Below are 72089 nucleotides of genomic sequence, written 5' to 3' on the forward strand. Positions count from 1 at the left end.
TTTGCATCCTTAGGTCTAAGAGAGGGGGCGGTGGATTGAAAGGTTTTCGCCACTCAAAGGTTTTAGCAGGTGAAGGATGCAAATAATTCCACCACGCTAAAGCATCAGAAAACAGATAAAATAATGTAACTAGTTGAAATGTATAAGATACACATGTGGATAAAATTGTTGCTATATCTCTGTCAAAGGTAAGTTTTATAATAATATAAGATTTTTACACATTTGTTAAAATTTTCTGTTTCACATAATCTGTGGAAACAACTCAGACTATGGTCCTACTGCTATTGGCATACATATGTCACTCGGTCAGGAACAGCTAATCAAAGCGAAGATTGCCTGATAAGTGCTGTCAATCACTCTTGTGTACACGCCCTCCACCTTGCTCTCTGCTGCGCTTTGGCCGGGTTGCCACAATGGAGCCTGCAATGAATGCACAGGCTTGTTAGGACGCAACCAATGATGGCAGAAAAACAGTTGCAAAGACACTTGTCCTGGCTATGATTGGTTGTTTCTGAGCGGGAGTGGTGTATAAAGGGGGAACAGTGGCGACGTTGGTAGGAGTTGGTCTGTTAACTGATGGGTTACTGGTTGAGGTCCCTGCTCTGTCCGTCTATGTCATTGTTTCCTTGGGCAAGATACGTCACTTGCCTGCGGATGGTGGTCAGGTGTCAGACTGCTCCAGGGTAACTGCTGAAACCTGATCTAATAAAAAGTATATATCTGCTTAAAGGTTATTTTCAACAGTACTTTTAATCTGACAAAGAAGTTTAATCTAAAGACATAATCTATAGTTTTGTGTACAACTAACAAATCAATTAGGAATCTAAAGCCAATAACGCCATTAATGAAATAATAATAATAATAATAATAATAATAATAATAATAATAATAATAATAATAATAATAATAATAATAATAATAATAATAATAATAATAATAATAATAATAATAATAATAATAATAATAATAATAATAACAACCATTTAAAGTATTACTACAAAAGTGAGAAAAAAAATATACAGTTGCAGCATACTGTTTGGCTTGTTATACTTCTTTTTTCCCTAGCTTTGATCTACACTAAGCTAATAATTTCAAAAATTTAAAAATGTAAATTCATCTCTGAGTTTTCCCCCCTATGCATTACCAACAAATGAAAAGATTACTGATGTATGACATGTTTCAAATTGCTTAAGGATGCGCAGGCACAATTTTCTTAACACCTTGCTTGAGAATTCAAAGTTGATGTTGGAAACTGAGGGATGCAGACACAAGCAGGTACTTACAGATTGTGCATCAACGTTCTGTGGTTAGTGGTGCAAAGATTTACTGTGGTCACCGAATGTGTGAACGGATGATAAAAGTGGCATATATGTCAAGATGGTAAGTAAATTAATATGACAAGGCAGTGAAGGCAAATTTACAATTAATCTACCTTGTATTTCTGGTTTTGAAGAGTGTTTACCTAACATCTGGATGTAATGCACATTTATATGCTAAACAAGGCACAGCAAAAATAATATAAAGGTTTTTCTTTCCTATAATCTGTACTCTTCTTTGCAAAATAACAGTTTATGAGGCTCATATATTATCCAAAGGGTTCTTTGCTTTTTTAATTTGATATGTAAGCTAATAAAACAATTAGAACAGACTTGGTGTAAGCACAGCTGCGTCTTGAATCACAAGTCTTGAATAAATATCAGGAAAAGAAACCCAAACATTTGGCCATATTTGATTCTACCTGTTCACATCCATAAATGTATTCCAAACTTGAACTAGCGTCAATAGGAATCCATGCAATTACTGAATAAGATATGTATTAACCCATAAGACACTTATGTAAACTTACTGAAGACTGAGACTAATGTGCTCCAATTAATAGAGACATGCATCATTGCTCATAATGGCAAATGGTGAATGCAAGAAAAAATTGTTTTGTCATTAGGGAATGTAGCTATTTATGAGAAATTCCTGAGCTAAAAATAATATAAATTGTAATGCTTATGTCAGCTGGTCTGGAACAAATTGGTAAAAAGGGAGTCAGAAAAAAGGGAAACAGGGTTACACAGAGCTATCTCTGACAAAAACTAAGGATTTGTGGCAGATAAACAAACAACTTGCACTTTTATTTGATATGTAAGCTAATACATATCATCTCATGTTAAGATGAGACACATTTTACTTAAATATTGTCAATTTATATGCAAATGTATACATATCAGATTTATTGAATAGCTTGAGGGCTGCCAGTGTTGCCTTGCAGTAAGAAAGTCCTGGATTCAACGCCCAGTCTGTGTTCTACTTTACTTATATAAGTAAGTGTGTACGTGTATGTCCATTGTTGTTTTTCCTGTATGTGTTATGTTGCACCGTGATGGACTGGCAACCTGTCCAGAGTGTAGCCTGACTCTCACCCAATCACAGCTGGAGACATGCACCATCCACCTTGAGAACGAAAAAGAACAAATAGGTATAGACAATGGACAGATGACTGGAAAGCTTCATTTTATGAGGAACTACTCTATAAATCAAAATAAACTATGGCACAAACAAAAAAATGCTGCTCTCTACTAAAAAAACATTATGTGTAGCCTTCAATAATACTGTAGTGTGCATAATTATTCTGCTATACTGACTACACCAAGGATTGTTTTTGAGAGAATCGTCGTGTTCTTGAGTAAATATTGTGAGTTATTGATCGTGCCCTTCCTTGTAAAAACAGATTTTTATGCCTCTGCCTTGCTGCAGTGACCCATATCTCAGACCACTGCAACCCCTCTGTTCCGTCTTGACAGTGTTCACTCCTCTGAAATGCTCTGTACAAATACAAGTGAATCTTATCTTAGAAAACAGCCTCTCTGATTTATCAGCAAGTGAAATGTAAAATATTTCTGTTTATTTCAAATGGATAATGTTCCAGATCAGGCTTGAAGATGTTAGTTTTTATTTATTTATTTATTTTTAATCTGTGTTCTTGATTAGGTGCAGTTCTGGTCAGAAAATTAGGCATTTTCACCACTCAGTTGAGTTTAAAATTTGAACTTTTAATGACTCATTGGAAATGTTGTTTTTTAATGGACTTATAATGTAGCATACGGTACAATTTGAATGATATTTAAAACCAGGAACTTGGTCCTGGTTTGATGTATTGTGGATGCCATCTAATGATCCACATATGATAAGAAGTTCTAGCTGGGCTGTTTGTGTAAGAAATGGTGGAGCTTTTTTAAGTTATTTGGTTTCCTGGCTTTCAAGCATAGCCCTTCCATTTTACCAGGGTTGGAATCAAGTTATTTGAGACCTTTTTTTCTGTTTCAAAATGTTGATTTGAGGGTAAGATAAAAAATTATGAGGTAGTCCTTCATCTTAGTCATTCCATCCACTTTCTGCAACATACTAACTTGAAGAAAAACAGCCCCAAAGCATGATGGTACTGCCACCATGCTTGAGAGCTAATATATAGATTTTGGGTTTGAAAGCGTTATCTTAACTCCTGAGATTCAGGAGATAAAAAAATAGTGATTAAAGATACCAATTTTGGGAAGATGAACTTCTTTCTTGGTCAGCACACTCTTTTGATGGCAGTGCTGAACTTACTTCACTATTGACAGTGGGGTTTCTTCTGGTTTATGAAATATTTGACCCTTGACATGGTCTCTTAAACATTCTAACAAATTCACTCATATCAAGTCAGATGTTTGGAACCTACACACAATAAAATCTTCCAACACAACAACTTTCCCAAACCCAACTAAACCTGGATTTGGATAGCTGTCAAGCTTGCAAAATGATCTGCCCAAAGTTCAGATCAAAACATGTTGAATATTTGTGTGTTGTGCTTAAAACAACACACTGACAGGAAGCTTCCTAACAGGAAGCCAACCAATCTGACTGAATGCTAAACATTCTGTCAAGCAGAATGTATCTACAAAACCCTGATGGTTACAAAAACCATGTGGTCAAAACATATACCTCTAAAGAAACATTTCATCAAACATTAGTGGAGGTATATATATATATTTAAATTTGTTATGGTAAAACTGATAGAAAATCCATAATAAATAAACTTTTGCACCCATTATTTTGCTTTTAAACATAATGGAACTTTTAAGTTGTAAAATAATTTAACTCTTGACAATGAACAGTTTAAATGCATCTCTGAAATCACAAAATTAATTTGATATTCATAACACAATAACTGAATGTTAACTTACTACTAAGATTATACGTTTCATAAGTCTATAGCAACTTGCATGCTAGCATATATTTAGGTTTCTAAATCATCAGAAAGGGGGGAATGCTAACTTACTTCAGACTCACTCACTTGTGACAGTACAGCGCTGTTCCCCTGCAGGACATTTCATCTTGAGACCAACAACTGACCTCATGCCAGCAACACAATGTTAAAGCCAAAAGATTAAGTAAGTGTTTTCTGTGTGCTCTGCTCTTCTGCCAGAACTGCCTCCTTCAGTCTTGGCTGTTATTTCTAAGAGCTTGATGTCCTTTGTGTTGCAAACATTCGTGCACAGCAGTCCCTGAGCTGTAGAAATAGAATTTAGGTAAACAAATTTAGCTCCTACAGCGCGTCACATTTTGTTTCACAAAAACTCTCCTTTGGAGACGAAGAAAGAGATGAGTGAAACAGAAACTGCATATTGCATTCTTTCTAACTGCTTATCGTAATGACATGCAAGGCAATGAGGCTTTTAATTGTTTTCAGTTCTGTGCAGAATGCAAAAAGGCAGTGTCATTTTACCATGCAGTAAAATTCAAGGCATTTAGACATTCTGTAATAAGTCAAAGTTGTGTGTGTCGTCACAAAGACAATGCTGTGAGTTAAAGAGTGCAAGCGAATATGTAAGCAAAATCGAGTTCATTGTGATGTGCAAAGCAAAACCATTTGTGCTTTCAATTGCATTAGCTCAACTTCCAGTCGGTGAACACAGGTAAGATGCAATACCCACAGGACACACAGTCTCAGTTTTAGACATTACATCAGCGTTGCACAAGAACCAAGCCAAGAGACACATTTGCCAGTCAAATATGTTGTCATTGAATCCTCTTTTATGTATATAACCCTCTGTAACGCCATTTTTAATGTAGGAGAAAATCTCTTCAAAGCAATGCAGAAAAAGTAATCCATTTCTGCAGAATGCTGGAGGATTTCTTGGAACACATAAATGGTTATTTTCTGTTGTAGCACTCAAACCAAACTAGCAGTCAGTAAGTATTTCCCAAATAGAGCCTATAGAAGCCCCGTTCAATAGGCTCTTTAGATCTCTACAGAGAACAACTTGTTTTTCCACATTTCTCTGTATCTCTCTCCAGACCTCTAATCCTGCTCCATTGTCTCTCGGTGTTCCTTTTTGGTGGGCATGGAACAGAAGGGAAAGCTGATATAATAATTACAAAATCTTCATTAGGACTTGTGAGAAACATTCACATTTGCTCTACCCTTCCAGCTGAGCCTTTTCATTTTCTCTGGTCCTGGCCTATTCAGATACATGCACATGGCCTTCTATCTGTTGATTACCCATTTTGCTGCAATTCCTTACAAACATACATACAGACATTATACAACAAAGAAAAAGGCACTGAAAAAAGTTTTTATACTTAAAAACAGTATTATGCAGTTAATAGACAACTAATAATCCACAAATCAGGCTTTTAATGCTGGATGGGGTTTTATTTGCTCACAGGTTTTAGAGTAAATAACACTGCAGTCCACGACTAATTAGATTTGAATCAGAGACAAACCGGGCTGATCATCTGACAAGCTTAATGTCTGAGGGCATGCAGTGTTTCCAGACCATTTTCTATTTTTGGCCATGGCATTCGAGCTTACTAGAAAAAAAATTTAATACAATCTTTAGAAAAACTACAATGCAAACTAGACTCTAAGTTCTTGTAGATGACCATCCATAATTTGAATACATTCATGTGTGCAGCAAATTTGTGAACACTTCCCTGTGTTTAAAAGTTTTTATTGTACAACTGTATGAGACTGTCTGTCTTTGTCTTCTGGCTAAAAGTTACTCCAGTCACTCTCAGCCTGGTGGGTGGGCCAGATGCTGTGCTGGCTGTTTATTCGTAGGCTGAGCTAGTGGGGGAATGGGTGGGACAGAATATGGTTTTGGGAATGGTGTGGAGAGTGAGGGGAGAAAGGGATTTGGGTAATGCCCTGGTGGGAAGAGGGGGTTTGGAGGATGGGTGCACCTGCCATGGCCTGCTTGGTGCCTGGGGTTCTGGATCCCATCCGTGGTGGAAGTGGGCTTGTTGCAGCCGCTCTGTGGCAATTCATCACCTGCCATTTTTGGGGATCTCTGAGGGATCCTGCGTCGCTCTGTGGTGTATTGATACGGACACAGGCAGAGGCCAGGTAGGTAGACGGCCCCCAGGGGAATTCAAACAGGGTCCTTGGCACCCATCCCGTTCTCCTTCTCCCTAACATAAGTAACACTATGCTAGAATAAATCTTGATGTGTAGAACAATGGAATTTTCAGGTATGCTTCTGTTCTATCTGGGTACACTGGCTTCATCCCACAGTCAGAAAACATGACTGTGAGGTTAACTGCTCTCTTAATTGTCCTTATACTATCTCTCTGGGTTACCCTGTGATGGCCTGGTGAGCTGTCCTCCAGGGTGGACCCCATGTCTTGCCCAATAACCTCTGGAATTAGGCACCAACACCCCTGTGACCATACAAGGAAAAGCAGGGATAGATAATGGCTATTATATTCAGGAAACAATAACTTGTATCCCCCAACAGCCTATATTGGAAGTCTACCCACAGTTAGCAGATTTAGGTTTAAGGTCACCATTTTATTTTACTAACATATTAGTAATAGTAGTAATGTTTCAAAGTAGCCCAGCCATAATCCTGACTTGAATGTTGTAGAGAACCTGTAAAGGTAGCTAACAATTAACATGATGGCAAGGACACCTTACTACATCACAGACCAGGAGCTCATAACCAGAAATAAAACAATTTAATTGCTTGTGGACACAGGTGGGCATGGGCAGAGTATCTAAGAGCTTCAACATATTTTTACTCAAGTAAAAGTAAAAAGTAACCATCCATGAAATTACTACAGGAATTTATTAAAAGCTGCTCATGTCACTGATCGTAACATCTGATTTAATATTCTACAATGGCGTCATCAGACAGACTGAAAAATGAAAAAAAAAAAAAAAAAAAAACTTGCAATTTTGAGAGATGTCTGTCTCATTCCCTTTAAGAATAAACTTATCTAAATGAGAATATTTTTAAACTAAATACCAGGCGTATAGCTAATTATTATGAGCTTTATGTCTACCCCGGGTTCTCCATTTCTCTGCAGGTTGTAAACTGACTTTCCTCCGCCTGGCCTCTATGTGTCTCTGTTTTTTTTTACTCACTCCGAAAGCTGTGAGTAAAAATGAACAATAAAAGAAGCAGAGAGCAGTTCATGAAAATAAGGAAGTAAATGCTGCTGGACTGGAACCGTAGCTTTACCTCTGTTGTTTAAAGAGAAATGTATCAGGTAGCAGCTCCGTGACAGAATTATAAGAACGATTAGGCTAAGGAAGTTAGCGCTTAAGCTAACTCCTCAATAGACACATTATTATCGTAAAGCAGCCCATGTACACAGAGAGAAAAGTGAGAGGAAGACAAGGACAAGTAAGTAAACAGTGCTACCGTGCAGTGTAAAAGGGGAAAGATGTGTATCTTGTATGAATACGTTAGTCAGAAAGAAGTGGTAGAAGCAAAGAGGAGAGTTTTTCCCCTTGTATTCATGCATTTTTATTTTGCTATTCTGAGTCAGCTTTGATGAGTAGTACACAAACAACAACTCAAAAAGAGAAAGTAAGGAGGGACACAGGTGAACAATATACTGCATGTTTGTCTTCCTCCTCCTTCCAGTTCGAAGAGACATAAATACACACACACACCTAAAAAAAAGAAAAACACATAAAGGTCAGGGCCTCGGGAGAGCAAGAGATATTTGGACCCCGCTGAGACTACACATACTCAGCACTTTGAGTTGGTAAATAAGGAGAGAGTGAAAAGGGTATTTCAGTAGCTACAGAAGCAGGACACCATGTAATAGGACTTGGACAATGTATTTTCTTGTGTTCAAGGTTTACATTTAATATTTCTTTCAGCAGAGCTTTACTGTCCTTAATGTGCTGCAGAAGCATGCCACTAATCAGACATAATGTCATGATCACCTGTGTCCTATTGTGTATGTCCACATTTACCAGTCAAAGTAGCAATTTGTTGATTCTACATAACATGTGATGTCAGTTGTTCTATTGCTTTCTGATCGATCTTTTTACTCTAATTTATTAGATTAGAGACAATACAAATGTGTCTTGTCTACTTTGATATTCTTCATCAGCTATATTTAACGCAATAGAAAATTTACAAGGCTAACCCCAATCTATCCGATAAGTGCCATAGAGGTGCTTGTTTTCCTGGTACTTGGTTATGTTCTAAAGGAAGAGATTAATGAGATTTACCTGTTGATGCAGTTCCCCAACAATGTCCATTTCCATTGTTGGGGAACCTTATGGAAATAGACAAAGATCTTAATAAATTTCAGATTATGTTTTTGGTAAGAAATTGCATTGCCTTTTGAAGTAAAAAAACAAAAACAAAAAACATATAATCTTAAAAATAGTACCATCACAAAAATTTGGCAGCCTTATTTAACCCCTTTACTATCAACCTCAAAACTCTTACATGTAAGTCAATGGGTCCATGAAGACACAGGTGATGAGCACTAAAACACAAAGTTCTTAACATTATGGTAATATTCCAGTTTTTGAATTTGCTAGTCAAGTTTTTAAACCATTTCTAGACTGCATAAGCTTCTTATGCACTTATAGGATGCTGTACAATATCTGGCAGAAAGAGTTGAAGGGCTGAAAGAGGACACAGCCATCAGGGAATTCTGTTTTCACTCCAACTATACAACCCATAAACAACAAAGTACAATGCATTGTGTATTCTGATGCCCATTGATCAGAACCAACATAAATTGTCAAATTTGTTCAGCTCCTTCCATGTTTCTATTTTTCTGCTTTAACACATCAACATCAGTTAGAAAATCTTATGTCTTATATATTTTATCCCTAAACAGGGACCTTAATGAAGAGATAATGGGTGTTATTTTACCCGTCAGTGGTCATAATATTATGCCTGATTGCTGTATGTTTGGGATTAAAGTTGTGAATCTTGGACTTTTCCCTCATTTAAAGATAACAATCACTCCCAGAAGATCTTAGTGATATACCATGTCCCATGCTATTTGTTTCTGGTATGACTTATTTATGTGATGCGCAGATATTCCAGTCACGATGGATCACAAAGACGAATCCCTGGCGGGAGCCACGGGGTTGAGTCAAGATGATTTGCCACAGATGGATGGTTCCTGTGATGCATGTGAGCCTGATGAAGCCCAACCAGCGACGCACGTGTGCCACATCTGCAGCTTTGCCTTCTGCCCGATTCATGCTGACCGACATTCCAGCAGCACACGGCACCCCTTAATGCCTTATAACAATGAAGGTGCTCAGGCCTGTGGTCTGGACACAGACAGTGACTCCAGAGTCGAAGGTGCAGCTGAGGATGGATCTGGTGAAAAGAGAGCAGCTCCAGTGGGTGAAAATCAGGATCTGGCAGAGGGTGGTGAGGGTGTGGATGCAGACGAAGAAAAAAATGTCCCGAATGAAGGAAAAGATGGGGAAGAGGCTGAGGCTGTGGCTGCTGGAGAGGCAGGGAAGAGGGACACGGTCACAGTGGAGAGACTGCGGTGCAAAGAGCATGGCCAGGAAGGCTCCCTGTACTGTAAACCAGACGAGCAAATCATCTGCGTGGTTTGCGCTGTGCAGGGCGAGCACAGGGACCATGAGATTATCACTCTGCACGAGGCCTATGTGTGGCAAAAGGTAAGCAGCAAACAACATGACAGGTTCATACATGGGGGACTAGCAGAGTGTGATTTATTACATGCAATGTGTTGGCTCTAATCACTTATGGCATGCTGTACAATGTCTGCAGCCCTGCAGCATCATGTATTCAGACCATCACCTATCTGCTTTGCGTTTCTAATTTATTATTATGTATCCCACTAGCTGTAGGCCTTACACTCTTTAGAGCCAGCTCAACGGGGCTTTGTAAGCGCTTAATTTAATATTATAAACACAACATTTCATGGTCACCCGCATGACTTCATTATTAAATTGATCCAACTGCACTGAGATATAAGTACATTCCCTGAAAACCATAACATGTACCGTAAATGAAACTGCATCACTGTCAATTTTGCTTCACGTCAAATGTGGAAAATATATATATTTTTCTTTCCGCAATATTTTTTCTTTGATATTTAATGGGCTCAGAGATTTAACTGTTGCTCAGTACAGCATTACATTACCATTAGTTTAGATATTTCTAATCATTTATTAGGTCTTCTTATATAAACGTATTTAACTCTTTTAGTTTACATTCCAAATGGTTGTATGAATTAGGGCTGTTGTAAACAAATATTTTAGTAATCGAGTAATCTATCGATTATTACGATTAATTGAGTAATCGGATAAAAAAAAGATTAAGTAAAACATTGGTAAATCTAACATAACTGCAGTATTACTTTCGCATATCAACATCAGTCCAATTTTTCACAGTTGAGCTTCATTTTAAGGATGCTTATTGCCCCCCCGAAAAACGACAAAGACCCAGACATTATCATCAATCAATAAAATCCTCCCAGGCCAAACTTGAAAACTGGACGTTATGCTGCTAACACTTAGCTTCTGTCAACAACTCAGGGGGAAGTGAGAGCTCCGCTCAACGCAAGTAATAACCTGGCAGATAAATTTTCCTTGAGGAATTTTAATAATCAAGGTACTTTAATCACTTGAGGAATTGTTTTAACCCTTGTATGAATTAAAATTTTTTCCTCTTTACTTTGGAGAAACAAAAACATTTCTTCAGAATTTCTTTCTTTCTGTGAACAAGTGCCTATGGACTTTTCAAGAGGCCCCTTATTCTGAATTCAATGCCAGAATCAGATTGTTGTTTCTGGCAAGTTGTGTAATTAGATATGTATACAGAAATAAATAAAAATGCTTGAAATGGTTACATCTAATTAATTGCCAAGAGATAAGTAAAATAAAGCACTAAACAATAAGTTTTTTTCTGAAGAGTACTTCACAGAAGATTGAACTTATGAAAACAAAGGTTCTCTGTATTATCTAGAAGAAGTTCAGACTCTTAGATCTCTTAGAAAAGGCTGTTTTATACAATTTAAATAAAAAAGCTTATATGAGTAACCATTTGTTTCTATCTTTTTCCTTTTAGAAAATGTTTGTACCATTTGAGGTTGAAAAAGATTTTAGTGTATGCTCAAGTTATTTTCTATTTAACTTCAGCTTTGCTTTGTAGTGAAACAGTCACTGCATAGTCTCAAAACTTTTGTCAGTGAGATAAAACACAATTGCAAAGCATAAATTTTGAAAAACACAGCCATAAACATTAAAATGCTGACTTCTCAAATTAGTTTGAATGGATAAAAATAAATAGTTTTGCCTTTGCAGATTTTATGTAGAAATCCTTTGTGCCGTCTTAAAATCAAAGGAACCATTTAGTCTCAAAAGCCACATCTGTCATGTACTTAGGTTTAGAGTGCCTGACTTGAACAGTGTGCTCGTTAGGTAAGGTTCCATTAAGGGTGACTGATGTGCTGGATGAATAAATGCTGGCATCACTGTGGTTTTCTTTTTATATTTTACAAAAGACATCACTGATCTTGTCTAGACAGTATCAACCTGACGCTGTAGATCTTGTGGCAAGTTGTTAGGTTTACAAAGAGAATCAATTGACATGTGTCTAATGGAGTCGATCTCTATGTTATCTTTGGATTACTGCTTAAACAGTAAAAGTTTTCAGTTGTGAACACTGCAATAGCCTTAGGAAATGTGGCAAAAGTAAAAAAAAAATTATCACATAAAGCCATTTTATTTACTTTTCTTCTGTTTTGTCATGTGACTGTACATCTGGAAAAAAAAAAGGTAAAGTAGCCAGCTCACTGGTTTACACTTAAAAACACTCATAGATTAATGAGCACCAAAGGTCACACATGTGGTCCGAAGACTTGTCATTTAGTCTAGACCTGCCTCAGTGTTCATTCTTACTTGCAACAATTTCTACTGATGAGTGATGATGGCAGACCTGTTGCATGATTCAGTTTATTGCATGATTTTGAGATATTAAGCTTTATATGAAGAGTTGCAGCCAAGGATGCACTGATGTCACACACAACTTATAATAAACAAAATAAAAACATCACTCAAAAGTGTAGTACTATTACCAAAATCGGTGTGCCCTATAAAAAATACTGTCTTGCATCAATTTATATATTGTTGGGTTTTTATACCATAATATTTGTGTTCACCTACTGTGTTTATGTAGTAGCTTACACTGTTGTATTTACTGCTTGTTGACGTTCTCTATCTGCAGAGCAGGCAGGGTCACGACCTGCTGGGCTACACACAGCAGATGGCTGAAAACGTCAAGACCAAGTGGACTAACCCCGAGGTGAGTGCAAACCTTTCCTGAACTCCAAGTAAAATACTAACACAGTTTAGTTGATATCAGAATTTGCTAAAGAGCACCTCTCAGGAAATGTTCTCCAAACTGCTATATTTAGCCAATAACTTCAAAGCAGCACAAGAAAAGTTACATGATCTACATCCAGATATAGGGATTCATGTTAGATGTTTCTTTAGAACTTTGTGTTACTGATTTTGTAATAAGATTTACTTCTTACAGTTCCACTATTAACCCTGGAATAGTTTAATTAAAATATGACAATGGCAATAAAGCTCATGTAGGACAATTTATGTATTAAAATTATGTTTTATTGGGAAAAGATTAACTACATAAATGAGTCACTTTCAATTAACTTGTGTATGATTGGTTGTATATAAATAACCTTTTCTTTATGCAGAAGTGATGGAATGTGAATATAATATACTATTCTATTGAACTACCTAAAATATTGTTGATTTGATTTTTTTCTGCTTTGATGGCCTATTTTTCATATTCTCCAAACTAAGTTGGCATCCATTGCTGCTTCATTCAGCAAAATTTCCAAACTTTGAAAACACGCAGTCCTTTACATTTTCCTCAAGATATCTAATTCCATTATGTTTTAATTCTTACATAACTCATATTTATACAGAGCTGGATATGGGACACTAATGAGAAATTCTGCAGATAAACAAAAAAAATGCAAAGGTACTTCTACCTAAACACCATTATTTGTGTTATTGAATAAATGTCTTTATTGTGCTACTTCAAAAGATTAATCAATGTTTTTAATTAATGCTGTACTACTATATTTATGGTTTTATGAGAATGACTCGGGCATGATGCTGCATGATGTTGAAAACCCTGGATAACCTCATGTCAAAGACAAAAACAACAAACCACCTTTATAAAGAAAACCCTGTTATCAGATGTGACTATTTTGCAACAAACATGATACATGTTAACACTTAATATTTTTCTGCAGCCTCAAAGAAGATATTTCATACAATAATAAAAAGCAAATCTATCCCTAACCTGCATTCAATTGTATCAGGAGGCTAAGAAGTTATTTATTTGCAATGTAGAGGCTGCAGCATTAAACAGCACAGCTTTAGGGTTGCAGAAACACAGCAGTACAGAATGTTATGCTGCCTCATTCACAAGTCTGTTGTTACGAATCCTGCAGATAAAATTAAGCTTGAAGCATAACATGAGTGTGGACATCTTTTTGCTGATGTCACTTCTTTGTGTCAACACATTTGAGTTAAGTCAAGGACTGTCTTTTCACTTTTATTTTTTTTTCTTTCAAAGTGAATATTTTTCAGGCTTTGTTATATGAAATGTGGAATACTAAATGCCCTCAAGCTGCCTTTAAACTGATTTTGAACCTAAGCAGTTGATGGAGGGGGAAAAAAAAGGTGCATTATCTTACAGAATAGTGACCCCCAAATGTCTGCACACCCTTTTTATACAATGTCATATGTGTACCGTAGATCTGAAAAAAAATATTTGTGGGTGTTGGAAACATAAAATAATAATTTAAAAAAATCAAAAGTTATGATGACAGCTAAAAGACTGAATTTTGTGAACTGCACTGAGTTATCAGATTTCTTTGGGATATGAAATGAGGGATATAGAAACATAGGTTTGTACCTCCACTTTTGAAAATGGGACTGCAGCCATTCCACTTGCTTTGTTGTTCAGGCACCTAAACACATCCACAGAAAAATGACTTAATGAGAGAAAAATTTAAGGTTTGGAATGATTTAGCCGGAGTTTCGAAATAAATATGGCAGAAAATCTGTGGGGTCACCTGAAGACAGCTGAGGGCAAGAGATGGCCTCATAATCTGATAGATTAAGACAATGTTTGAAAGATGGAGGGAGAAGATCTGAAAAAAGTCAATATGTCGCCTGCTGATAGCCTTTTACAAAGACTGAAGTTTTAAATAAAGTTCTTCTATTAGTGTGTAATTCTTGCTTAATAAATTAATGTTTTTTTCCTCCAACAGCTGTGTCAATTCTCTGTTGGATACTACAGGATAATTGCCACATAAAAAAAATAATGCTGGAAAAAAAATATTTATTCCATCATAAGACCATACAGGGTTGCTTACAGATTTGAGAGACACCATGTGTGAGTTAAGTTTTAAGCAGCTCTTCAATGTATAGATATTTCAGGTATGGTGGCTCTCAAAGGAATTCTGTCTCATATATAGTCAATATTTAATCTTGATGTGTTGCTTAATTCTGTCGTGGTTCTTTGTTTTGTTTTTTGTCTCTTGATAGTTTTTGTCTGTATGGAACACTTTTTCTGCATTCCTGTTGAAACTCCTCCAGGTTAGTCTCTGAAGAACAGTGCAACTAGTGAATTTCTGCTCATGTTAAAGGAGAGAAAAAAAAAAAACTACTTAAGGTGAATTTTCATAGCAAGTCAACCTTGAAAATAGTTTCTGTATTTCCATTACAGATGCCGTATAGCGGAGGCTTGTTGTGTCACTGAAAATAAAACCTGACCGCCTAGAGTTAGAGGGTTGTGCATTGAAGGGCAGAAGAGTGAAAAGCAACATCAGAAACGTGCGGCTCTGGTCTCAGCAAATTACCACTGAAAGCAGAAGTAGCAGCATCTCCTGCTCTCTCAACCATGCCCACATTTTCACCTCTGTCAAAAACGCTAAAGGAGAGCAGTGGCATACCCGAGCACAGCTGAATACTATGAGGTGTGACCCAGGCACAGCGGCATAATGTAAAAGGTTAATTTCCCTCACCTGTGGGAGATAACACTCTTTCTTGTAGGTTGCTCCCCCTTACCCTTTACCCCTCCTTTACAGTTCATATGTATTATCATATTGATATACCAGCTCCAGCTATAGGATTTCCTGAAGGTTGTGCATTTTGCTGTTTTAGTGCAGGGGAGCAGTGTGTTGCGGAAAAGCACTTACCTGCTCACTCACCGGGCATTGTGCTAGAGACCATTATGTGGATTTGTCGACGTGTCCTTTCTGCTCCCTCAAATGTCAGTGTTTATTATTATGCGTGACAGGCTGCCTTCAGAGAGACTGCTTCTGGTAAGGAAGGTTATGTCTAAGTATGTGAGTAACACAGAGACAGACACACAAAGTGCATCTCGAGTAGGCTAAATTGCAAAGTATTGACATCCTGAAACATTTTAAGGAGGAAGAAGCCGGCGTGGTTGTCTGGTTGGAAAAGATTTAACCCTTACTATCAGTTTGCTTCTTAAATCCAGCCTGCTTTATATCAGTGCTTTGCAAAAATATTTTTTGTCATACTCTGTAAAGGTCTTCATATTTTAACACATTATAACCACAAACCTAAGTGTATGTTAAGTGATACGTCATCACAAAATAGGGTATAACTGAAATGGAAAATCAAGTTTGCATAGTTTTCAAGCTTTTTGATTATAAAAATCTTAAATGTTTCAATTTAAGTACAGCTCCACTGAGTTAGTACCTTTCAGAAAGGCCTTTCAATGCAGGTATAGTTGCAAGTTCTTTTGGGTAAGTCTCCTCCAGCTTTGTCCCTCTTGAAATTTTTGCCGGTTATGTTTCTTTTGTCTCAATCAGTCTGGAGGGAGATCTTCTCAACAGCAATTTTCAAGTCTTGCAACATATTCTTTAATAGTCAGGTCTGGGTTTGGAGCCATTTTTTTCTGGTTGTATGCTTGGGCATGTTGTTCTGGTGAAAGGTGAGTATTCTGATTCTTTAGCAGACTCTAATGGGTGTTCTTCCAGGATTGCACTGGATGTAGTTTCATTAAATTTCCCCACAACTAACAAAACTATATTAGACGTATCATAGGCCTGTTGACTGCTTGTCTGGATAATGTTGTCATTTCTCAGCTTGTGTGGTTAGTTGGACAACCTTGTCTTGTTTTCAGTTGTTCCATGCTCTATTTACGCTGCACACATAATTTGTTTACCATTTTCTCTAATTACGGTACCTTCAAGGTCTTATTGAAATGCTGAATTTCACAGAAATAAAACTACAGCGATCAACAAGTTTTAACAACAGATGAAGACAGTCCTTAAGTGTAGTGGAAGAAAGGGAGCTGAGTATACTTGAATGCCATAATTTTTTGATTTTTATGTATACAAAAAACCCCACACATATAAAACATACATCCTAATTCACAATTATATTTTTCATTTTCTTTGTCATTTGGATTTCGTTACGTAATATCCAAATAAAGAAAATTAAAGTCTGTGGTAGTAAGCCGACAAAATGTTAAAATGTTGAAGCGTATCGACATGCTAGCAAGACTCTGTATGTTCTTTCCATAGACATGGGGTGAATGATGTTTTAAAAGTCATACTTTCAGTTCAAAGTGAAATCAAATACAACTATCATAGCAGAAGGTTTACACTGAGGCCGAATAAATTATTAAGCATTATCTACATTTAGTGAGCAAAAAGGGAACATTTATGTGCTTATGGCAGATATGAACTATCTTTATCTTCAACTTACTTTTTGTTTCTTCACTTTAAGTTATGGGGGATGACACACACACATGCACACACATATTGTAAAGCTGCTCCCTACAGCTGAATATCTGTGATATGATACATCAGCAGAGCACAGCACTGCCAGTCACAAATGTGTATGTGTGTTTATTGGCTAAATCCATTTTCACTGTCTTATATGATCTACAAGAGAAGCAAGCACATTAAAGCTGTCTTAGAGATTCAAGGCTGAGAGGCAGGCAGTGGAGGAACAAAAAATAAAATTATTCCCTATCCTTTATCTTTGTTCTGTTCTTTCTCTCCAATCCAATTGCTCTTTAAGGCTGTCACTTCTATTCTATCTTGGCATTTTAATTCATTTACTTTATGGCATTACCAGGAAGGTTCCTTGGCTGACAATGCTTCACTCAAAAGCAATAAAAAAGTTGCAGAGCATTGAAACTATTATAAGATCCCATATTTTTCTTTCTTTCTTAGATATAGGTGACTTCTGTGATTGTGTCAGAGTTATTGTTTTTCAAATAAACACTATATTTATTGCTTTGTTTTGTAAGAAGCTAAATTGGAAAATCTAATTCTGAGGGGAGATAAAAGAGTGTGAAAGTAAGAGTGCACTGCTGTGTTGGAACACGTCTGCTATAGCCAAGGGCAAGGACAGTTCAAAACCATTTACTCCTACTGAATTATTAATGCTTTTTGGGCCTTTTTAAAAAGACATCACACCAAAAGGAGGACTGAATAAGCAGCACCGTTGGCTGTGATTTTGGAAGACCAAAAATTTTAAATAAACTCTCACTTTGCAAATTTTCCCCCAAAGTAATTTAATACCATTAAAACAGGCATTCTGTGCCCAAGCTTTTTAGTGTATTTAATTTATGCGGAATATTTTAAATAAACCTTAAAAAATGTGCACATTTATCTTAAATTTCTAAAGCTTTGTTTCTTTGAAACAATGTGAAACATGTGACTGAGGCTACTTTCATGAGTCTCCTTGTATTTTTTACCAAAAGAAACATAAGTAGTATTATTTTCATACTGTTCTTTTTTGAATTCCAGTACATCTACTTCTTCGTAACTTTTGACCACAGCATTTTCTTTGTATCTGTTTTTATAAAACATGAAACAAACTGTTTTAGAGGGCTTATAGCCACAAGAAGTTGTTTACTTTGCCACATACATGTTCACAGCAAGAGCATAAAATAAATCTCCATTTTTCCCTTTTCGTCATGTCCCCACTTTCCTAAACAATCAGGCTGATGTCCTGCCAGGGCTTGTACTCACTTGCCACTCTTGCGTCCTTACAGCAACCCTGCGTGCGTAAGCATTGTGCCGCTGTTCCTTCTGAGGCCTCATTTTGTGGCCTCAGCTTGCAGCAACGCTAATGAAAATTAGCATGCATGAATGCTCTTTCCTTGCGGCCAGTTTTTTTTTTTTTTGTTTGTTGTTTTTTTTTCTCCAAGAGGTCTGTTGGCAAACTCCACAAACACAAACATCCGAGATCACAGTGTACATCCGCCATGCTGACCATGTGGACTCATTTAAAGGGCAGAGGTTCTTTCTGTAGGTCCTGTGAGATACAGTATCTTGATAGAGACAGGATGGAAAGTTTTGTGTTAGAGCCAGTGCAGTCCTATTTGTGTTGAGAGATTGTACTAAAAGCATCTAATTTTTTTTTTATTTTTTTTTATGTCTCAACACAAATTACTATGAGTAGTTTCTATATGAAAATTACATTTTCTAATAAATAAAAGCATTTAATGCTTACTGTTGCAAATGCTGCACCTCTTGTTGAAGTCGGATTTTCATTTAAGTGTTTTATTGTTTTCTCAACACCACATTATTAACAGAACATTAGTCGTATTAAGACAGTCTTCAGCATCTGTTTACATGGAACATGTTAATCAGAGTCGGTCAAGACCAGCCAATGTGAAATGGTGTTTATAACTCTGGAATTCCTCTATCTTCTTCGTCCACTGGTGAGTCCATACGTTCATAATAGCTGTAAACAGATCCCAGAGTCCAACTGCCCGAATGTTCAGCAACTAAAGTCAGACTTCTTGCTTTTAGCTTATCGTTAAAATATCTTTTCCATTTCAAATGTATTCACACTTGGTAGCTATCAAGATAACTCTTGATGGTTACATTCATTTACATGTCTAAAATTGAGAAATATTTTACAAATATTGTTATATTTGGAACAAATCTGAATAACAGAATATGATTACCAAGTTTCCAGCTAGAATGTAACGTCTATAAGGTAAATATATTGTATACGGTGGAGAGGAGTCAGAAGAATTGTTGCGAGGGTGTAAGAGTTTAGAGACCTAATCTACCAGCAGCTTATTGATGGATTTAGAAGTCCCCTCTTGCCAGCCAAGTCTGCCTTTTGTGCAGTGACTTAAGATTGCAATTTTAAACACAAGCATTCTCACTGCATTACCCTCATAAACTTTTGCTAACAGCCTGACCACAGATTCTGTGTTCTGTAACTTTTCATTTGAGCTGTTTTATATTATACTGTTTGCATTTGGGTAGTTTAATCCAAGTTTGAGAAGCACTAAAATTACCTCTGCCTCTGTTAGTTAACATTTGATCCTCTGGGTGCATTTTGTTCATACCTCACAAGTAACTCTGAGATGCATTTCTCCCAAAGACCTTTTAGGATTTCATACACAATGGACAGGATGTAAAATTCATTATTTTAACAAAAACGACTTTACATCTCCACAAAATATCTTTAGCAGTGTCTTTAGCATAAAACATCTAAAATCTAAATATTATATAGTAGATGATGCCCAAGTCCAGCTTTTGAGAGCTTTTATCCTGCAACTTAGATGCTTTCCTGCTCCAACGCACCTAAGTCAAATAACTGAATTCCTTCACTGGCAACCATTCAGCCCTGCAGAAGCCCGGTATAAAAACATTACTAGATGGTTGCACTTGGGGAATTAACTTGGGCATTGCTGCTCTAACTATATTCCCACCAACCTCGTTATTGGGTGTACCTTGCTAGTAGCAGATTGGACCCTTTTTTTCCCTCAGATCTATCTCAATTCTTGATTCAGTAAGATGTTGGAAACATTCCTCTGAGATTTTTATTGACATGAGAATTACATACTTGCTGCAACACATCCAATCTCAGCGGCGAGCTCCGATTGCCACATCCTAAAGTTTCTCTATTGGACTGAGATCTGGTGACTGTGTACCAGAGTAGAGTAAAGTGATTCTAACCAAGTTATGTTGTCCAGTTCATTATCATAAATGTTTGGTGAGCCTTGTTAATTGTAACCTCATCTTTCCTTTCTCAGTTGGCAAGAGCGCCACTCCCAGTGTGTTCTGGGTTTTTAGTCCATCTGATTCAAGATGTGACTTGTTTATTTAGAAATTGTATTTCTCATACCTTGGTTGTAACAAGTAGGTGTTGGATTTTCTCTCAAACTAGTTTATTCGTTTTTCTAAAACTTCCGACATCAATAAGAAGGAGTTCAATGGATATTTTACTTTTTAACCATTTTGTGTTAGATCCTGCTTAAATTCAAAACTTCCTGTAGTTAGTATTTTGCATATAAATTAAGCTTGAAAAAAGAGTTTTGCTGATGTAATAAGCTAACAGAAGGGGGTTGAAAGTGACAAACTAACAGCAGCTGTTCCAATACAAAATTCTAGTAGTAAATGTCATGTAAATTATTAGTATATACTGTACTCTCAGAGAGCCTGCTGCTGCTATTTTTTATTAAAAATAGTCAACAGTATTTTGTTAATTTCATTAACTGTATTTTATCCGAGTGGTTGTGATTAACGAGAATGCTATAACTTTAAATCTTACGACTGCCTCTCCAGTTTTTCAGAGTTAGAGGGGCGTTTAACAAGTACAGACAAGCATTGAAGCCTTGTCCAACCTAATTTCTTGGCTTTTATTCCTCATCTCTCAAACATATATTCAGGTTGTTAATTTCTTTGGGGCTGACAGAGAAAACCTCATTGCTGTCCTATTGGATGCTAACTCTCTCCTTCTGTCTTATTCAGAATGAATGATGAGGATGTTTTTCTGTCCTCATAGAAAGAGTAATTTAAAAGTGTTACCTATTGCGCTTGGTTTAATGGGCAATTTGGAGAATCTGATTGCTTGTGAAGAAATGGCAAATGCATAATAAAACTTTGGGCCCTTGGGGCATTCACTCTGCCAGACTTTGTGAAGACAATGATTCTTTGCTTCACTGAAGAGAGGGAGGCTGAAGGGAAACAAGACCGAGTGAATGGTGAGGAAGAGAGTTAAATTCAGCTCCAGGGAAAAGGGGAGATAGAGCAGCTGATGTTTGCAGATTGAAACAATTAGAACATATTAAACAGTAGAGACCATGGCAAGGGAGCTTGGAATATTTTTACGCCATGACAGCCTCTCTTTTTTTCTTTAGGGTGGAGTCATTTCAGTAGGAAGGACTGCAAGGAGGAGTCTGCTTATTGTGGTGCTTTAATGTAATGAGTCGGATCTAAAGAGTCTCAGCGGAGAGCTCGGTGAGAAATTAAAAAGGTTTCTCTGTGAGCAAATCAGCCATCTTGAAAGCAAAACAGATGGTTTCTGATGTAAAAGAAGCATCTTACTTATGGGATCCATGGAGTTTGCCCCAGTGATTCTGTGTCTTGCTAACAAATAGTTCCTGCATAAAAGAAACCTGTTGACTTGTAGAATATTTTTTTGAAAAAGACAAAGACATTGTTTCTTTGTCGCTTTCTTTGATCTCTTATTTTGCTATGTTCCGCTACAGTATTCCTCAATCACTGACTTGCAGTGCCTTGAAAACTATTCATATATTCATACAGCTTGTAAATTATTTACATTAAAGTCACAAAAAAGAATCGCATGAGACATCTTGTTTGCAGATTATCTATTAAGGCGATACAACCAACCTGATGAAGATGATCTAGTCAGATAAAACCCAAATGTTACTCTTTAACGTACCTGCAAAATACTAAGTGGACAAATTCTAATACTGTGTGTCCTTGACATCATTGGCAAACTTGATGCCGGCACTATCATGCTGAGGGAATTCTTTCTATTGTTTGTTTATATTGTAAAATTGTAATAAAATACATTAAGGTTTGGGGCTGTAATACTTTTGTTTGTTTCTATTTCCTCCTCTCTACCATATTTTCTACTAGATGTCTACAGAGGAACTGGAAGAATATGTCAGCGGCCAGTTTGATGAGCTCCGCAGGTTGGTTCGACTGGAGGAGAGACGAACGCTTCACCTGGTAGACCTCAAAGAAGCTTTCCTTACAGCATCGGCTGCAGAAAAAATTGCTGAGATCACCCTCGAAACCGAAAAGCTGCAGGAGGAGATGGATAACATCACACACCAGCTGTGCCTGCTGGAACAGGCTGAGGCTCAGGCAGTAGGTCCTGCAGTGGTGGCAGAGGTCCTGGCAGCGAGGCCTGGACCAGTCCACAGATTACTGGTGAGACAATCTTCCTCTCTTATTCACTCTCATTGTTTTTGTGAATTTACTCAATGCTAAAAGCACAGTTACTGTAGAATTTTCAAGATGTACAAGTATAACTATTACAGAATCCCTCATAACCTAACATTCAACATGCTTCAATTTTGTAAAATCTAATTTCGGTTAATTCCAATGTGTATTGTATTGTATTATGACTTTGTTATGACATAAAAACCTTGTATAGTTATCAAAGCTGTATGGTTTTCATACAAAATTCTAAAATGAAACCTGTAACATGATTTCATTGCTTTTCTTTAAAATTGAAGAGTAGGTTATCCCAACTGCTCCAAGCACTGTAACATGTCGTGGGAATGCTATTTATTTATTTATCATTCTAATTTTGATACAAAGACTTAAGCAAAGGACTTGTCAAACATTTTCAAAATGATGTAGTTTTAAAGTGCAGCTTGTGCAGATCATACAATTTTTGTACATTTTTTGTTGGTAGATTAACACAAGTATAAAAATTCTGATATTGGTATATTAGCTGGACTCTGTTAAGCATGTTGTAAATCATCTTTTAAAGATTTTAAATAATATTTATTTATAGGTAGCACAGATTTTGTTTATTTTATAAGTCAGGAGTAATTTTGGTGACATCTCGGGTATTCATAATTTGGATTAGATTTAGCTCTTCTTACAAATCATCAGGATTTATTCTTCTAGCCATTACGCAATGATCCAAGGTCTTATTTTTTAAAATTTTGTTCATGTAGAATCTGCAACAATGTACAGATTTGTTGCTTTGAAAGGTCAAACCAGCTCAGTTATTTATTCTAGATATTATATAAATAACTGAGAGATAGTTGCATGAAAATATTAAAGCTGACAGAATTTGTGTTTTAGGGGTTTAATTTAGTTCAGTTTTATGTTGACATTTGCAGATATCCTAATGTTTCTATACCAACGGTTAGGTTTTGACCACTAAAACAAACAACATAACTAGCTAATGTTTTGATGGTGACATTGTGGCGTTGGAGTTACAGTCATCTGTCGACTGCACTCTCAGTGTAGAAAATAAGCTATTTTTAGGCTTCAGAAGAATAACAGATCCATTGGAGAGAAAGCAGACATTAGAAATGGTCAAATCAATAGTTTTGTACATTTTTGAAAAAATAAATAAATAAATGAAAAACTTGGAAGACATACAAAGGCTTGTACGTCCACAGAACAGTGACAAATGATCACAGGATTCTTTTTATCATAGTGAAACAAAAATACACTCCTTAGTGTCTGGCAAAGTGAAGGACACTCTCCAGAGAAGACTTCAAGTGAGCAAACATAGAGGCTTCTCCACAAACTGTAAACCAGACATAAGCCTTTAGAATGGAAATGTCAGATTAGCCAGTATTCTTCAAAAGATAAAACACATACGATTAAACTGTGCAAGAATGATGGGGAACAGAAGCAAATAGAAAGCACGCCTCGAAAGCACATCGAATCATTTTTCAAACGCATGGAGAGCAGGTGATGACATAAGCATGCATTGCTTTCAGCATCTCAGGTTTGCTAAGGTTTAATGTTAGTGACTGAATGCAGAAACAGCTGATGAATTTTGTTTATCTACTGTATTTTAGTCACAGAATGCAGCTAATACTAAAAGTCAGTTCTCTTCTGTGCGCAGGAGAAAACAAAACAAAACAAAAAAATCCTCATGGCTTCAGTGACAGCAACTGGGGTGGTTTTGATTAAAAAAGTGGAGATTCTTGCAGGCGCAGAGTGAACCGCTATAATTCCAATCGCATTATGCATGTCTTTTCTTAAGGAAAATGCCAGAAAGAGCCACAAGCATATAACCAATTTTATCACAGTCCTTCTATTGTATCTTTCTTTGTTTAAAGAGCAAATATGTTTTAGAGCCATTAAAATGGGAAAGGGTTAGACATAAATAAATGGCAATCTAATGGTTTTCAAAGTGGATGAGAAATCTCTCGGCTTACCTTTTTAAAACAAATGGTGTTTTGCGCGACTCTAAAGCAATAAGTCTCCACCATCTATAGATGATAATGTGGCTTCCCTAGTGGATCATTTAATATGACAAAGTTGAGGGCACTGCATAGTTTATGCCGCTGCACAAAAGTGATCAGTAGAGAGTAAATGGCCAATATAGTTCATACATGTTTTTTTTATTATTATTATTATTATTTTACATGTCCGCTGTAAGACAAATGATCAAGAATATTAACTTCACCTCCTGCCTAAATATTTGTTTTAACTTTCTTTCCATCCCCCAAAAGTGTTGGGGATTAGCATGAAGTGATTTTCATTAATTTTTTTGTGCCTAAAAAATATTTTGGGGAAGCCAGTAGAAAAACTTTCAGAGATTTGAGAGACATGGCAGTATCCACTGTATAACATTTTGACAGCTGCATTACTGTTGTCCAACTAAACCATCACAAGTAAGACACAGATGGATTATGTGAAGAAAGGTGAGACTATCACTGCATGGCTCGCAAATATGGGACTATTCTGGTGAGACACTTGTTGGTCAGAACCAGATCTGTCAGATTGCCACTGAAGTGAATTACAGAGAGGATGCAGGTTTATTAGATTTTTAAGTGACTGCATTTCTCCTGACTTCCTTCTGCTTACTTTATGAATCACCATATAACACTTTACTTCATAAACTATTTTAGCTACAATTTTTTGCCTTCATTGCTTCTGTCTTTTGTGGGTCGTTGTGCGTTTATGTACAATTTTGGAGTCCTCACTCCTCATCATCTTTCTGCTGCTTTCTCGGCTGCTTTTTTTTTTTTTTTCATGTCCCTTTACATATTTCTGAATTGGGACCCTGAAAGTGAATACAACTGTCATAAACTATAAGCCTGGGCACATTTGAAAATGAAAAGTTGTAAAATCATTAAATATGCCTTAAAATGTTGTTTTCATGCCAAAGAGCCATTTAAATCCCAATGTCTGCATAGCTGTTTTGTATAACATAGAGCTTTTGGAAGATGTGAGCTTTGGCAGAAGAGCAAGTCATGTCCTCACACTCATCAAATTCTTAAGCACCTCACTCCCACATGTCTCGTTTCAAAATTGCAGAGAGGGGTGTTAGTACTTATAGATGCCAAATTAAAAATTCCCGTTGGTCTATTTGTCACTCACTACATCTAAGTCACCCCAGTCAAGACAGGAGGCGTGAGGGTTCCCTGGAGATGCTATGCATGGCTAAAAATGCTGTAGTAATGGTAATAGCTGATATGCAGATTGCTTTTTCACTGAGAGGTAAATCCATGGTGGGCCAGGTTCATTAGTGGCCCTAATTGAGAGTTCCAGAGCTTCTCCTGTTTGTCCTCTTGTATTTGTTATGACTAAAGTTAGCAACAGAAAGCATAGTCACCTGAGATGGGACTCTGTAAGGATGATTTTTTTTTTTTTTTATTTATGAAGGATTGCACAGATTAATTAGCATTTTTATTGTTTTTTTGTGTTGTAATTTGATTAGTTGTTTTTTTTTTTGTTTTTTTTTTACTTTTCAGAAAGATTGTCTCCAAGAGAGACGGTGCTTTTGTCTCATTGAAGTGCTGGTTCTGAAGCCAGAAATGTTTTCATATTAGGCTCAAATACTGCTGACATTGGTTGACCGACTTGCTGAATCTATCAACTGTAATGTAAAACATATATCACCTCACAGATGTCTTCAGTTTAACAGCCTAACGGAAAATAAGTAACATAATTACAGCAATCAATCCTGCTTTAGGTTGAACAAATATATCATTATGAGTAGATAAGATGCTAATATACCACTGTACATAGATTTATAATAAAGGAGGTCAGCATGCATTTGAAAATGGACAAATCTGTAGAAACCACAGACAGAATATGTTAAGAGACTCAGTCTGTCTTCAGCCATTATTAAAACTGTCTCAACATGTTTTTATTAAAAAGTGCCAAAGGCTACATTTGTATAAAAATTGCATGTGCTCACTAGACTCTTCATTGATGACTATACAGAAAGCACCTGACCATGCCATGCCACTGGGCAATAAGTAATGTCTGACTTTTAAATCCTCGGTAAGATATTTGCTGCTTAAAATGTGCATGCATTTGATTTGAATACATTAAGTGAAGACGCGCTCTAAAAAAAGATCTCAGGCTCTGAACACGTGTAAGCAGTGAATTTATAACTTCATACTTAATACTGTTGCATGTAGGGCTTCTGCTTCTCAGGTTTACAGGGATTTATATAAACCTTTAAATAATATAAATAAAAATAATAAAATAAAAAGCTGCAATAATCTGGTTGTAATTATGTCCGGGAATCTAAACACTCAACACTTTTTCAAGCTAGACAGATTGCCAAATAAGGGAAAACTCAGTTTGTGTTTCGTTAGTCTTCTGAAGATTCTGACGGTGCACATTTTTTCTACTTAATGAATATTTAGAACTGAACTATTAATATATTCAAGGCTGGTTTTCGTTGTCGCAGCCACTGAAAGAGCACACTCAGACTGAATCGTTTGACTGCTGACTCTTTAGTCTTGATTGTCCTTTTCATGGCTGCTCCCAGTGACCGACCTCATTTAAACCTATTGAATAACACAGAAAATAGATAATTAAGATATATTAATCTGTTTCCCTGCACTTATAGCTGCAAAGGTTCTTACAATAGTATCAAAGTGCCACATTTTTCAGCTTGTTGGTTTTTATTGGCAGGGGTGCTTGCATCCAGAGTAAATGTAAATGATTCATGGAAGAAGTAGAGATAAATCAACATAGCCATCACTCTTCTTTATTGCATTGATCTTTTCTTTATTGAGATTGCAATGAGATGTTTTTTTTTGTTTTTTTTTTCCAATGTTTACTCATGATAATGGTAAAAAGGTAAAACATCATTGTTACAGTGTAATAAGCCACTTTTCTTACATAAAAAAATGACAGTCTTAAATATGTATAGGCTGACGGTTAAAAGATTAAGATTATAAAATAGTTTCCCACTCAAAGAAAAAGTAACAGCTAGCCCATGAATAATTTCTCCAATTTACTGGTGCTTTGCTCCAGATAATTCCTATAAAACTTCATGAATATACATGAGCACAAGTGGTGACTGAAAGTGGAAATTAATTGGTCTGAATTAAAGGCACACCAGATGTTAATATAACTTGTGCTATCTAGCTTTATAAAATTGCTTTGTTGATTCCAACATGTGCAATAATTTTTTATGCCTCATTGTCCTCCCCCCTCCCCCTTTCTTTCTTTTCTTCTAATTGTTTGCAGCACGACATGGAAGCCAGGCCAAGGTAAGAATGCCATTGTGATTCACGCTCACTTTCTTATAGCACAATAGTAGGTGTTGCAGAAAGTGGACCCCTCTGTGCTTGAGTTTTTGATGCAACTTTCACCATGAAGCTGACTAGTATTCCTGTTGCATAAGACAACTCAGAGAAACACACTTTTTTTTTTTTTACGCTTCCTCAAACAATCCCACCTGCCAGCTCTGCCTTCAAACATCTGACAAACTCCCTGCAGTCACATCAGGCCTGCCTCACCCCCAAACTTTTCTGATCACATGCAAGTCACAATTGTGCAGTAGTGGTGACAATCTGCCCCATCAGATGAAAGGGCTGCGAAACAATGGCTGGCAGGCAGAAATTTGACTTTTGTTTAGTTGTATTGTGTACATGTAAGAAGCTGTTGTGTAATTACCAGGGAAGAGTCTTTGTTTCTTCACATTCTTCACACCTTTTTCTTCTTCTTCTTCTTGCTTTTTCATTTTTGTTTCTTTCATAAATCTGTTTTTGCAGCTCTGCAGGTGTTTCTTTGTGTCTGCCTTTCTTTCCCTGGTACCTTGTAAAAGTATCAATGCACTATGAATATATTCCCATATTATGTGACTACAACTAAAGGGAAAAAAAATAAAATTGTAGTGTGTAATTGTGAAGTGGAATGAAAACTATTTACAAATATTAATCTTTAATGTATGGCACTCATTTGTATTCTACGCCCTTTACACTGACCCCTAGATACATTGACCCCTAGATACATTGACTTGCAAAAGTATTCAGACCTCTTGAACTGTCCCATATTTTGTCACATTGCAAACACAAACATACATATATTTAATTAGAATTTTATGTGAAAGACCAACACAAAGTGCTATGACTGATTTAAAATATTTTTTTTACAAATAAAAATACTGAAAAGTGTGATATGCAAGCATAGATATGAAGCTAAAACTTTGATGAAAATATGGATTAAGCAAAATACATGGCAACTCTGAAAAGCAATTGTTATAGACTGCGAAAGACTTGAAAGTTGGCTGAAATTGTTTCTCCAACCGAACAATTATATTTAAAGCAGGGGCATAATCCAAATGAACAAAATTATGTAAACTATAATATTTCCCTCCACTTACAGGGATGTGACCTCTAGGCACAAATCCACAAATTTGTATCCACTCTTGGAATACCAGCAATTGAAGACTTTGCTACTGTGAAAGCATTTCTAGGGTTTTGTATATTTTGGCAGGTCATTGTATGTAACATATGTCTGTTATAACATAAAACTACTTTTATAACTTAACTACTTGTAGAATCAATTACCTATTTATGATAGGCAGATTTCAAAGTGAAAGATGTTTATGGTAATGTACACTCAGGAGTATTTCACATTTTCTATATGTAAAGCCATCTGAAATAGAGATCCCTTTACAGTTCTCATGGTTCATTGATCAGGAAATGTGGATACCTTTGCTTTCTTTACTTGGAGCATAAACCTTGACAGCAGAGTTTATAGTCAAAGTAAAGAAGGTAAAGGTTTTTACCCAATTAGATTTCTTTATGGGCTTTCATCCGAAACTGCTCCAGATACAGACAACACACATTCACAAGAATAACAGGCCTTGAGAAAATGTTAGACCATCTGTTGTTAAAGAAAAAAAAATCTATTCTCTTCTAGACTTCGAAGTGAAAACAACCTATTTATGGTAAAATAAACTTTTTGATGGGCAATATGTTTTTTTACTAGAAAATAGAAATTGGATTTTTGACTTGACATTTTTGTGGTCTTGCTGCTTCCTTGAGGGAAAATGTTCCTTATTTCTTCTCTGTGGAGTTTAATGTGCCTTGATTTTAATAACCAAGGAAAGTTGTGACCAGTGGTGCAGCATGGTTCCAACATGTAATATGTTATTGATTGGTCAGCCTGCATTATGACCCGAAGCACTGGAGCAGATGGCAGCCAGTTTGGACCCGAGGGTGAGATGTAACTAATGGTTTGCCCTTAGAAAAGGTTGAATTCTACATCTGTGCAAACATACACACACACTATTATTAATGCAGATCAAACCATTTTGCACCAAGCTGCAGACCCCCTGAAGAATCCTTGGTAGCTGTAACATCTGACACTTTTTGAATAAGTTGCTAACCAAAGAAAAGCTCTGAACTTGGACTTGAACTCGGATAAAAAATGGAACTTGAAAGGTGTATTCTGGTCACATTGATGTTTGTTGAGAAATACAGAGTTTTCTGACAATTTGAGGGTGAAGTAAACAAAAAGGCGAAACTAACTGGTATTGGGAAAATATACAGAAGAAAGAGAGATTTTGAAGGATCAAGCGACGAATGGATGGTTAGGGTTGTGTGCAGTGGGATCCAGACAGCAAATTGATTATGGAGCAGAAACACTAATCCGCTGTCTGAGCCCCATATCGCTGCCGTAGACAGAGCATCCCCACAGGATCTCAATCCTGCACCCACACACATCTTTCTTAGACTTTGCTCGTCAATAGAAGCCCCCCTCTTTGCCAGCCCCTCAACATAGGTAACCAATGCCTGCCAAGATTTTCTCGCCTCTGAATGTAAATCCTTCTTTTGTCCCCTTCTCAAAATCATTTCACTTGTGAGTCTAACATGATGCATTGCAAATTTCACTTTCATGTCTGTGCTTTAATCTGCACACCTTCATTGCAACCTTTGTCCCTGATGTTTTGGATCTTACAAATGCTTATATCAATGTTCCTCCACTATCCACATTTTTTGCAGCCCACTATTCAAGTGTTTAGGTCTATTTTTGTTTTAGTGAATGTGAGAATTTTCTTAAAGGCAAAATGGAACAACACTTAGTCTTCACATGATTTATGTGAATGAATTTGCAAGTGTGTGTACGCGTTCATATTCATATGCCCACAGAGGCAACCATATCATCATCTGAAATCTTTGGATGCATTATTTAGTGTGTCCAAGGATATCAAAGCTCCCAAATTAGAGAAGATTGTTGTTCTTGGCAAGTAGCTTCTTTTTAATGCCTTAGAAACTTGGTTATCAATCAACCAAAAGTGTAAAAGTATGAGATGGTTGAAGGGGTGAAATTACCAGCAAAGTTTAGAAAAATAATTTTGTTTGTTTCATTGTACATAATCTCTATCAGTCACAAACAGAATAGGGATGTCGAACCACAAAGAAAATTGTAAATTAGTAAAATTGTCACAATTATACCCTTTATACAATTAAACAGAAGCTCATGAGTGTTGATTCTACACTGCTGAACAAATATTTTACCTTGTCAATATTGCCAAGAGAGCAACTGCAGTGAAATGCTACATAGTGAATCGTTAGGATTTATTGTATTTAACAGTTGTGAGAAATTGTGCCGAGTTCAGAGGCCATCTGGAATGGCATGAGCTAAAGTAGTCTATTAAAGGATTAGATAACTAGCACATCTGTTGAGTCTGCGTACATATTGAATCTTACAGAGTATTTGGTTTCTTGAGACATTCTGTCTGCATACCATACTGATCAGCCATAAAAAAATAAAAAAATAAAACGCTGCTTTCTGTTATTCCTTAAGGCAAGAACGACATGGAGGTATGTGGTCATTGTTGTTTGCCTTTTGGTTTGCAAGATTATGCAAAATAGTTTTTTGCCATTAGATTACACCCACTCAGTTTGAACTGAGATACTGCTTAATGCTGATGGAGTGTGAAAGAAGACACAGAATGACAAATAAGGCTTAAGGGAAGCTAGCTAAAATGATAGGTGCAAAACAATTAGACAATAACAATTACTGCAAAGTAAGAAAGCTGATCTTCCAGGCATGATATTTGCAAAGAATCTCTGAAAATGTGTCAATAACACTAGCAGCAAATAATCTGATTTGATTTTCAGATTAGTTTAAAATAAATACACAGATTTGTTTGTTAATTTATTTGTGCAAACAACCAAATCAGAAAACATATCAGTTAAACATTTGGTAAATTTGCTTTGTTAGATTGTTGGAGACCAGATGACCACATGTCAATACTCCTCTCACACACCAGCAATTAAAGCTGGCGAGGGAGCAGAACATATAATTTCAGCAGTCATGAAACCGTTTACTGTATACTCCATGATTTAACTTTTTTGAATGTTATTTATAGAAACAAGTTTCTCTAAATTAATACAAAACTATATTAGGCATAAAATAGCTTGTTCTTACAAAAATGTACATTTTCAGTAATGGATCGTTCGAACACTGCTTTAAAGTGAACACATCCTGAATATTCGGTTCCCATCAACATGTCACAGTTACTGTTAAAAACACACTTCTGGGCGTGCCGTGGTGGCGGAGGGGATAGCGCGTACCCATGTTTGGAGGACTTGAGTCCTCGACGCGGCTGTCGCGGGTTCGACTCCTGGGCCTCCAGATGTTTGCCACATGTCTTCCCTTCTCTTCTTCCCCCTTTCCTGTCAGCCTACCATATAAGGGACACTAGAGCCCACGAAAGAACCCCTGGAGGGGCACAAAAAAAAAGCACTCCTAATTAAATGAGCATTGGCAACACCCATTACAATTTTTAAATTGGGGGAAAGGGTCGTGTGGAGCTGCTGAATGTAACAAATATAGCAACTTGTAATCTAACTCAGTTACTTTTGAAATCAAGTAAAATAACTGTGACCTTTTAATCGGTAGTTGCGTTTCTTTTTCAAGGTTTCTTTGGGAAAATATTGTGACAAAGTTCATCATCTGACATATTTGACCTTTGTTTTCCAAGTTTCGTAGTCAGTTTCAAGTGAAGTTTATTTCTGTAGCACATTTCAGCCACAAGGAAGTTCAAAGTGCTTTGCACTTAAAAACTATTTTGCTTATCATTTGTCAGGACTATGTTCTCTAAGGTGCAAAGACTTCTCTGTCAGCCTAAGCCAAGGCAGCAGCCCTGAGCTTCCTGCGTTTTTAAAAATGGCTTCATCCTTTTGTCAAATTATTAGCTAAACTGAAGCTTTCACAAAAGCTGAAAAATTTTGATAGCCCAGATCTGACATCCATCTTTTTAAGTGTGACAAGGGAGACAAACTCCCATTTAGCATCTCTTTCTTATTGCTACTCCTTGATCTAGAACTGTTTCAATTCATGAAGACATCATTGCTGTTTTGCTGTAACATCTCTGACTGAGTGCTCTGTTATTCTTGACTAGATGTTGATTCGTTTCACTATTTCTTAGGTACTCTCTCTTAGCTGACATTACACCGTTCACAAACATAATTTTCTGAATGAAACTGGAAGAATTGGTGGGTGATGCAATAAGATCTGTATTAAGAAACACAACACACATTGTTGTGTATTAAGTAAAACATTTACAAATTCTAACTTGTGCAAATTATGTATTTTAGCTGAATGCTGCGGTTGTGTTTTGTCAGATTGTTGTGGACAGAGTTATACTTTGATAGATTCCATCATAATTTGATTTCAAGAGTTGATCAACCAGGCAGATGTTTGGAGATTATCCCCACCCAGTAAAGCTAACTAGAGAATCAGTCTGGATCCGTCAGAATGTTTACACCTTCACCGTTCTGAGAGGCGGCTCATTTAAAATCATTATTATAAAAAACTTGCACACTGCACGACTTCATTCTTGGCTCATTTATTGCACTATTTGTAGAAGTCAGTTTATGGAGAAAAAATAATATCTGAACTATAGTATTTAGCACTGTTTCTCTTTGAAATACATTTTTGTAATCTTAATCTTGTTTGCGACTAAAGATCCACTGTGTACTGTGTACACATAGACCAAAAGACATTTTAAATTATGAAAATACTAGTTAATGATGTTATTTTAGACAATTGTTAACTAAAAATCTGTACTTCTTGCCCTGCGCTCTGGCATTTTTTTTCAAAATTTGATCTACCATCTCATTGTTCCATGCATGACCAACAGAGTTCTACAGTAGAGATGTCTGTCCCAGGTTAGAGACCACCCACAATCACACAATGAATTCACATGAACACACAAACCAAGAAATGGAGGCTCACACAGAAGCATAATCTCGGGGACACAGCTTATCTGTCTGAGCTTCATGCCTTTCACTGGGGTCAAATAGATGTGTTAAGTGAGGCAGGAAGGGACTGGGGTGAGGGGAGAGTGGCTAGAGGACATTTGATGGAGCTCAGAGATTAAGACATGGAGGGAGATGCATTTCCTCTACTGAAAAATTAATATCGGCTCCCAGAATACACCCTCTCATTTTTATGTCATTCTATCTGTGTGTCCTTTGTTGCTTGTTTGGCCAGCTATCTTTGTATGAAATACTTATAATTCTCAAATATGAAATGAAATGTTGTCTGTTCCTCTTAATAATTGAAAATGTTTAACTGAGATCCATCTGTTTCTATTTTCTTGTTTGCATGTGTGTGTTTGCTGGAGAAACCCAGATGCTTGATAAAACCAATCTAAACTTTTATGCATTCTCTCTCGTAGTCTGTATGCCTTTCTCTGAATCAGTGTTTCTTTTCCTGTCATGCTTTCTTCTGCCTGCTTTCCTCAGGCTGTCACTATTCCATAGTGGTGATACTAAGCTTCCAGATGAATCTAAAGCACACTAACAAAACCGTAAATATATAAACATGCAGATTAGAAGGAGGCATATTTGAGTTGCTGAAGGAAAGGGGGAAAAGTTTCAGCATCAGCACCTGCTTTTGAGGTTGGTGATGACTAATGGCACTTATTAGTTTCTACTGAATATTTCCTTGAATATAAATTACTTAATTTAGGTAGGAAATACCTCTATTGGTGTTGCTGCAGCAATATTATCTATTATACTTTGCAGGTTGAAACCTCCTTTATGCATCCAAATTAGACATTTCTAAGAGTCGCGCTGTAAAAACTATCTTTAAGAGATGGTTTTGTTTTTTTTTCCAGAAATAACTTTAGTGGCCTGTATGTTTTTTGCACAGCTTCTTTATGTGACTAACCTTCATATTTATTTAAGACAAAACAAATTAATGCTTTTGTTGTAAGAAACTTTGCAACAATGTGTTCTAAACTGAAACATACCCATTTAGTTAATCATCATAAAGTCAGTTTTGACCACCAGGATTTTACAAAATTCAGTTCTGAGAGTGAACTGGTGTTATTCTTTCCATGTAGTGCAGCCTTGTATCATTTACAAGGAGCAGTAAATAAAACATCTGGGACTTATCTGCTGCATATGAGGACTGCAGCAAATCTGTGTGTATCAGTGATGCCAGAAATGACTGTGTTTGTAGTTAGAGACCAAGGTACCTTCTTAGGTTGTCGCTGGTGTGTTGATGTTCTCAATTGCCATTGAGAAATTTATTGATAATCCAGGTATGTAGGGTGCAGCTCTTTCCCAATTACCTTTTCTGAACTTCCAGATTCTGTTTTTGTGTTTGCCAGCAAATATGTGTTGGTCTACTCTCATTTATGTTTTATGTGCCCTCTAAAAGTCTGCTAAAAGTCAGATTCCTACCCTTTGAAAATGCATTCTGATCCTAAAGCAATAAATCAGTGTTCACTAAATATATCTCATCTCTAAAACATATTGAAACATAGTCAGAACTACACAAAAATATCTTATACATTTAATTAGCAGACTTTTGCAAGAAAACCAAAACAACAGAAAAGCGATATAGAGAAGTGTGCAAATATTTAATTCATAAATGACTGAAAGACCACTGGTCATTTTCATTCCACAATAAAGCAAATAATACTAGCCTTTCTGGTGCTGGCAAAGAAAATACAGATTTAACAATTTAATATGGAGAGCCACATAACTCCTTAAGCATGCATAAGCTTAATTGAGCCTTGTGTAAAAAAACATTTTGTTGAAAGTAACTAGTTGAGACCCTTTACTAATCGTAGTGGCTTAATGCTCTTCACTTTGTGATTTCTTCATCCAGCTCCTGATGTTTAGTAATAAAAATGTTTAAGGAGCAAAACTGGTGGGTTTTGGATAAGAAACTGTGGGTGTAACTAAACAGGCAGGAGATGAAAAGAAGGTGTAGCCTGCAGAGATGTATTTCTGGTTTGTTGAGGCAGTTGTGTGGAGACTACTGACGAGGGAAGAGAAAAATACATACAGTAGAAAAGAGGGAAACTGTGTCAGGTTGACAATTCAGAGGGGATAAGCCTGAAAAAATTAAAGAAAGCATGACAAATAATGTTTCAGAAGGCGACACTCTACAAGATCCTGAGACAATGGGTTAGAACAGTGAATTACAATTAAGTTTTCTGGTACAAACATTTTATCACCTCAGTTGGACCACGTATTGTATTATCTAATCATAATGCCTGATAGCCCCATGCTACCAAACCCCTTCTTGTGAGTAGTCATTCTATGCTTTGGTCATGTCTTCTTACTTCGTTTTCCTTTCTCAACCTGAATTCATCAGAAATAGTCATCCTGGCTTTTTTTTTTTTTTAGTTTCCTTTCTGATTCCCACAGTACCATAGAAGAGTGGAGTCCAGCTCCAGTCCACTAAACTGCCTCTAACTGGTACAATTCCTATCCACCATGGCCAGATTAATTTTCAATTGGCAAATTTGCCACACCTCTGCCTATCAGTTCCCAGATTTTTGTACCTGCTTCAAGGGTAGTACTAGCGTATTGATCCCAGTACGGCACCAAACCGATTTGATTGACAGCTATTTACATTCAAGTGAGGTTTTCATATACTTTTATTTTTATTTTCTTTATTTTGTGTGCGTGTTAGCTTATTGTCTGAGGATAAATGTGGTTCAGTTTCAATGTTTACGTTTAAACAAAGTATTAAAATCGTGAAAAACATCGGGTTTGATACTTCTTGGTCTAAATAACACCAAATGTAGTCAGATTTCAGTGTATTTAGGTGAGTTTTGATGCTTTGTAGTTTGACATTGTCCACAGAAAATGTTTGCATGGCTTCTGCACATTTTCACGCCAGCGAAAAAGTGCGTATTTTTACACAAAGTTAATTTTTATACATGCCGACCTGTGCGTAAAATATGGCGCCGCACATTTTTTGTGCGCACGCACGCTTTATGCATGAGGTCCCAGATCTGAGTCTTTATCATTATGTTTGGGTCAGCAAAAAATTTCTACAAGACAAAATGAAATCTCTGGGTTTATTTGAGTCCATCAGAACCGCAGCCTCGAGGCTCTCCATTGCTGAGTGTTGCTGCAAACATCAGCGGAGAATTGACCACAGCTGCTGCACGCTCACGTTCTGCCCACAATAGTGAGTAGCAGACCATATAATGGAGAAGCTCACTACCTGGGGTAGAATCAAACCACACATTAACTGGTTAGTGCGCGACTTACCAGTGTAAAAAGCACCTTTAGATGTGTGACTGCACTAGCACAGCTGAAATGGTCCAACTACCTCTCGCCATGTTCTGCAGAAGCCAGCTAACAAGTCATCTTTTTAATTCAGCTTTGTGAGGACAAGAACTAAGCATGCGGGATATCAGTCGTTAGGGACTGACGTTGGATGCTACTGCCACAAAAGTTTTTGCAGTTTGTAGACTCTATTACAAAACATCAAAAATGTATTTTTAATTCAAATTTGTAGCTGTTATGAATGATACCGTCTAAAGCAACGCAGTTATATAGATAAAAAAAGAGTCAAGAGTCAACAGGAAGTGAGAATAGTTTTTATCTAAATAAGAAGCTGGATAACAGCATCAGAGCGGTATTCTTCTCACATGTCTATTGCATGTCAAAGCATATCAAAGATGATGGAACTCTGATCCCCTAGTAATGAGCTGACCTTTTTTGTCACATTATGTTATTAATGAGCACTGTTTTGTAGTCAGTACAAGGATGTCTGTTGGGTATTTTGCCTTCAGACTGCAAAGCATGAGTGCTTGAATAAGAGTAATGGGGAGATATTTTTAATTGAAAAATTATCGTTTACAATACAACCAAGTTGAAGCTGATTATTACTATGGATTGAAATTGATAAGATGTTAGCAATACCGATTCCGTTATCAATCTCATTTATCAATTCAATTTTGTATCAATGTTCTTGTTGATTCTCGCCACCTTAGGAAATAAACTTTTTAAATTAAAATATGCACCATGCTGCAGTTGATTCAAATAACATTAAATCTGGCTTAAAAAAAATAAAAATTTGTCTGTCAAATGAACATTTCAACATAAAAAATGCAAGTTTTTGCACATCAACCATTTTCATGCAGACAAATTATGCAGCTTTCTAAATATTTTTAGAAAGCTATAAGAAAACAACCTCAGATGTTATTTCAATGTATGTTTTCCTGTAAAAATTCTAATAAAATGTTCATGTATGTGAGTAATTTTGAAAATATTTCATGGTACCAAGAGGCACCTGATAAAGAAACCAGTTTTCACAGAATCCTTCTGACAAATGCATGCATGTCATATTCCCACCAAATCTTTGGTACGTTGTGGAGTAGACATTAGTATCCAACATGATGCGTTTTATGCTTGCCAAGCAGAGTTGACAAGCATAGTAAAACCAATGTACAATGTAATTTTTGTATTCAAAGAAAAACATGTGACTCTCGGCCACACTGCAAACCCATTCGGTCATCATTCTGAACAGTGTTTCCTTTCATACCTCTGCATCATATGTCCTAAATTCACTCCAGCTCTCATTTTAAATAGTATATGTTGCAAGATAATTAGACTGAACTGCATGATAACCTACTTAGAAAAGATTTACAAAAACAGTTCGGAATTTGTGAAACCTTTTGTGTTTGTTAAAGAAATTGAAAAATATATGTGTATGTTTTGTTTGTTTATTTTAACACTAGTCCTGTCTTACAGTAGATATGGCCAAATTGAGTTTTTGGACATTTTCTCAATAAGAAAAAACCTAACATGAAAGAAAAAAAAAACAATATTTTCCCCAAAACTGTCTCATTTCATTGTGAGGAACTCGGTACGTCTTGTCTCACGAGCTGGACGTCACATCATGTATCTAATAATTCATGTCACTTATGCTATAACACAATTATGCTATTGACTTTTTCTTGTTTTTATTGTTAAAAAGAATCATTAGCAAAGAAAACTTGGGCATCAGTGATTACAGCATACCAGGCACACTGGATGCAGTCAGCAGTACACTGGAACATAAACTTTGCTTACTTTTGAAAATAATTTGCCTTTGGTGTGACAGAAATGAAATATTGCTGAAGAGAGTGGATAAGGCAATTAGAACTTCCTCTTCTTGTGACCTCAGCACTTTAGTCCTGTCCTGGTTGTTTTAAGAACATTAATAGTAAAGTTGAATTGAGTTCTAGGTGACAGAAGATTACAAACAGCCTATGTGGAAATTCTTTGTATTTTCTGTCAAACCCACACACACCAATGCATAGTTTCTCTACATGTTTTATCCATATGGCAGAATGTCATATCCGATAGGCATATGATCATTCATGTAGTACTACACACACTGTAAACACACTCAGTAATGCTGCGCTGTGCACAGACATTCATTATTCATTCGTTAAACCACACAGACACACAAGCAGACATTTGCATCTGCCAGGTAATTAGAGAAAAAATAAAAAGAGCACAAAAACCATCTTTCTGTGTGCTGAGTCTGACCTATGGCCTCTTTAATCACACGCACATGTATATGAATGCTCACCCATATAATCATAGCTGCTTTGGCCTTCAGAAGGAATACAGGTCTTTCTTCAGCTTGGTGGAGATGAAGAAAGATGATGGCAGACTGAACCCAAAGGGCAATGAATCAATGTCTTATAAAACTATTGCTCTGGGTATGAACTGTCAACACAGAATTTGCAGTCTCCCCTTAAACAAGCACATTCTTAAAAAACGTATTCGTTCCACAACTGGAGATGGCAACAATCCTGCAACAACAAAATCTGTGCCTCTCCTGGTTCCCACTTTGTCCTTCTGATTAGTTATTCTTAGTGGGGGAAGCAGGAGAGTGCGACGGGTGGCATGTTTAATTCAGCAGCCTCATGATAAGCCCTGTTGCCACATCAGTTTAAAATGTTTGGTAGTGAAATATGAAAAATAGCTTGGATTTAGCTACCCCTAGGCTGTAATAGGAGATATGAAATACCCTTTAAAAATCACATTAAGCTAGTGGTTCTTAGAAAAATAGAGGAGAATGCAGAAAGTATTAGATTTTTTTTACTACTTCCATTATGTTTTTTTTTTTTTTTTTTGGGGGGGGGGTCAGATTTTAAAGTCACCTTCCTAAAATAATGGCCTAAGTCATTTTTTGGCCAAAGGTAGGTAAAATATCTTATTTTCCAATCAGAGAGGAGAAAAAGGGTATTTCACTATCCAGCTAAAGATCCATTTCCCAATTATGAACTAGTTAATCTCTAAAAACGGGTTTTTCTCTTAAATGCAATCACCTTCAGTTCCCTAATGATAGAATATCTGATAGGTGCATGTGACCTCCAAGAAACGGCAGGCATTTATGGCTGATGTTTTACAGGATGCATTAGCACACATAAAAGTTTATTAGTCAGGCAGCACTGGGGGAGCCTTTAAGCTTCACAGATCTGTTTCATTGTGCTACAATATTGAATTCAGCCTGAGTGCTTATGTAAGAACCCAGTGACAGAACAATTTTTTTTCTTCGAAATTTATCATATTGCGTTATTGATATGGTTAAAGGTATGGGTATGTAGATCCTGTGTCCACAAGCTTCTTTACGCAAGTTTTAATTTCCATATGTTCATGTATTGAATATTTTGAATCTCCCGTAAAAGTATAAAACCTTTCTCTTTGACTGAAAAGTGGTTTTATAAGCAACTATTATATTGTCGTCTGTTGGAATCAAGATAATATGCAAGTATATCAAGTATATCTTTAAATCCCATATCAGTAAAGTGTTTGCTTGATGTAGTAGGTTGTAGGAAGGAGGTAACATATAACTTTGTCATTGGAATCTCCCTATCAACTTTTCTGTAGCTTTTAGATTTGTTTTAAAATTTAATTCCTTGTTTTTAAAAATCTTAATGACCTCATCTCATGTCTTAGTGACACTATTACCACTTCCACCATGTATGTTCAACCCAGAGTTGTAATCTACTGGCGACACCAAAGACTCCAATGAAAATGAAAGAACCTACTTTTAGTTATCATGACCCAAAACTCTGGAATGCTCACCCAGAGTCTGAAACCTACTGACCCCTTTAACTATTTTACCAACTTTTTATGAAGCTTTCTTTCATTTTTTTCCTCTATAAAGCATTTTGACAACACTGCTGTTGAAAAGGTGCTGCACAAATAAGGATGTATTTATTTGTTGAAGAAGCTCTCTTTGGTGCAATCTGAAAAAAAGTAATTTAATTCATACTGATTAACATTCTGCAGGGTAGATGAGGCTTATTGTACTTTTATCTGGTCAGATGAGAGTTGTGACAGTCTGGTGACTGGATTGTCTGTCTGGATGTCCTTCACACTGAGGGTTTAGATGACAGACCTTGAACGCAATGGTGGGGGAGTTTTCATGTGGCAGAAGGCTTGCCTAATAGCCGTTCTGTTCTCCAGCTCTGTCTGCTTTTCACAGGCACAGAGAGGATTTTTACTCCCTTTTTTTATCATCCTCCCTGGTTTTTATGCACCTATGATTCCCCTACCTCTCCAATCAGGTAGAATGTAAACCAGGAAAGGATTTGAATTACTGCTTCATGTGTGGCATAAAGAGGCTTTTAATTTCAAAATTTCTCCAGAGCAATCTAGATTTCAGGACAATGCACTGGGGGTACCAGAGCTGTCTCTAATTAAGGAGGCGTCAGCGCTCTGCTGTTAGAGAAGGGGCTTGTTTGAAAAAGGCAACAGGGGGCATCTCAGCCAACCTGCCAAATGTGTGGGCGCTGCTGTGACCAGTCAGTCTTCATAATGGCTGTCTGCCTCTGGGACTGAGCCCATTCTGTGCTCACACAACAAATTTGTGGAAATGAAACTAAAAGGAGCAGCCTTTGTGAGTCCCGGATTGTTGGACAGGGCAGCAACAGAAGGTGAAACGTAAGAAACAGTAGTACAGCAGTAAGAAAGTGTTTTAAATGCCTCACAGTAAATTATGTACGAGCCATGTTACTAAAGCAAAGAGAAAGGAGAGAGCGAGAAGCTTTGGGCAAAATGTGGGACGGGGACACCGTAGGCTCTTACGAATCATTATCAAATAGTTGTTGAGTTATTTAAGAATAGAACGCCAGACTACTTATTTTTTGTTTTGCTTTACTTGTCTTCTTTTTGTGAACCTAAAAATCTGACTTAGAAGATGCATCACATGGTGAACAAATTTAATTTTAGGTCATAGAAATATTCTGTATTCAATGTTTGTTTTTATTACTATTTATTTAAACACTTTAGAAAATAAATTTTACACTGCAAGTCGTATATTTTGTTCCCCTAGACTCATCACTCATTTGTGTAAGCCAGCCATTTATGTTTACTCATTAATTTACATAAATGCACTTATTGCGGAGTCAGTATTTAGACAAAATGAATAATGTTTGCACCATGATGGCACAAGCTGGCAAAATTGTACTTCATACCTTGTCTTTCTGAATCTTTCATCACCTCCTACTTCTCAGTAAATATTAATTTTTCACAAGCATTTATTATACTATTTTATTTTTTTGTTTTTTTCCATGAGAATAAATGAAAAGGCAGCCTTCAATAAATATAATAGTTACCATAGACTTAATATAAACCTTGAATTATTAAATTTTGTAGTGTACATACAGACCATATGTTGCATATTGACATTATAAAGAATTTGATTAAAATGAATCCAAAATAGAAGTTTGTATGTAAAATTAAATAATAATGATAAACTAAGTACACCCACAAAATCCTAAATATATTTAATGAAGATGTAAGTGTTGTTTTCCTTATTTTTACCTCACCTGCCATTCTAATTCTTACTGGTATAATCCAGAGTTTAAAACATGATCATTCATTTGTAAATAAAGTGTCATAAAGCATGTATGTTCATGTAAGAATTTACTTTTAAGTATATATATATATATTAGGCCCAAATTGAATCCAATTTTTTTCACCAAATACTTGATTGGTGTCTAAACTAATACAATGTCAAGTCACAATAGTCATCACTGCATTATCGTGTGCAATAATGCAATATAAAGGACTATTTTACACATTCTAATTGGCATGTATGCAGGTCCTTCATACCAACAGTAAATTCTGCTGTTAATTGGGCTTCTATTGCCCTTGATACCCATTCTTGATGGACATTTTTAGTGTGTGAGATGCTTAAGCTCACAAAGAGTGATGGAGGCATTGTGACGAAGGAAGAGGGACAAAGAGCCAGGACTTCCATCTGAACTTGTATGTTAGGTTCACAGGCTTTGTTTTCATTCCAATATTTGAGATATGCTGTACAAAGAAATCTGCAAATAGACAGATTTTCTGCAAATAACCTTTGCTGCGTTCAACAGAAAATAGAATATACAAATACTGAACCACAAATAGGCAGAGGTCCAATATATAGTGATGAACCAATTACTGTTGTGGAACATATCACTAGATGAAATATTCCAGACATTTATATCAATGTTGAAAATGTGAAATCCCAAATAATTATATTTCTCCTCGATAACATTCTGCTATTGTCTTTAATCATGGCTTTTTGTCTTTGGTGCAAATTGGGGGGTGTTTACTTTTGCCACCATGTGGGTGGTTAAGTTGTTTATAAAAACCAATAATTTATCTGTCTTTAAACTATGGGCAATTTTAACCTACCTACCTATTGCCTTTAGGTCATAATGACCAAGATTAAAAGCTGAAAAAAAACCTCTAAAGATGGCCATTTGGCCCTTTTTTTCAGCAATTGTAAACATTGCAAGCATAGCTCAAATTGTCAAGTTAGGTGGTTTTTTATTGGTCAACACCGAATCACAACAGAATGGGTAAGACACGCAGTTGCAATAAATATCCCTTAATTATTTTATGAAAACATTGTTTTTTGAATTTGTGCATTTTAAAGATTAATGACTGCATGTTTGTGAATAAGTTGAATAACAGCGAATGCTACAGTGCACCATCATAAAAAACATAGTCTTGTTAGGAGCAATGTGCAACGTCTGTCTTCAGCTATCTCTTTATCATCCATCGGGGAACCATGAAAGGGATTCCATTATCTTGTCTGCACTCCCCTTTAAGGAATCTCCTTAATGTCTTATATTGCCATGTAATTTGCAACCCATAGTATAATGGCTGAAGGAAATGGGAGAGAACGGTTCTTTGCATATAAGAGTGCAATATTCAGAGTGATTGGGGATTGTTGACAGGTTAAAAGTCCCCATGGTAGAGAGGCTTTCAAGAATGAATCCCTCATTCTCACTCTGCCCTAAAGCAAGCAGCAATGGAAATCTTTTTCTTCCTGTTCTGGTTCATTTTATACTTCCATTGATATTATAGAGAAGTTTAATTTTTAGTATACATGGATAACATTTCTCCAGTTCCCCTCGATTAGCCACGGCTGCAAAAATGGTGAAAATCGCTAAATGAGACAACGTGAGATTGAGCCTTTCCTGTTGCTAAGGGCTTTTATCTAAATGTCACTTAATTAGTTCCCTGGCATGATTAGCAGCGGTTACCTGTGTCACAATAAGAGGGAATTCCGTTTGTGAAGGGATGAAGTATTCATCTAACAGCTTACGCTTGCTGCAACACAGACAAAGCTATGTGATTATTCTGATTGGCTGAGCATCAGCACACTGCTTTATTCTGCGTCACTGACATTTTCTGCCTCATTGTGCACTGACCGTACTCGTGGGAGACCATCCCTAGCACGTCACGTAGCTGTGGAGTTTGTTGCGTGCAATCTTTGAGTAGAATAGCATACCAGGTTTTGTTCTCTAAACTTTAAAATGATCATGTACAATGTCCAGAAGTTTGAGTAAGTTCTTTTTGAGGAGATGATAATTTATCATTGCCTTTCCCAGATGTGGTCAATGTGGAGGTCATATTAAACATCTACTAGATCAATCTCCCATACATCTAATGTATTGCTTGTTATTTTGCTTACTCTCTTTGCCTTTACAGAATATATATATATATTTATTTATTTATTTTTTTCAATGTTTTTAATACCCTGAAGCCATTTACCCGAGGTTGTGACAGAGAATCTCAAACCAGTCATTGCAGAGGAGCTCTGTTTACAGCCTACCTAGAGAATATACCTTGACTTGAACTGACCTGGAGGTTATTTGATATAATAAAAACTGTATATTCTCTTAGTGTATGCAGGCTTATGTGGTCATTCTGGATGACATGAGCCAAAATAGTTTTCTTTTTTTTTGGTAAGAAAACTCTGTTTAGAACAATATATATTCAGATATGTTGCAATTTCTGCATAGTTCATTGATGTGTTGCTGCAGATGTGGGGTTTTTGAGAAAATCACAGATTTGTCATTAAAATGCCCCAGGGGTTTTGACTCCCCTGTAGATTTTTCTCTCATCTCAAGGTGGAAGAACAGGGCTGTGGTTGTTTTCTTTGCCCCAAGGCATGAATCCCCATGTGTCTGCTTTGTGCAGCATTTGTGTGCATGCTAGAAAACCCTTACACTCTGCGGTAGTAGTATTTTTAAAACCTTTGGCTTCATTTGTTCTGGCTCTTGCAGATTTTAAATTGAAGCACCAAATCATAGCGAAAAAATTATAATAATGACAACTAAAAATATATATATATTTGAGGATGTGAAATCAGGGTATCCGATGTATGCCCTGTTTGCCAGAAGTTTTATAGTAAAATAGTTGTAATAAAATGTAATAAAATCTAAACAGTGACTCATTCTTTCTGTCCGTCCGCCTGCTGTACCTCCACATATTGCTTCACCTGTGCCCACTCAGCAGCCTCCCACTGTAGAATCTTAACGGAGTCTTCTCATCAGTAACCACTGTCACACTGTTTATTTCTGCAATGGCAAGGTAAAAAAAAACATGTAATCATATCTTAGAAATGGTTTAAAAAATAGATATTGTAAGCAACAGGAATTAAACAGAAGAACCCAAAACAGTAGCTAGGGGAAGAGGATTATGATGTGAAGCACCTTTTTGTCCTTTTTCTAACCTGTCCTGCCTGTTATCTCGAGGTGAGTTCAAGAAAGCTTCAGACTCTCTTGTTCAGCACATTTTACCTTTTTCCTACAATCTATGTTGTAAAAATCAAGACATGCTTCATCTTGACATCAGCTCTAATCTTGTCAAAGGAGCTTTCATCTGTTATGGGGAGGATGCAGCCGTCCTGTGAAACTAGTCTCAGAAATTTAAAAATAATTGGAGCTAAACTTAGTAGGCACAGCTGATGAACCAACTGTCAGAGGAAAGTACCTCTGTATCCTTTCTACATTGAAAATTTTAGCAGCTGCATTTTGAAACAGCCAGGGTAACAAGGTAATGTTTTTTTTTTTGTTTTTTTTAATTCAGGGAGCAAAAAATACAAAAAAAATAAACACGTACTGGAGAGATGGGTTGTCAACAAGTTCACTGTTTTTTTGTTTTTTTTGCTTGTTTGTTTATTGTATCACAGAGGTAGACAGTGACAGCTCAGAGCATTTGGATATGCAGTTTGATTCATGGCACAGTCTCACCTTTTTGTTTGTTACAAGGAACTAACAATAGTGTGTGATGTTCCACGAGTGCACACCACTGTGCGCCCCACACCTTTTAATCTAGTTAAGTTCCAATCCTGTTCCTGTTTATGACCTATTTGTCTTACAGAAACTGTTATTTTATACTGTTATGTATAATTGACAATCTACAAACATATTAGGCAGTGAAATTGTTTTCATACAAAAAGACAATTGGGCTTTTTATTTTTTATTTAGAGGAAATAAATACAAGATTATTGATGACTTTTCGGATTCTGATCAAAGCTCTGTGTATTTGGGGCTGGAAAGCTACTACAGTATTGTAATAAATTAGGATATCACTGTTCTTTGACAAGTTTTATGGAGATGCTGATGTCATTGCCATTCATTAATTAGAATTTTACTTAGTTGGCCAGCAAACTGGTCCGACTTAAACCCCATAGAGAATCTGTGGAGTATTGCCAAGATCAAAAACATAAACCGCAGAGTAGACCCAACAATTATGGTGAGCGAAAGAGCACTATTAAAGCAACCTTGACTTCCTTAACACTTTATCAGAGCTGCAGTCTGATCATGGCGCATGCACAAATCGATCAGCAGCTCAGTGGAAAGTGCCATCCTCAAGTCCTCATCAACACTGAATCTGGAATTGAACTTATAAATATCTGATTACAGGATGATTAGTATTCCCCCTATAAACCGTGGCCACTCCAATTATATGTAACCTTTTTGTAAATTAGGATTAATATCACCTCCTTGCGCTCCATGTTCTGATCGTTATCTACTTGAAGCACATCCTTATTAACTTGTTCAGTATTAAGTTTTTGTCCTACTTTGTATCATTATTTTTTTGTCATTATTGTTTTCCTTCTTAATAGGGGAAAACTCTTACTAAAATTCTTGCTCAAAATAAATAGAGTTGAAAGTGTTAGGGAAATTAGAAGTTCACCAGATGGGAGATTTCTGTAGTGCAATCTCTAAATTAGACATTTACTTAGACATTTCTTCTCAGTTTTTACTTTTCTGGGAGCATTTCTGTTTTGTTTTAGTTTAACTACTCTTACGGGATTGCAACCAGAATTTTGCTTTTATTTCAAAGCAATGGCTAAATGATTATAGAAGTAACATTTTAAACTGAATTTAGCATCTTGTATTATAGGCTGGCACAGTTAGCATTACTATTAGGGCTTTCAATGTCTATATGTTAATGTATGTGATTAATCTAAAAGCTTAATGCGATGATAGTACATGATGCAGATCAATCGCATTATATATTTTGTCCTAAAAGCCTCTCTGCTATGGAGGGTTACTTGGTTCAAAGCAGCATGTCACATGGTCTTCTATTGGATTCAACAATGCAGAGTTGCAAAAGTGAGTGTAAAGATGAGTGAAGAAAGTCAGACTGGTGTGCTCAGCTGTAATGTTCACTTTAAAAAACACAGTGGGTAGAGCAGAGGTCACAACTTTGAAAGCTGTCCTCAGTTCCTTTTTCGCATGTTTCCTTCGCCTTCTATCCGTCCCCTTCCTGTCAACTTACTGCCAAACAACCGGCAAAAAAAACATCTTAAATGCACAAAGATGTACATTTAAAATATAAAGACTAATTTTAAATCTTCCTGAAAATGAAAACCTGGAAAATTTAGATGTTTGGTTTTGGGACAAGAAAACAATTTCTTAAACATTTTTTTAAAAAAAACCTGCATTTGACATTTTTCACTCTTTTTTCCCACTCAGTTTGTTTTTGTCTTTTCTTGAAAGTCTTTAATTTGTGTGAAAGCCTTTGTGATTTATATCTGTAAAAGATGCTAAGTAAGTAAAGTGTACCTCTATATTATTATATTAGAACACTATTACTATTTCTGTTTTTTTTCTTTATAGTGTTGCTCACCATTATAACTGACATTTCTAAAAGTTTTCCATGTTCAGTATGTTCCATGATGTAGTTTTGAAGCTGTAAATGAAGCTGTTTTGCAGTACTCTGAGCCTTACTATTATCTGCTGAAAGTCTTTCTCTCTCCCATTCTCTCATTGCTTTCTTGAATTGCAGACAAATTACATAAAGTACAGTTTCCTTTTTCTTCTGTCCTCACCATAAACATCGTATAGATACTGAACAAAGCTAATTTTGAGTTATCATCATTCCAGGTACATATGACTGACTGGGCAAAGATCAGATTTTTTAAACAGGTTTTTCACAGGTGGTTGTGAAAGACCAGTCGGTTTACACTTTGGGGCCATTCAAGAACATCATCTAATTTGCAGACAATTTCTTGGGATTAATCTCTCATTTTTAGTTTTTTTCCATAATGTTGTTCATCCCATGCTGTTTTAAGCTACTGAAGTTGTAAGCCAAGTGGATTGGTTCTCAAGAACATGGGAAAACATCTGCCCTCTTGGGCTCCTTAAGTAACCATCAAGGATCTTCTCTCATTAGAAAAAGCTTCATAATGCCTCAGGGCTAAAAAGAATGGGTTCAACCTTCCTTTGTGATGGAATATGCATAAGATGGCATCACTACTGTCTGGGAATGCAAATTGGAATAGGTTTTTTGTTTTTTTTTTCCCCTGGATGATTGCCATGGGGTCTATGTACATGGCCTTATTCTCGTTTAACTTCCTTGGTTAATCAAGAAAAACCTCACTCCCCTAAGGGTAATTCCCAGTTTGCTCTTCAGCTACTCCTTTTCTCATCTCTCCATCTTTATACACATATACACTTGCACACACCTTGGAGGCTCATAAAGCATTTCCAAGCTACTGCAGTATGATTATTCATATGGCAATGAGGCTGGATTGAGCCAGCTAGGCTGCGACAGGGAGATAGGAGGGTTTCCGGATGATGACTTAAGAGCACTGCATTTTCTCGCTCAAGAATAGCGAATTCAAACTTAATCAGGGCAAGCACCCATCCATTCTCTCTTTTCCAGCTAGCTCAACAAGGTTGAGGCCAAATTGGAAATGGAAAGCAGGAGACAAAAGTCAAAGTCTGGGCGGCATCATACACACTCCCCTCCTTTGTTTCTTTACCACGAGCCTGAGGTTTTCTCCCATGAGTGATGGGTTTCTCTTAGGGCAATCAGAGGAGCATTTCTGTTTCACTCAAAGAGGAGACATTAGTAAGATTAGCTTTCTTCCACTCGATCAGACCTATCTAAACCCTTATCTTTTTCTCATTCCTTGTCGCACACACTCTCACAATGTTCCAGATTTCCACACACAATGGCCACTGCCATCCATCACCCTGTAGGGCACCAGGTATGTTTCAGTGAAGCCTCAGCCAGTTCTCCGGCCAGCCTCCCAGCCGTCAGCTCTCCTCTTTTTCCACAGGCCGTGGTCACATCAGAAGGAGGAGGCAATGATGGTTCCTGATCAATAAAACATTGACTGCATTAAAGCTCATGAATAAGTCATAGAGGGAAGAAACTCAGTCGTTGGGACACACACATACACACACAGGGAAATTGGTTTTATTTAGGACAGAGAAAATGAACAGACGCAAGAAAAGAGTGAAGCAGAGACCTTAACTTGAAAGAGGTTTATTAGCCGCCGACTGACACTTCGTTATGTTAAAGCTCTTTTTTTCTCCTCCACTACCTATCAAATTTGTAGCTGGTTTTTTTTCTCAAGTTTAAAGGGTCTTTATCATGTGGAAATGACAAAAAAATCTCTTTCATCCTTTTGTCCTATGGCTACCTAAATATAATTAGTTAATCTGCCTCCAATGGCTTTACATTTTGCCATATGACTGTTACTTGGTCACACAAAGAAAAGGGGAACTTATTTAGTAATCAGGAGGTCGAGAAAAATTTACTGCTCACACTCAAATTTGCTGAGGTTTTACCAAAACGGTCACCTCAGACAGGATGAAGCTGTGTTTAAGAACGAGTTCAAACTCAGACGACTTTTGCAAACTGCTTTGTGCTCTGAATTTCAAACAGCTTGAACAAAAACTAACCAAATGGATGACGGTCTAAGTGGCCACATTGACACAGATAAGGAATTAAAGACTTGTAACCTTTAAATTTTATTATTTGATGTGCTATAACCTTATTGCACTTTGTCCTTCATGTGAGTATGCACACTTTAATTAGGCTGTCTTATAATTTTTTTTTTTTTTTTTTTACATTTGGGTTTTCCCAGGATGGAAAGATATGCACTTTTCCTCAAACATTCAACAAAAAATGTAAATGCATTGGGTTAGAATTTTATAAAATCGGAATCCTCTAGATCACAGCATGTTCTTGAATTAGAACAGTCTAGTCAAAGTCCGGACATAAATCATTTTGAGATCTGTGACTTAAAAATAGATGATTTCATTGTAAAGCCATGTATTCTTTTCAGTTGGCAATTCTTCATGTCTGAGTGTTTAAGTATTACATAAAATCCCCATAAAATACTTTGAGCTTTGTCACTATACTGTAATATAGAGAGAATTTGAAGCAGTTTGAATGCTTTACTAAGATCCTTTATCTTTCAGATTCAATAACACCTGAAAGTACGTGACCTCCAGCAACATAAAAATAACTTAAAATGTGAGCGGTTTTACTCTCGAATCCTGCATGCAATGTTCTTCTCTTGACATGTTTATTGCAGGCTGAACTGGGATGATTTGCTCCCTCAAAATATATAATGAACGATGAGAAATATTGCTTCCCCCCCCCTCCGTGAAACAGGAATGTTTGGAGAAGAGTCCTTAGAAAACCTTTTTAGCAATTTTGCTTCCTTTGTAAAATGTGGTTTGCATGGCTCCTACTGTTAGAACACACAAATGAATCCACAAGCTGTTCAGAAACATATAAGTATGAACATTCTGATTGAATAGTACCCAATTAAAATGTCAAAAATAAACGACATACACATGATAAAGTTAATTAAAAAGTGTTTAGAAAAACTCGCAGGTATAATCTTTTGAAGGTGGATCACCGTGCTACAGATGTAATTGGAAAATATTGATGACTGGCGAGTAAACTTCCAGGAGAGTTGCCTATCGTGGAGCAGCAGGCAGCAGGGCTCTGCCGCCCTCACTGCACTGTTCAATTAGAGCATATGATTAGTGTAGACTGTCTCAAGTGAAATTGAATCCATCAGCCTGGTTCAGATTACCTCAGGTCCCTGCAATTCAGCTATCACTTTGTCTCTGTCGCACTAATATAACACTGACTGAATGAATGATTTCTGCTTAAGGCGACGCTTGATTGAAGCTGATTGCATTTTGCAGAGGTTTATTATATTTCCATAATTTATCATCATGAGGCCGGAGTTTGTGTTTGCGAGGCTGCGTGCAGTTGGTTGTGAAAGAAGGGAGGAAAACAAAGCAGCTGGACCTTCTGCAACCAAAGTCATGTTTATCCATTGTGTTTTTGTTTTGTTTTGTTTTGTTTTCCTTCTTGCAGGGTGCCGGAGCCAAGAGCGAACCCCATGGACCCACGGGACCTTGAAGACAATGATTCTGGACCATCCATGGACCACGCCCCGTGATGTGAGCGGACCAGACTCCTCATGCGTCTACCTGTCCTTGACGATTTGCTTCAGCCTGCCATCAGCCCAGCTGAGCCGTCAGGCCGGCCCCTTCTCTGTCAGTCATTTTCACCCACCACTCCCCGCCTCCCCTCCCTTCCCTGGCAGTGACCTTGAGAGGAGGCTGCGGTGACAAATATGGACGGCCACAGCTATTTCACACTCAAACTTTTTTCCTGATTTCTCACTTGCTACAAACTTTCTTTAATTGAAGCACTGAAGTTATGTGCAATCAATTACCATCAGGCTCAATTTTCACAGCCAACCAGATACGTGGCTCACTGGTGAGCCTGGCTGATTCAGAGAGGAGTTTGGGCAAGCAGCTGTGAAAAGCAGCTGTTGAGCTCAACAGATGTTAGAAAAACAAAAGTATGTGATGCGGTGAGTTACACTCCTCATTTATTTGGAATATAATTATGGTTCTGCCGTTCAGCCGTTTATCCTCAAGAGATTTTATTACGTGTAGTGGTGCACTGATAGGGCTTTGACTGGCCGATACCAATCTACAGTTTACTTTGAGGTCTGGCCTCCTGGTTCCAATTTTTGACCATTGCTGATTTTTTTTTTTCCCTTTTAGGAACTATATGCCATAGAAAAGAGAGCAAAATTAAAAATGGGCTGCTCTTTCCGAATTTAAGGAATTCCGTGATACATGTTAATGGGGACAGCTATTTACATTCACTGTTTAAAAACTACATTATCCTTTTTTTAACAATGATTAACAAAATTATTTGTATTTGCTAAACAACATTGTAGTGTCCACTTCCAAAACACTTTGTCCTTAGTCCAGTTTGTAACTAATTCGCCAGTATCATTAGGGTTCTTGTCCAGTTGGAAGACCTATTTGAGCCCAAGCTTTAGCTTCTTGGACGATGTGTGGAGATGTTGATTTAGTATTTCCATCTCATGGTCTTTCTCCCGTCTTATGTTGTGAAATGTACCACTCCCCACTGCAGTTCTCACTCAACAGCAACTAGAAGATACATGTCTCTGTGCATAATATCATACAACAAAGCAGCACATTTGAGATGTTGCCTTAAAATCCATCCACATGTTTGGCTCTGTGTAATTCAAATGTTGTCAATTATCCGGAAGTTTACAAAGCCTTTATATCATCATCTGGGGTTTCCTAAGTGCTTGAAAGGTCTTTATACCTTTGTGTATGTAAACTACAGAACTTGAAGAGATTAACAAAGAATATAAAAAAAAAAAAAGCAAGTCTCTAGATATTCTGTGATTTTAAAAATTTGATGTTTTATAGTTTATGTAAAAAAAAAAAAAATTCTTCAGCTGTGACCATCAAAGTGTGTGTCCCTTAGAGGCCTGGGCTGGTTTTCATTACCAAATTATACCAAGGTTATAAAAGTTGTGGTTTCCAACTGCTAACATTTTCCAGCACCACCATTCAAACTGTTTCAAGTCATTTTGTTTAGCTGCAAGACAAAGTGCGACAGGAACTGGAGTACTGCCCCTACCTGCTGCTGTTCAGCTGGCTGAAAAGAGGCTCTGTCTCCATTTCCTTTCTTACAAAAACAGATGAATTTGGCAGTTTGGAAACGTTTCCAATCAAACTCTGGGAAGGTAAATGAGCACCAACAACTCCTGTTATTAAGCAAAGCGCAGTTCAGAGTTGGGACAATTCTCACTGACTTATAGTTAATGATCAAAATTATTCTGTGAGAATTTAGATGATAGAGATGTTTTGTTAAAAAATATTTTGTGAATACAATTAAGCCATGATGTTTGTGTTCAGGTTTAACATAACATGAGGATTTTAGCCCAGCCCATGTCCTACTCTTACCTTTCATCTGATTTTTAATTGAAACACAAAAGTAATCCGTGTTCATGCTGTTTGTTGATGCATCTGTAATTCACAAAGGTGAAAGTTCTTAGTTGTTATTCATTTAATTAACTGGCACAAAGGAGTTTTGATCTCTGGCCAGTTTTACGTTCATCTGTGTACAAGGGTGGTATTTTGATTGAAATAGGGGAAAACAAAGCAAAAACAAACAAAAAAAAAGATGATTTGTTCTGTGCCATACTGTGGCCTTCACTTCTACATTTAAAAAAAAAAAAAAAGTTTTCAGATTTGTTCACACTTCTTCTTGTTTTTCTTGGATGACTTATCAAAATCAAGGTGTATTCTGACACCTATTGATTGGTAAAAGTTGCTGAATCTTTAAAAGAAGCGTCTATTTAGCAAAAGCAGCCTTTCTGCATTTACCAGCTTCATGTGTACTATAAAGTAAAGGCTCATTACTCTCGACCCGTCAGCAGCGTATGACGGATTGCAGTCCAAAGATCCGAATGTACTTTCTACCTTGGCCTGCTGAGTTGCAGCTGTCACTCATGACGCATTGCCACAGTTTTGTGTTCATATCGGCAATTTGTTTTTGTTTTTTTATTGTGATTTATTCTGTTGCCTTAAAATCGGAACTGAAATGCTGTCATTAATGATATTTGGGATGGATTTCAAAATCCTTTTCTCACTACAGTAGTGCTGCTCAGAAATGTACTGAAGTTGCATACCTACTCAAGGGATTTGTTAATGTGTCAAAAGCTGATTGGAGAAAAAAAAAAAAAACAAAAAAAAAAACAGCAAGATCTAATTCTGTATTCTTATTGTGACAGCAGGCAGGAGTCTGACTGTTTACTTCTGTTGTAATTTGTTTTGGTTTTAAATCTATAAATAAACAGTCTACTTCTTTAGGCTGGAGGTAGATGACATTTATGTTTCCATTTTAAGGAATTTCATTGTATTATATTTGACTAATGCAAAACTCGGGGAAACAGCTGAAAAGCATCTGTCAACCAGTCAACTGAGTCTGTGGTATCAGCGAAAAAACCCCTGCAGCCATGTAAGGGGTTTCTATGATTGATGGAGACAGGAAGAGTGATGAAGTGGCTTAAAGAAGAATTCAGGATGGGGAGAATTTCAAGTTCTTTCTTCATTAAAATTCAAAGCAGCAGCACATCCAGATAGGACTGGGAATAGGAGGTTTAGGAGCAGGGGAAGGCAGAGCCTGAGCGATCTTTGGGGTTTCTCCTCCTCTCTCTACCCAGAGAGACTGATGTATTCAACCAAATCCTTACCTCCAAACAAGCCCCCCAAAAAAATGCTAATCAACTCCTGAACTCAATCTGAAACCATTTGTGTCTTTGCTGTTTATTTTCTTCATCTCATCTCTTGACAGACCCACCATCTGGTGTGCATTAGTGCCACACCTGCTCTCTACCTCGGCCGTTTCATCCTCTCTGCCTATAATTGAGAAACTGGTCCTAATACATTGATTCACTGATACTTGTTTAGCCACCACTGCTTGCTACCCTGTTGGAAATGGACAATTTTACATTTTCTCATGAGCTTAACTCTTGATCTTAGGTGCTCATAGGCTGGCACCCTGATGACTCTGCTCTGGTGTGTGTAAATTCACCTTGTGAGAATTTCTGTTGCAGTTGTAGCCATAGTTGGATACAGCAATGTGCAAAAGTACTTTCCTCCTCTAAAGATTTCTTCTAGTTGCTCTTTAATGTTTCACATCTTCAAATATTTTTTATATCAGACAAAGATAACTTGAATAAATACAAAAACAGATTTTAAATCATTATTTCCTTTCCCAATATTCATTTTGCAGTCTTGTCACAGGGGCTTAATGGCAGTTATTATTAGATTTAGGAGGCAATTTTCTCATCAGTCGTGGTGGGTTTATTTCACTGAATGAATGTGTAAAAACACATATTTAGTATTTCCCAGCGTTATAGTTTTCTAATAATAAAATTTATTTGACACTATGATTTTTTGCGACGTTTCAAAAAAGCAAAATCTGTCAAGGGAGGAATACTTTGTCGCAGTACGCTCCGAGCACAGGTGTCCTCAAAAAGAGAATAATGATCCACTCTTTATATTCATTTCTTAGTATCAAAGCAATAATAAGAACCCTGACAGGGGGACAATGTGCATCTTGTCAGTGGAGGAAATGGAGAGGAGAAGATTGTCTGATCTCATTTAGGCAGCGAGACCACAGGTTTGCTTTCCCCCCCCCCCGCCCCGCTTCCCTCCCCACTCCACACCCAATTACACCTGCTCTTCCAGGTCCACATCACTGAGCATGTTCACACAGAGACTCAAGGATGTGCAAATAAACAAAAGCACCGCCTTAAGACCCTCCGCTCTCCTGATGGGGCCAAAAAGGACCATTTGTGTATTTGTATTGACATAAATTAATTGCTTCATGGCTTGTGAGATTGAATTAGCTACGTGACATGTGTGCTAGTGGTGATGCAGCTTGATTGGTGCCTCTAATGGAGCCTGTTTCTCTGGCATCCGTTTAAGAAGCCGGTCGCAGTCTGCGGCTTCAAGGTAATGAAGCAGATTAACAAAAAACCTGTTATGACACCTTAATGATTCCGTTTATTGGAATGGAGGAGATGCTGAAAATTCTGATTTCTTTATCCCAAACGCACAGTTTCAGACCGATGTGTGAGCATCGCATGTTCTGCATGTGCTTAAAAATATGTATTCATGTGTAAAAAAAAAAAAAAAAAAAAGCTATTATGGAGTTAGACACACCTACACTATCTGTTTTCTCCACGTTCTTGTATCGCTGAAGAAATATGTGTTGCTTGGCTTACAGTTAATGTGCTTTCTTATTTTATTTTTCCCCTTCCTCTCTTCACATTCGCACAAACATGCAGAAAATCAATAAAATAGTCATTAGTGTTTGAATTTAAGCTTAGATTTGGAAGTCATTCACTGTAGAGCTGTAGAAAAACCAACCGCTGACGGTCACGCTGAAATAACTGACTTAATTTATTTTGACCAATGAAAAATTGTGTTTATTTGTGTAAGTTTTTCTCCCTGTAAAAAAAAAAAAAAAGTAGGGATTTTAAATCTGTACTCTGCATTTTAGCTCCATAAAAAAGGAAACGTGGCCACAGAAAGAGGAACATATCAGACTTGCACTATTCAGAAATAAAAATCAAGATATCAGCATACTTCCTGGGGGAGTTCACCAACACATCTACAATCATTCACTTCCACAGTTATAATTAATATGGTGTCCTTGTTTGAGTTTTATTATTTTAGTTTTTGGAATGTAATGAATATTTGGGTGTTAAAAATAGGACATATGGCCCACTGTCAAAACTGATGCTCGCCACACATCTCAGATTTGTATTAAGCATGTCTCCCCTTCTACTCTCTTATGCACGTCTTTGCTTTCCATCAAAATCTAAATTTAAATAACTTCAGTTTATTTAGATGAATAAACTGACAGAAACTTCCTCTACGTTTGCATCTGCAAACTGAAATCAAGTAATGAAACGCGACTCACAAAGAGGGTGTCAAAAGAAGTTTCACATTTAAAGTGTTTGAGCTTCCCTTTGATCATTATAGAGTAGTTTAGGGTAAGTAAAAAGGTCTAAAATTATCCTATGATGGCTTATTTTTTATGGCCTTATTGATAAAACCTGTTGAACTGAAAGACGGTCTCACTGTGTGCTACTGTTTTGTCTTCTCTCTTTTCAATTTTAGACATACGTGGAACATCTGTGAAATATTAACAGAGATGGATTTTTTTTTTTTTTTTTTTGTTGAATTTGTGACTCATATGAGTTCCTGCTGTAGCAGGATGGAGAGGATGGAGATTGTAGACCATCCCAGACTGACTGACAGTAGGTATCTGTCAAAAGTGGCAGCTACAGACACACTCTGGCAACTCGGCCTCATGAACAATGACTGGGTGGAGACGAGACAGGGCATGGAATCCATCTCTGCTTTAGACAGCCCCCATCGCTCTTTGATACTCAATTCAGCAGAGGTACCTTAAGGCTTCTCTCTCCATCCCCGATGCGGTCCTTTTTGGCATCCCACTTAAGTGAGTAGTGAGAATTATATAGGATGAAATGAGGGGGTGAGACTAAACGGATACAGAGATCAAAAGACCAATAGATGAGTCAGTTTCCAGCAACGTTTAAAATGGGAAAAGGGAATATGGTCACATTTCTAAGAAATAGTCAAATAACTCGCAGGGCTGATGAGTTCAATTTAGATCATTTAGGATAACATGGGTTTACACAGTTCTAAGTTTAAAATTGGAAATCTAATACCTGATCAGCTAATATGACAAAATTTAGTGTTTTTTTTTTTTTTCTCCCAGTCATTTGCCATAGCAGTTCAGCCTTTAAGCTGTACTTCAAGAGGTTTTTAGCATCCTGCTTTGAAAATAATGCTAGTGAAGAAATAAAACTGATCATTCCAAGTAAATAAGAGATGTTGATCCAGATGCCCTGGCTGCAGTTTCAAGAGAAACCTGGGTGCAGTCTTTTCATCGCCTGATAATCAAATGTGCCTCTGAATAAAATGAACATTCCACACAGATAACAGTTCATGTTTTCCCTGTGAGAGCTGTAACACATTACGCTCCCTGTGTCACAGCTGTGATGAATAATCCTCGCAACAAGGATGAATGCAGAATGTAGAGTGGGAGGAAAATGATCGCATTTTGCAGGCTCACTTTACAAAATGTCAACACTCTAAGGATCTTTATAACTGAAATGCATTATGTTTAAATTGTAGTGTGAAAGTGGTATATGGGTTCGGAAATGTGGCTTTAAAATCTTAAAGACCTGAGAGCCTTTAGTGCACCAAAGCCTGGCAACCTGGTGTGATGTTTTCCTTTCCCCCTTCGATCCATCGTCATTCCTCTCATTATTCATGCTGTGTACACAGCCTGCCCCTTGCTGGTTGCCCAGGCTTCTCCAGAGCTTGTTAATTGCGTCGGTGACACTGGTCTGTGTGTGAAGTAGTAGTAGTAATTGCTCCAGACTGGCCTGAGGGGAGGAAGGTGTGGCAGTCTGGCCTGAAGGTCTCCACTTTGCCAGTGAGATTAGATACACGTCTCCGCGTTTGATGAGACGGGTGGCATTAACAATTTTATGGGGATAGATTTTACCATCCAACTCGTGCTGCTCTTTTAATTGGGTTTGTTAGATGGCTGTGTGGAACACATCAAAGCAGCTCAGGCTAAATCATCTTGTGCATTTCCAGTTGATGCTTCATAAACACAGGGAAAAGCAAGTAACATTGCATGGAAGCATCAATGAGGTCATGAACACGATGATTTATTGTCCAGCAGCTGCATGTGTTAAACAGTCAATGTATGATGAATACCGCAATATGTTTATTCCTGTTTACAGGGCTGTGAAAAATATTTCCTCCGCTAAGGACAACCCACTGCACTTGCATCGGACTCTTCACCCTCCGATCCAATTTTTATGTGACATACGGTTCCACCTCAACGGTCCGTCCAGGGGTGAAAAAAGTGGGTATGCACTATATGTGATGCTTAGGGGCTCTGCAATAGAGGGGTCACCAAAATAATGGTGGAGAAATGAATCCTAGCTTAGAACCATGCTGGGGTGCTTTTTTTTTTATTTAATTTTAATTGCATTATCACAAGAAAGTAAAGCTGGAGAAGCAGAAAAGAAAGCTCTCTGGGACAGAAAACAAACAGGGACAAGGATAAAGATGGGTAGGGATGAGAAACGCTTTTTAAAGTGATTGATGGACAGTTGTTAAATTATATCAGTCTATCAAGAGGAGGACTATAAATTTGCAGGTTGGCTTACGTTACTAGTAAAATGACAGGTCTCTGTGTGCTGTAGTTAATGTGTCCACATCCACCTCAGAAAGTATAGAGCCGTGCCCCTGTGTCCGTTTACGGACCACCAGACTCACAGGAGTGAGTATTCACGTGGAAGTATTTACCAGAAATCCTGCAAGTATTAACACAAGCCAGCTGCTCAAACAAGCTCAGACAAGATTACAGTTTTACTCTTAAATTTTTTTTCTGTACCTTTGAGCCCCGATCATGGGTACACTTTTGTGAGTAAAAGATTTTTGTTTGCATTTTTCCCCAAACTGGATGCATTTAATGTTGTCTCAACGTTTCATTCAATTTTCCATCGGGTCAGATGCCAAATCAGATCTGGTGTTTCTTAGCATTTATAGATTTATATTTTGATTTTTCAGGCAATGTTTTTGACAATCAAACAATGTCAGGTTCCATAAACAGATATACAGAACAGATAAAGATTTTTCAAGTGAGTATTTAATTTCTTAAGGCTTTCCAAATCTAACTCTGCCTACGTGAAAAAGTAATGACCTTAATTTTGTTGTTCCATATTAATGCACGGCTTAAGGACTTGTAGAATCAAGAAATCATTTAAATAGCTGCTCAATGACATAACATAAGCTAGCAGATAAAAAAAAAAAAAAAACTAATTATATCATGCACTGATCTGCAATAAAAACTTAACAGATAAAGATGCTTCTTAAAAGGTAATATAGGCTTTGCAACTCTTTGGAGAAAATTGCATAAGTTACAACATTTAATTCCCATCACGTACTATTAAAGTGAATTGTATTGTATTGAATTTACAGTGATCAGAGTCATTCAGGAAGGAGGCAAGGCAAGGCAACAAAATGTGGTTGAGGTAGATTTATTTGATGCTGCAGGTCACAGTTACACCAACACCCATTTTCACAGTGAAATAAAGAAGCCGGCTTTTATACTCGGGGCAATTCCACTCACAGCAGGTAAAGGGGTGACAAACAAGAACTAATTTACACAAACCTAACACGAAACAATAAATGGTACAAATAAATGTTTACATACATGCAAATCATTAGAAGTGAACTAGTCTTGAGGTCAATCAAAGATTAAATTTAACTTAATATAACTTTTCAGGGCATTGCCCCTCTTAGTCGAAAATGGTTTTTAAAAGCTTTTTAACAGCTCCTGGAGCTGCTCCACCCTGCTGAGGAGACGCACCCGAAAGGTAAGACTCAATTTACCCTCAAATTAAAACAAACTGACATTTTTGAAATAATTTGAAATTTACTCAGGATATTTTTGCTTGATATTAAAATTTATTTTAGGATCTGAAACATTTAGGTGTAAAATCAGAAAAAAAATCTTCAAGGGGAGAAATATATTTTCACATCTCTGTATGTTTTATCAGAACTAAATACAATATATAAAGTATACAGTCATTTAGTTGGAAACAAAACCTTTTTCTTTGTACAATAATTATCAAAGTATAATCCCATACAGCAGCAGCATGCAGCATTGTTAATCTGCTTTATTCAACCGTGATTAATTCTTACAAAACTCACAGTAGAATTGCAATTTATTCTGCTGGTATATTACCTTCTGTACTGAATTGCACAACTGGTATGAAAAGTGTTAAAATGACTTCTATGGTTTTACAATAGCACGCGGTGCCTCTGAACAATTGTTGTATTCCTTCAGCAATTTTTCTCATTAAATCCACAATCGTAAATGTATTTCATTTGGATTGTATGTAATAATACAATAAAAAAGCTGCTTGCAACTCTGTAATAGAAGTAAAAGGAGTTTTCCTTTAGGAATAAATGTTGTAGAATCAGGCTGGTCACTTGCCTTCCATGAGTCTGTACTTTATGGAAGCACTGCTTCCCTGCCAGCAGAGCTGCAAGTCGTTTGGGTATGCAACTACCAATTTGGCACATAGCAACTGAAATCTTGACCCATTTTTCTTCACTAAACAGCTCAAGCTTAGCCAGACTGAAGTGAAAGTGTCCATGAAGATTGAATGTTAGGGGTGCTAGTGCCACTGATTATGATTTGGAGAGGGTCATGTATTTAATATTATATATAGTGTGAAACGATAATGGATGGATGGATGGATGGGTGGCTGGGTAGAACACTGGGTTTAGTCAAATTTAGTATTTATTGTACGATATAACAGTACAGACAAAAGCTCAACACTGACAGAATAAAAGATCCACCAAAAACAGCAGAGTATTTATGTATTCTGATCCACAGTGCAACTCATTTACATATACAGTATAAGTAGAGCAGCTTGACAACTTACTATATTGACTTGGCCGTCATATTACCCTAGGGTCTCAGCGTTATCTGTTCAATTTATTTGTTTCTCTTTACTCTGATGCAACGAGATTAAATGCTGAATTTGTAGACCCACATGCATGCAAATCGCAGAGCTAAATGCCAGCTGCTGCACAAATAGGTTTCTCTGAAATTGGGCCCTACAATCAGTGCCTTCCATTCATCACGACATCCTTGAAGAGACAGGATACTTTACGGTGGTAATGATCCTAGATAAATCAAGGGTAGTATTTGGTGAGGAGAAAGGAATATCTGAGGATTTTTTTTTTTTTTTTTTTGTATGTCGAAAATGAGGCAGTTTGATTTATTGTCCAAGAAAGGATGGTTCTTTAAAATATGCAAACTTCGTCTTAAATTCAGTGCAAGGATTAAATTAAATGCAGCGTATTTGTGTCTGTTTTGGTGTGGCAAAAAAAAAAAAAAAAAAAACTTTCACTGACCTGGTTTCAGCAAAATTCCACATCCCTTTAAAACAGGAGAAATACAGAAGAATCCTAAGAGAAAATCTGAACTGCAAGAGGAGCCAGAGAACTTTAATATGATCAAAGTTTCATCCCAAAGCTGAGAAAAGTGACTATCAGACGTTTTTAATTTTTCACGATTATTAAGAGCTTGTAAGAACTAACTAATCTTCTGAAGCATGGATTTAAAAGATGGTTTCCCACAATTGTGGCTTTAAAAAAAGTGTTATCAGTAGGCAGTTGGCTATTGTTCATAGAGATTTAGTGAGAAGTCACTTGTATAAAAAAGAGTAGTAATTTTCTAAGCTTTTTATAATTATGGCAGTAGAAGTGCCATCTGTAATCACAAAAACAAATCAGTTCCCTTGTTTGGTCCAGGCATGAAGATTTTGTTTTCTTTTTCTACAGATGGCCCTTTGATTATAGATAAAAGAACAACAAAAGCTTGTATTGAGACAAGAGCTCAATTGGCCCAAGATCACATGGACTTCGGGAGTACTGTGCAATAGTGTCCCATGTCCTTTAACTGTTCCTAATTTCTGACACTTTACGAGCACAAGCTGTGGTGTATTTTGTTGGGATATGTGACAGATCAACACAAGATAATTATGAAGTGGAATAAAAATGAAGCATGACTTTCAGTATGTTTGTCATCTGCAGTAAGGAACTAAAAAAAAAAAAGAATATATCTATATATGAGGTGTGTGTATCTGTGTATATGTACATAGATATATATTTCAAGGGATTTTGAAATGTTTTAAATAATATCAATTCTTCTAAAAATGCACAGAGAAATAAGTAAACAAATCTCAGCATCAGTAAAAATTAGCACTGTCGAAGGGACGTTTTCCATTTACTTCTTCTGTGATAATCTGTATCATTGTCTGTCCTTGTATTTCCCTCCCTCTCAGTCTTTCTTCCGCTGACTCCCCATGGTGACTTCTTAATCAAGATGACAAGCAGCTTGAAACCACATCCTAATTGGACCCCCGAATGGCAAGATGTGAACTGAACATGCAGATATCCGTGTATGCTGAATCAGCCTCAGCAAAAGATGTTGCCTGAATTTCTTAATTTTTTTTTTTTTTAAATGGACTGCTAAATTTGAATGGTTGTCTAGAATTGTATATATAGCGTGATCTTTAACTTCTATGTTGCACTTCTTGCATTTAAATTTGCATTTCAGTGTAGCGGCATGTGATAAAAAAAAATAAAAAAAAAAACAGACACTTGCAGATGTGCAGATCTGTCAATGACCTCTACATCATAGAAGGAAATACTTTTCTTTCTATGTTGTAGGTTCATGTTTGTTTTCCACTTTTTGTGTAAAGTCAAAGAAATTGGAAAAAAGGTCAAGTTCACATAAATCACTTAGAAACAGAGGCTTTTATATCTATGAAAGTTGTAAAATTACCCACATTTACAGTTTAAACTACAGTTTATACATAAATTTTTAGGCCCCTTTTTTTGCCGTGCAGAGCGAAAATCTTAGAATTTTTCTATTAGGCTTCTTAACTGGAGCAGCAAATTGGCAGAATATATATTTTCATCACATGCTTTGTGATTTTGCTTCTCCTTTATGAAGCATAGCGTATGAAGTCTCCAGGGGAGATATGTTCCTGCAGGAAGAGACGGAACTACTTTACAGGTGGAAAGAAACATAACAAATAATGTTTCAACTGAGAAGCATTTTGAATCCTGAAAAAAAAAAAAAAAAAGAGAGAGCAAAGTCGGTAAACAAGCCATTTGGCAGATTCTGCACCTGCTGGTGAAAACAACTGGGGATAGGAAATATCTTTCAATGTGTATATAGAGCTCAGTATGCAACTTGGAATTATGTAAATATAACTTAAAGGGCTGGAGGCAATTTTGCGGGAGGTAAAGGGGTAGAAACATTATCTCAAACTCTAATAGTTGTACGTTCTCATTTGCAGCCCAGGAAGGTGAATTATGATAGAACTGACACTGTGGAGATGGAATAAAGGGAAATTATATGTGGTACAAACTGAATTCCTGTATCTGATACATTGAGGCAACTTAAACGTGAGAAAGTTGAGAAAGCTCTCAGACGCTATTCCGTCTTAAATCGTGCATGATACTCACAGAAGCAGAAAGGGATTAAAGGTATTTATGCTTTTGTCTCATGTCCACGAGAGCCTTAAAGCCCAATCGTTCTTCAATCTTATTGTCTCTCCAAAAGTGACTAACATCCATTAGTGGCGGCAGGCTGGGTATTGAGATGAATGTGTTCCAATTTTCAGCGCCCCTCTGAGTGCCCTGCTAAATCTTGCAGCATAGGGGGACTGTGAAGTGAGAGCTGTCGCTGCCGCTGTCCCGATCCAATGGCTGCCTAAATGTCTCAGCCTAAATCTATATGCTGTGGATTGAAAACTTAACAAAAACAAACAACCTTTGAATATGCTGTCCATAAAAATAGATATATAGACAAGGTTTATTTTTTTTTTGTTTGTTTTTGCTTTTCTTTACTCCTCCTCTCACTTATGCACAGTTACATAAGTCTATCTCCAACATGTAAGCACTTCAAATGAGTCCTCTCTCTGCCATCACAATGGGCTTTATTGCAAACAACTGTGTAAAAATATGGCAAGAGTTTGTTATTTGTTTTTTTATCTCCAGACTCTGAGATCCCAACGTAATAGCTCAGAGGAAAGTGAATAACAGTTTCTATTTATCAATAATGCACTGAAGTCACAGTTCACTATATACAGAACCCTTTCCTTTTTGCTTTTTGCTTGTCTCAGCAGGGATACAAAAAAGCTCCTCATTTATCCTGTTGGAAATTTCAAAGGAAATTAATTAAAATTTGCCCGAAGTTATGATATATTATTCTACGTCCTGCTGGAAGGTGGCAGCTTGCTGCCATGATTTAAATGTGTTTGTTAGACTTTCCTTTATTGACTTTCTCATATTTTATAAGGTTTTTCTTTCTAGCTTTTGGTGCTGTGCATCCTGGAGGACTTTTGCTGTTACATTTTTACTTTTGTCATCTTATTATTTGTAACCATAGCAATGAGACAGGTGTTTTACAAGAATGAGCAGCTGATTGACATCTCTAGAGCTCAAGTAATACTCCAAATGTCACCCTTAATCCCTGAGGAGTTAACAGGGAGATGTCACCGATGTAGAGTAGGGGTAAAGCAAGAGTTCCCCCTCCCCCTCTTGCTTTGTTTAGTTCTTTTTAACTTAAAAAAAAAAAGAACAAAACACAATACATTATTTTACCAGTTTGTGAAAGCTGCATGCGATCCATGTACTGAATGCCTTTTATATGTATTGTCTTACGGACAGGGCTTCACTCCTTTTTTGAGGATTATGAATGATCATAATTTGCTCCACTGTCGTATATCTTCTCTTCAAACACTGGTGGGAAATTCCCAACAGCCTGTACACATATCTGTATTAGCTACAGGGCTACTGCAGGAATGCTTCAAAGGGCACGGAAATGTACAAGCAGGATTTGTTAAGGAGTTCTCTTTTACTAAAATTGTTTATGCACTTTGTGGGTATCTCTAGGATCCAAGTCTGTACATAAGTCAAATTGCTTTTCGAGAATTTTTTTACCACTGAAAAAAAATGTTGAGTGAAAGTCAAGTTAAGACACCTTGTTTTTCTGTTTTGTTTTTGTTTTTTTCTTTTTCTCTCTCGATTCTCAGTTGGGTGGCATTACATTTCACAGTTCTGCCAGAATGCTTGGAATGTTGAAATTATTGTTTTTGTTTTTGTGTACAGGTTTCGTGTTGTTGAACCTGCGATAAGGTGGATGATTAAGGAATTCCCTCCAAGTGAAGTCATTAGTTTGTGAAATGTGTGCATGCCATAAATCTTGCCGTCAAGAAGTTCAAAGTAGGAGAGGTTAGTGAACTTCGAAATGAAAGAATTACAAAGCCAAACCAAAGTAAACCTCCAGTCAGACAATGCAAATTTTCTTTCACTTACGTTGATGAACACTTCTTCAACGTCTCCCTTAGGTTATGCTCTCCACCACCATCACTGTTTGTATTTAAATGCCACAGCAAAATTTGGATTTTGCTCAGCCCCTGCTATGAGATTCCGCCTTAAAAACATTAATGCTGTATGAATTTTCTCACATGTTGTCACATTTAAACCTCAGCTCATTATTATTATTATTATTATTATTATTATTATTATTATTATTATTATTATTACTTGTCAACAAGTGTGTAATTTAATCTCAGAATAAATGAACAGGTATTACACAGTTATGAACTACCAAGACATGGCCATACATCCAAACTGACCTGAGCAGAGAGAGAATTCGCAGGTAACTCTGAAGAGGAGTTGCAGAGATGAAAGGACAACTGTTAGTCGTTCACTTCACACATTTCAATATTTATGGAGCTGTGACCAAAAGGAAACTGTGCCCCGGCTGACAGGGAAAACAGCAAATGGAAAAGAAGGTGCTCTTATTTGATGGGAGCGAAATGGAAGGTTTCAGGTTGCATACAAAGTGCTGTGTGTGATAGAAGGCCAACACTGCACAACACACTGAACACACTATGCTGACGGAGAAATACGGTTCCGGCATCGCCTTGCCGTGGGAATATTTTTCTTCAGTAGGGACAGAGAAGCAGGTCAGAGCTGATGGGGGGAACTGGACTGACCTCAACACTGGTCAGAAAAACCCAGAGGTTCCAAAGTTCTTGATACTGCTGGGTAATTCGCTTTTTAACAGTAAACATACAAACAGAGATGCTTGTTATTGAGCAGTCTATTTAAGGTAGCTGTATGTAACTTTAATAATAATTAAAAAAAAGAATACGTTTTTTACCTTGTTAAAACTATCACTATGTTCTGACACATAATCTGTGAAAAAAATTGAGCTCCTTTGCCTTCTCCCGGTTCTCCTAGTGCTGATTGAAATATGTCGCTTGCTCAGAAACAACCAATCAAAACCAGGAGGATGGTCTTAGTACCGTCAATCACGCTGATGTACAAACTGCTCCAACCTTTCCCACAGATTATTTGTCTTGTACTGTCACGACATTGTGACAGTTTCCACAATGTAAAAAAACAAACATCTAGATTTTAAATAAAAGCTACATGCTGCGACTTTAAAGAAAATAACTAATTTCAGTCTAGAACCTGTGTCAAGATTTGAAACATCTTTAAGACGCTCTATCCATATTGTGGTCAAACTCCAATCAAAACGTTTAAAATTCAATAGAACTCAAACAAACACATAAAAAAGCATGTGATTTAATCCAATTAATCAAAAAAACAAACATGTCCTCAATCTGCTGATTAAGAACATCAGCAGATTGCACAGAATCTTTACTTTGCTGCAATCCCCGAAACCTTGAGTGAGGAGAGGATGACTGGACCAAGGAAAACTGATTTTAAGTTTGAAGAACCCTCTAATCATCTAGATCATTTAGTTGGTGTTGGAAGAGGACAGGAAAGTCACAGAAAAACATCAACACTGTTGGAAAATATAATACCTAAAAACCCAAAGAGAATGAATGGTTAAACATCAACACTAAGACTAAAATTTACAAAATCATCAGGTAAAACAGCAGTCTATGATCAAAGAACTATGTTGGGAAAATATGGACCTTTCAGATCTGAAAATAGCTGCAGCTTGGCCAACAAGATCTAAATATGGAAAAAAAATATATTTTCTTTTTTTAGTGAAGGAACTTAGTGAAGGCAAGTTAAAACTGGGAAATATTCCCAATGATCACTCTCACTGCAGGCCTTTTTTTTAATATTCTGATTTGTCAAACAGAAACTAGCGCCACCTGTTGGAGGCTCTGTCCTCTCTCAGTGGATCAGCTCCGCCTGACATAGAATGTGCGCCTGTGTGTAGAACTGCGTTGAGACATGTCAACAAAGCCCCACTGCCCTGCAGCAACGACTCTAATGAGAGCACGCCCACAGCAACACAAGAGAACAAAGTGATTTGTTTGTGTCTAGTGCTGTCTGTGAGTGTATTTTGCCAATAAATTAATCAGTGTGTTTGGAGAAAGAAGCTGATATTTGAATGTGAACATTTCCCACAGTGCTTTTGGGCTGGGACCCCACAGCAGCAGGCGTTGAGCTGGTAATTCTTCACCCTATGATCAAAGGCTCAGTTCTCAGCGAGCTCCCCTATCGCCGTTGCTCGGTTCGCTTCGGCCTCCCTTCATTCCCTGCTCCTCACTGCTCCAATCACAGTTAAGAGCAACCAGGCGTGAGCTATAACCCTGTGGCGGTGTTGCTTATTAAGGTCTTGCTTGGTAACCCCCTCACCGTGCTGAGTTGTACCCCCTCTAACCCAATTTCCTCTTCACACGGTCAATCTGCGTGCTCTAACTGCACCCAGACATGCAACCACTGATTTAACTTCTTGCTTTTGTTGAAAACTTTAAGCAGCCGATTCAGTGTTCGCTATTTTCCTCCTTGTTTAACTCTCCTGAGCATCACCATCATTCTCTCATCCCACTATTGACAGAATCTCTTAGCAGCACTCCTAATGTTTCAGTTCAGCTATCATATTTCACACACCCTTCCCTCCCAGCTCTTTTTGAAGTTGTCTATATTTGCTCATTTTGCTGCTGAAAGTGATGTGAACCGATGCTTTTAGCCACTGTCCACCTTAGCCTCTGTCCTAATACACAGTGCAATAGCTCAAACATGTCACTTTCTTGCAAGTGCTTTACATACCCATTTTTTACCCTTCATATGTTTCAACCACATGCAGCACTATTTTCAAGGTTATTCTCAGCTTTATTCCTCTGCAAATCTGGGTCTTTTTTTTTTTTTTTATCTAAAACTATCAAAGCGCCTAGAGCATTCGGATGGAAAATGCAGAACAGGGTACTGTCATGACAGGGAAGGAAGAAAAACGTGGCCCATATTTGGCCCATAAAAAACACCTGAGACAGTTGGTGGCTGCCTAAATGAAGGTAGACTGTGCATATGAGCAGAGTAGGTCTAGTCAAAATTATTGCTATAAAACAGGCCGAGCCAGCTGGGAGCGACGGGGCCTCTTTTCTTTTCAGTTTGGCCTGTCTCCATCACATGACCTTCCAGATTTAACACTTCCATTTATCTGGCTCCCTCCACCTCCTTGCTGGTTTTCTGAAATATTCCAATTCCTTATTTTTCTTTATCTTTTATTAGATTTTGTATGCATATATTTTTTTTCCATGGCGACCATGTGCTCAGGGGAGTTTGAGAGGTTTTTTTGAGTTTTTTGTATTGAATGCAATTTTAATTTAAGTGCATTCAAAATATTCATATCTGTTTAACGATTACCATTTGGTCACACAGCACCAATAAATATCCATGTATTTTCTTGAACTTGTCTGTTACAAATAAACACAAAGTAGGGCAAAACTGTAAAAAAAAAGGAAGAGGATACATGATTGTCAAAAATGCTAATAGAGAAAAATCTGAATGGTGTGGCATGCATTTATGTTGAGCTACCATTCATTGAACTTCCAGCTTTGCACATCTAGAGACTGAAATTATTTGAAATGATGTTCAATTTTGACCAGATTATATTGTAAAAGCTTCAGATTATCAATTCTCTAAAGGGAGCAGTTTGACTTGTGTCTCTTTCCCTCTCTCTCTCTCTCTCTCTCTTTGTCTTTCAATTGACCATTTTGCTACTTCTCACATTATTCTTTCTTTTTCCAACAAGTCAGTTTAAAGTGGATGGGCAAGTCTTGGAAGGTTTCCAAAAGGTAGTTCTCTCTTTCTCGTGTGTGACTTTTCAGGTGACATTGCCAAGAGGTCCAAAAAAACCATCCAACAAAGCTTGTATGGTTTCTCTTTATCATTTCATCTAGCAGCTACAAAGATGTGATTCAGTGACTCAATTGGATCAGAGTGATGCTTTGTGCAGTAGGTTTATGTTTGCCTTGGAACTTACCTCTTTACTTGTTATGCAAAGATCAGATCGGGATTTTATTATACAAAGAAAAGTACTCAGGGGTCCGAAGCAGTGCCTGTAAAAGAATTGAAATTTGTTTGCATTCTTAGCTGTACTCAACAACCACATTCCGTAAAGGCCATCACTGCTCCTAAATTTAAGCTCCCAGAGGACACTTAGAGTCTGACAAGCTGCCTCTGGTGTATCTTTTTCCCTAATCAACCATCATTTGAACTGAACTAACAATGATTGGATCATCTAGAGTGACGTGACAAGTTGCATGAGAATCATTTTAGCTTATGTTTCTTTTTCTAAAGGGCAAAATTTAAAGAATAAAACATTGATGGCAAATCAGTTAAGGCTTTTCAAATTACCCACATGACTGACAGAGGATTGGCCATTGCTTGAGATTTTTCAAAACCTTTTTTATGTTTTCGTCTGCCTGTTGTGTCGAGAACGGATGGAAACACGGATGACTGGAGTCTGTTGAACATTAACTAACTCCAGCTTGTTCTGGATTCAAGCTACCGGTACAAGATTGAAGTTTGACGTTCTTGTTACATTTTTTTTGTATCCAGCAAAAGAGATGTATGCATCTTTACATTTGAAGGATTATGTATTATTTATTCAATTGTAAAAACAATTAACTTAATGATTTTCTGCTGTGTTGGTTTAATGAGCAATCAATAAATAGAAATCGAAGTCACCAACAATTTACATTTCCCTAAAATTGCCCTGGAATGAATTCACTTTATTTAATAACTGCGTTTTAAAACTGTAATATTGTGCTAATGCTGTATCAACAATGTACCAATTTCATTAAATTAGAAAGGTACTTGTTTAAGCTTGAGGCATTACTCTTCACAATTTTCTTTCCATGAAATCCCAGAATAATATTTGATCTTTATCAGATGTTCTGCCTGAGCCTATTAGATTGACAACTTCTTACAGACACACGCACACACACACACACAGGATTTCTGGGCTTGCTGGCTATATGACGTCTAAACAATGATTAAGATACAGAGGCAGATAGGACAAACAACCAACATTTTTTTTTATTCATTCCCCTTTTCTAGATGAAATCCATCCATCCATCCATCCATTTTCGTCCGCTTTATCCAGGGTCGAGTTGCGGGGGTACCAGCTTCAGAAGGGGGAGGCACAGACTTCCCTCTCCCCAGCCACTTGTTCCAGGTCCTCCGGGGGAATCCCAAGGCGTTCCCAGGCCAGCCGAGAGACACAGTCCCTCCAGCGTGTCCTGGGTCTTCCCCGGGGCCTCCACCTGGTGGGACGTGCCCGGAACACCTCACCAGGGAGGCGTCCAGGAGGCATCCTGACCAGACCCCTGTTTGGGGACCCCTGTTTCCTCTTCGGTCTGAGTCTGGCCAGGCTCCATGGGAAAAAGTCCAGCCACCAGGTGCTCGCCATTGTGCCCCCCCTCCAGCCCTGGCTCCAGAGTCGGGGCCCCGGTGACCCGGGTCCGGGCGAGGGAACACCAAGTCCAAAGTTGCCGTTCATCATTGGGGTCTTTGGGCTGCGCTTTGTCTGGTCCCTCACCTTGGACCTGTCTGCCTTGGGTGACCCTACCAGGGGCATGAAGCCCCAGACAGCATGACTCCTAGGATCATTGGGGCACTCAAACCCCTCCACCATGATAAGGTGGCAGCCCAAGGAGAGGAAATCCCAGAATGTATTTGTGCTGATGATTTAATCAAAGATGTATATGGACAAGGGGAGGTTTTATGATATTTATGTGCAGTGTTGCTCAGGAATAGCTATGAATGGACTGTTCAGACTCTCCAACATTTTAATCGTATTCTTGAAGGGCAAAGCTGAGAATGCTACAGAATTCATTACAGCCTTGTAACATGACGGGTCCTGTCTCCAGTCATACTGCCATTTCAGAACCATGCA

The 72089-nt window shown here is 37.2% G+C and overlaps 1 protein-coding gene across 1 annotated transcript; it reads left to right on the plus strand.

The window, feature by feature from the left end:
* Positions 1–7361: 7361 nt before the first annotated feature.
* Positions 7362–54606, plus strand: trim44 (tripartite motif containing 44). Its single transcript, XM_044124518.1, has 6 exons — positions 7362–7658; positions 9327–9931; positions 12504–12581; positions 22216–22512; positions 27775–27797; positions 51738–54606. The coding sequence occupies exons 2-6, from the start codon at positions 9341–9343 to the stop codon at positions 51820–51822; spliced, it is 1074 nt and encodes a 357-aa protein (XP_043980453.1). The 5' UTR covers positions 7362–7658; positions 9327–9340; the 3' UTR covers positions 51823–54606.
* Positions 54607–72089: the final 17483 nt, after the last annotated feature.

Source organism: Gambusia affinis, linkage group LG08, assembly GCF_019740435.1.
Source record: "Gambusia affinis linkage group LG08, SWU_Gaff_1.0, whole genome shotgun sequence".
In the NCBI taxonomy this organism is placed as follows: Eukaryota; Metazoa; Chordata; class Actinopteri; order Cyprinodontiformes; family Poeciliidae; genus Gambusia; species Gambusia affinis.

Excerpts from the sequence above, each read along its gene's own strand:
- trim44 (XM_044124518.1), top strand. The coding sequence starts at position 9,341 with ATGGATCACAAAGACGAATCCCTGGCGGGAGCCACGGGGTTGAGTCAA. Across the intron at positions 12,582-22,215 it reads CCAAGTGGACTAACCCCGAG|ATGTCTACAGAGGAACTGGA; the intron begins GTGAGTGCAAAC and ends ATTTTCTACTAG. Across the intron at positions 22,513-27,774 it reads GACCAGTCCACAGATTACTG|CACGACATGGAAGCCAGGCC; the intron begins GTGAGACAATCT and ends AATTGTTTGCAG.